This window comes from Rhipicephalus microplus, chromosome X (assembly GCF_043290135.1).
Source record: "Rhipicephalus microplus isolate Deutch F79 chromosome X, USDA_Rmic, whole genome shotgun sequence".
Lineage (NCBI taxonomy): Eukaryota > Metazoa > Arthropoda > Arachnida > Ixodida > Ixodidae > Rhipicephalus > Rhipicephalus microplus.
The window spans coordinates 17,683,120-17,755,208 of NC_134710.1; the positions used below are offsets into that span (position 1 = coordinate 17,683,120).

General features: G+C 46.3%; 1 protein-coding gene across 1 annotated transcript; it reads right to left on the reverse strand.

Moving 5' to 3' along the window:
* Nucleotides 1–20,907: 20,907 nt before the first annotated feature.
* Nucleotides 20,908–48,185, reverse strand: LOC142776796 (uncharacterized). The gene is made up of 9 exons (XM_075881154.1): nt 48,012–48,185; nt 45,858–46,380; nt 42,692–42,837; nt 41,855–41,909; nt 41,684–41,732; nt 35,009–35,354; nt 24,125–24,243; nt 23,089–23,247; nt 20,908–21,004 (listed from the first exon to the last, which is right to left on the reverse strand). Exons 1-7 carry the CDS (start codon nt 48,147–48,149, stop codon nt 24,184–24,186), a joined length of 1,317 nt encoding a protein of 438 aa, XP_075737269.1. The 5' UTR covers nt 48,150–48,185; the 3' UTR covers nt 20,908–21,004; nt 23,089–23,247; nt 24,125–24,183.
* Between the last annotated feature and the right edge of the window lie 23,904 nt (nt 48,186–72,089).

Sequence of the window (72,089 nt, forward strand, 5' to 3'; positions counted from 1 at the left end):
GAGACGTAGTGCTTCGGCTGTGGCTCAGGCCTCGAAGACGGGCCGCATCGAGGGGCAGCGGATGCAGATGCACCGGCGTCGACCCTGGGTGGTACCGCTTGACGCGCGTCTTGCGCCGCAACGACGTGGTGTGTCTGCTGCGGCCCAGACCTCGGGGACGGGCCGCATCAAGAGGCAGCGGATGCAGATGCGCAGGCGTCGACCCTGGGTGGTTCCGCTTGACGCGCGTCTTGCGCCACAACGACGTGGTGTGTCGGCTACGGCTTAGGCCTCGGGGACAGGCCGCATCGAGGGGCAGAGCGGATGCAGATGCGCAGGCATCGACCCTAGGTGGTTCCGCTTGACGCGCGTCTTGCGCCACAACGACGTGGTGTGTCGGCTACGGCTTAGGCCTCGGGGACGGGCCGCATCAAGGGACCGCGGATGCAGATGCGCAGGCGTCGACCCTGGGTGGTTCTACTTGACGCGCGTCTTGCATGCACCACAACGACGTGATGTATCTGCTGCGACTCAGGCCTCGGGGGCGGGCCGCATCAAGGGGCAGAGGATGCAGATGCGCAGGCGTTGACCCTGCGTGGTTCCGCTTGGCGTGCATCTTGCGCCACAACGACGTGGTGTGTCGGCTGTGGCTCAAACCTCGAGGACGAGCCACATCGAGGGGCAGCGGATACAGATGCACAGGCGTCGACCCTGGGAGGTTCTACTTGACGCGCGTCTTGCGCCACAACGACGTGGTGTGTCGGCTGCGGCTCAGACCTCGGGGACGGGCCGCATCGAGGGGCAGCGGATGCAGATGCGCAGGCGTCGACCCTGGCTGATTCCGCTTGACGCGCGTTTTGCGCCACAACGACGTGGTGTGCCGGCTGTGGCTCAGGCCTCAGGGTCGGGCCGCATGGAGTGGCAGCAGAGGCAGATGCACAGGCGTCGATCCTGGGTGATTCCACTTGACGCGCGTCTTGCGCCACAACGACGTGGTGCGTCAGCTGCGGCTCAGGCCTCGGGGACAGGCTTCATCGAGTGGCAGTGGTGGCAGACGTGAAGGCGTCGACCGGGTAATGAGTATACGCATCAATATTGGCGACGTTTCTCGCTGCCAGTGGCGGAGGCTCGGCCGTCTTCGCTGGCCTGGATATATCGGCAGGCGTATACACTGTTGCTATTGCGGATCACAATCCCACCTTTCTATTTTTACCCCAGAAACACATTTGTGCTCCTGACATACCTGCCATTAAACGTACAACACGTGTCGACAATAATTCCGTGCAAAAACTACTACAAGGTACGAATTTTGATGCCCTCTATGATGAAGACGTCGACGTCGAGTGTGATAACATTGTAAAATGCATTGTGGATGTCATTGAACGATCAACGCGTAGCTGTTCGCGCCGAAATTATGACCATGCCATATGTCCATGGATGAATATAAATATACTTTAGGTTTTGAAGCTGAAAGATTTTTACTACGACAAATGGAAAAATAACAGGAGCAATGAATACTACCATCAAAATTTTAAGCTTTACAGAAATAAGTCAGTAGCAATAATAAGAAAATCCAAGAAGTGCTACTATACCAACCTGGTGAAAGAAAATGATGGTAACACGAAGAAGATATGGCAGATTGTTAAAGACGTCACTGGCATGGGTAGCAAAGAACGCATTATACCTGATAATCCAACTCGTGAAGTGGCCGACAACTTTAACGATTACTTTACTAATATTGGTCTCAGCCTTGCGAGGAAGTTCCCTGCTCATATGCCGAATTGAAATGCACCCTGTACTGTTACCAATAATTTCGATCTATGTGATGTAACTGAGGATGATATCCGACAAGTAATTAATAAGTTACCAGGGAACAAGGTAGCTGGCCATGACGCCATATCATCAAGGATTTTAAAGGAGAATATTGATGTTTTGTGTGGTCCCTTATGCCATATATTTAATCATGAATTTTCCTCTAAAACTTATCCTAGTATACTTAAAACCGCCAAAGTATTACCAGTATACAAATCTGGTGATCGGAATCTTCCGGACAGCTACAGACCCATATCTGTCCTGAGTAGTATTAACACTACGCTTGAAAAACTAATTTCGTCGCAATTAAGGCGCTTCCTGGGTGAACAGAATGTACTTTGTCCTCAGCAACACGGCTTTGTTGCAAACAGGTACACTTCAACTGCTGTTTCGATGCTTACGCAATATATTATTCCGCGCTACATGAAAACAACATAGCAATAGCAGTATTTTTAGACATACGAAAGGCATTTGATGCTATTAGTCATTCCATTTCACTGGAAAAAATGCATTCCTATGGGATAAAAGGTAACTCGCTTGATTTTTTTTCTAGTTATTTATCGGCACGCAAACAAAAGGTAGTCATTGGTGACATCAAGTCATCTTACGGTTATATTAAATTCGGGGTGCCACAGGGTTCAGTTTTGGGCCCTATATTGTTCTCTCTTTATATTAATGATGTCCCGCGATCCCTACAGAGGTCAAGGGCACTGATGTACGTGGACGACACTGTTTTAGTTTTCACAGGGCACTCCTTAGCAGATTTACAAAATGACGCGATGAACGATTTATCGAACATTTCGGAATGGTTTGCCAGGAATCAGCTGACTGTTAACTGTACTAAAACAAAGTACATGGTGTTTCACTCTCGTAGGAAACTTATTGACGCTGAATCTCTTAACCTAACAATAAACAACGCTCCTATTCAACAAGTTCCTTGTTTTAAATATTTAGGCGTCACTTTTGATGAACATTTACACTGGCATGAGCAAATACAGAGTGTGTGCGCAAAGGTAGCCTATGGCTGCTGTTCTCTAATAAAAGCTCGCCAATATTTTCCACAAGCTATACTTCGCACACTCTACTTTTCATTGTGTCATTGTCACATAGGTTACTGTCTGGAATCGTGGGGTGTGACGTACAAAAGTTATCTAAAAACTCTTGAACGACTTCAAAAGCGTACACTGAAAATTATAAGCCATGGTGAATCAGTAAGTACTATTTTCCAATCACAACGCATTCTCTCGGTTCCGATGTTGCGTGACTACAAAATTGCCGTTTTAGTAAATAACATAATTAATAGAAATTCACACTTGCCTGCTGATCTTTTTTCAATTCCTAAACGCAATACGCGACATGCTTCGAATGGTAATTTCAATCTGCCCAAATGTTTTGACGTTTACGGAGAAAGACTGATACAGTTTAATGGAACAAAAATATGGAACACGGTCCCCCTAGAGATTAAAACGGCACGTAATTTCAGCATGGCATGTAAATCATTTTTTCTGTGGAGTCAAGACATGTAAGCATGTGTGTGTTTGATTCGATTTTCATTGTATTTGTTTAATAAGTGCCTATCCATAGAAACTAGCTGCAAGCTAATAAGTATGCATATCTGCAGGAAAAAATGTATTACTGTGTTATCTGTATTATATGATTGTTTTTTTTGTTTAATTGATGTTGTTACCTCAGAGCTGACCTGTACACTTTTTTTATGTTGCACATTGTATTGGACCGTCCACTAGCCACTTTAGGCTATCGGTCCAAATAATCCCTGTAATTGCATATATATATTCATGAAAATAAAGTTTCATTGATTGATTGATTGATTGATTGATTGATTGATTGATTGATTGGACTCTCCGTTCGTCGTTTGGAGTAGAGCCGCCTCTTGCACACCCTGAGAACGACGGCATTGTAGTCGATGCAGCAGGACACGCACGCTGGTCAGCGGAGGCGCCGGCAGCCACTCTCTCGAAGCCGATGAGCCAACAGAAAGGAATAAGCGAGCTCTGAGGATCCACAATCGTACATCCGAGCCAAAACTCAGCACGCGGTCGACGAGGCACGAGAGGAAGTAGAAGTAGAGCGTGCGTAGAATCTGAGCCACACACCCACGCTAGGGGAAGGGGCAAGAACCGTTTAGTCCTAATTAACCCAGACGACAGTCGACTACTTTTGCTCGTCCTCAAAAGGAACAAACGTCCTCGCGCTCTTGCCAGTATCCTGAAAATGTTCGCAGAACACCGTTCGCAAGATTATCCTTAAAAGACAGCATCCAGTGTGACTATTTATCAATGGGAATTACAGGATTTGTGCAATGAACACTATTTGACTTCAAATTTATTATAAAAAATACGTCTAATGATATAAAAAAATGATTGCTGATCGCACACGTGTTGCCTTATTCCAAATGAATACATATGGCTTTGGTACACAGTGGCTGAATTATTCTGGTTTAAAACGTACTAGTTATAGGGACAATAACCTCCGCGACGTAATTCGCTGACATATATCGCCCCACCGTGGTGATCCAGGGGCAAGGTACTCGGCTGCTGACCCGCAGGTACCGGCATCAGACAATAACCCTCGCTAAGTAATTCGCTGACACATATCGCCCCACCGCGGGGATCCAGGGGTAAGGTACTCGGCTGCTGACCCGCAGGTAATGGCATCAGTTTCAGTTCTGTTTCAGTTTTATTGAGCATTTTCTTCGCAGAGTTGCGGAAAGAAAACGCAAGGATAAGAGCAAAAAGCTCCTATGTTAGCAGCTTGACGAGGCTCCTACCCATTTTTACTTGGCATTACAACTCCATAGAGCACAAAAATGAAAAAACAAAAAACAAAAACAATTTGACGTCAATTTTCTAACTTCAAAAATCAGGAAATAAAAAGAAAAGGCATCAAAAAACATCAGTTTCAGGTTTACATAAAGTGGGCAAACCACAAAGAGAAAAAAAACAAAAATAAAACAAGAAGACAGTGTACGGTCAATCATGAAACAATCCCCACGTTGCTAAACGGCTAAGAAAGTATTACAAAACGATTATAAAACGCTTACAACACTGGGTATGCGAACAGTGTATCAGATTGCAGCTTATCAGTGTGACTGTACGTCACACTTATTCTGTCCTCCCTTTGTTCCCTTTCCCTCTTTCATATTGTTTGCTTTAAAAGGGCTCGAAATAAACTGCCAGTGGCTTTTTTGGGTGGCGCAGCTCTAGCCAACATGACCTCCTGTTTGTTTTAGAGACACAATACATGGTGTCAGAAGTGCCAAAGCATCGTCAAAATGGAAAACGTCAAGCATCCAGAACAGCTGCGGTTGGCAGGCAACATACGAAGAAATTGGCAGATGTTCAAGCAAAAACTGGAACTTTTCTTCGCGGCGATGCTCACTAAACCACCCAGGACGGAAGCCTCCAAGACAGCAATCTTGCTCAGCATCGCCGGTGAGGAAGCCCTCGACATCTGCAACAACTTCTCGTTCGCAGAAGGTGAGAGCAATGAAGACTACCGGACAGTGTTGCGGAAGTTCGAGGAGTACTGTGTCGACGAGGGGAACGAGGTTTACGAAAGGCAGGTTTTTCGCCTTCGCATGCAGAACGAAGGAGAGCAGTTTGAGCATTATTTTGAGAGCTTAATAAACGGGCGAAGCTATGCAGTTTCGGCACGCTAGAAGAATCCATGATACGAGATCAGGTTGTTTTGGGCACAAACAACCCGAAGATAAGGGAAAAAATGCTGCGAGAAAAGGGCTTAACCTTACAGAAGGCTGAGCAGATTTGTAAAACAGCCGAGGTTTCAGCACAACAAACTACTGCTTGGTCGAGTCAAACGTTGCAAGTAGACTACGTCCACAGGGCAGAGCACAACAAAAAAAGATTTCGGTGCCGACAGTGCAACAAGGAGCACGCGCAAAGGCAATGTCCAGCATATGGAAAGACATGCTTTGCTTGCAATAAGCCGAACCAATTTGCTATATGCTGCAAGCGTCGACCAAGCCGACACATAGACCAAGTACAAGAAGTTGAGGCAGAGGACGGATTTGACATTTTGGACATCGGTGTCTACGGTGTCAGCCTCGGGGAAAGCGCAGACTGGACGGTGAGCGGAAAGCTAGGCGGACAGGAAATCAGATTCAACGTGGACACAGGTTCAGAAGCCAACATAATTCCGTGGTCTCTTTTCTGTCGTTTCAAGGCAGCAGCGGATTTGCAGAAAAGTAGTGCAGTTTTGAAGGCTTACAACGGCAGCGCCATCAAGCATGTCGGATATGGCAGGGAATTGTTGCTACTAAACGACGTGACGCATGCTGTGACCTTCTTCGTAGTCAAAAAAGGTCGCCAGGCCATATTAGGGCTGCACGCATGTAAGCAATTTGGGTTTGTCCCGAAATCTGTGGATTCGGTAAGGTGGAGCGAGCCGGAACCCGAGAAGGCCTTTCCAGACTTATTTCAGGGTACGGGCTGTGTCGGAAGGCGATACCGGATGGTCCTGCGGGAGGATGCTGTTCCAGTCGTGCACCCAGCCCGACGGGTACCCTTGGCCCTGAGAGGGCCTCTTCGACAAGAACTGGAACGCATGGAAACTGCCTCCATTATCAAGAAAGTGGACGAACCGGCAGAATGGGTGAGCCCTCTGGTTATTACGCGTAAGAAAGGTGGGGCCCTTCGTGTATGCATGGATCCGAAGGAAATGAACAAGAACATAAAGCGTGAGCACTATCCTATGCCAACTAGGGAAGAGATTGAAGCAGAGCTGTCAGGTGCAAAATTTTTTTCGCGCCTAGGCGCCAAGGCAGGTTTCCATCAAATTCCATTGGACGCAGCTACTTCACGAGTGTGCACTTTCGCGACGCCGTTCGGGCGTTACCGCTTCTTGCGACATCCGTTCGGAATTTCGTCAGCAAGCGAAATTTTCGAGAAAATGCTAACAGAAATATTTGAAGGATTGGCAGGTGTACACATATATATAGACGACATTTTATTGTGGGGCGTCAGCAAGGATCAGCATAACGAACGCCTGCAGGCCGTGCTGAAGCGGGCACAAAAAGCGGGCCTGTCTTTTAACCTGCCGAAATGCGTTTTTGGCGTGAAAGAAATTGAGTTCCTGGGTGACGTAATAAGTGAGCAGGGAATAAGTCCGAGTCGCCACCTGGTTGAAAGTGTCCGTTCACTGCCAACACCTACAGATAGGCACACCGTGCGCAGAATGATGGGCTTGGTCAACTATTTTCGCAAATATGTGCCGTCGTTGAGTGATAATATAATCTTGCTGCGCGGCCTTGTGTTTGAAAACGTCACGTTTGATTGGACCACAGCGCATCAGCGGGAATTGGAAGCAGTGTGCAACGCGTTAACAAACCCACCGTTATTCGCACTCTTTGACGAGAATAAGGACACTAAGATCACTGCGGACGCTTCGGGGACTGGTTTAGGCACGACCCTGCTTCATAAACATGGCAATGAGTGGCGCCTAGTGACGTATGCATCAAGAACATTAACTGATTGCGAGACCCGTTACTCGCAAATTTAAAAGGAAACGCTCGGTATAGTGTTTGCATGCGAGAAATTTCATCATTTTGTTTATGGTCCAAAGGTATGGATCGAAACCGACCATAGGCCCCTGCTTGCCATTTCTCAAAAGGGCATTGAAGACATGCTACCACGATTACAGCGTTTTTCATCAGGCTTTTACAATATTATTATACTTTGCAGTTCGTGCCTGGCAAGGAGCTGGTTCTGGTGGACATGCTGTCGCGTGAACCTATGCCATCACAGTCATCGAGTGCCTTCACAGACGTCGACCTCTTTGCGACAGAGGTCGTCTCCGGCATCGTAAGCACGCCCATGAAAGTACGTCTGGAAAAGGAAACGAGGAACGACCTGTATTTGAGCGAGGTGAGAGAACGAATCTCACGGGGTGACGCCGTCGAAGGTGAACTCAAGCCCTTTGCCGGAGAACTGTCAGTGGTAGAAGGTACACTACTGAAGGGATGCAAAGTGGTCATACCCAAAGCCATGAGAGCAGAAATTATTCGACGAATTCACGATGGACACCTCGGACTAAATAAATGCAAGGCGAGAGCACGCAGGTTGGTATTTTGACCTGGACTCAGCAGTGCCATTGACTCCTTCATTCGCGGGTGCAGTACTTGCCAGAGGTATGCATACAAGCAGCCGAGTGAGCCCCTTCCAATGCAGCCGACCCCGGACAGGCCATGGCACCGAGTGGGAATTGACATTTTTCAGTTCGGGGGAGCCTCCTATGTCATTGTATACGATTCCCACTCCAATTTCCCTGACGTATAGAAGCTAAGAAGCACAACGGCCAAAGAAGTCATAGATAAAATATCGGTCATTTTCTCACGGTACGGCATCCCGGTTCATGTATGTACTGAAAATGGGCCCCAGTTTGGATCGCAAAAGCACATCACATCAAGTCCAGAATTCCCTCGGTCAAATGGACTGGCAGAAAAGGGGGTTCAGATTGTTAAGCGCATCCTAAAGAAGACCAACGACTCCAACGGTGACATTTGGTTGGGGCTTTTAGCCTATCGGTCATCCCCACTAGAAAATGGTCGCTCTCCGGGTGAACTACTGCAAGTCCGGCACCTTCTCACGACCCTTCCCGAGTACCAAGCCGATCCCGGAACTACAGTGAAAAAGCGTCGCCAGTCTTCGAAGGGAAAGGCACTACCACCGCTCGGAAGTGGAACTGCAGTACGCATTCATAATGGACACTGGCCACGCACAGCGACAGTAAGCGAGCAAGCCGCACCAAGATCTTACATGGTGAAGACCGAGGACCAGCGGATGCTGAGGCAAAACAGGCAACACCTGCTGTGCATACCCGGAAACGGTACAAGCGAGGATGAAGACCAAGACGCCGACAGCCCTGAAAACATGGTCAATAGGGACAAAAGCCAGGACAGCAATACACCTGGCGAACAAGCGCACGGAGACCAACAAGGCATAGCGGATCCCGCAGCTATAACGCAAGGTGCCCACCATGAAGGGGACAATCTCAATTTTTCAAGTGCACGAAAGTCTACCAGGAAACGTGCGGAACCTCGACGATTGCATTACGACAACAACTTTCATCAAGTTTTCTAAAATGTTTTTTTAATCAGCACAAGAACATGTATCAGATTCCAGCTTATCAGTGTGACTGTACATCACACTTATTCTGCCCTCTCTTTGTTCCCTTTCCCTCTTTCATATCGTTTGCTTTAAAAGGGCTCGAAATAAACCGCCAGTGGCTTTTTTGGTGGCGCAGCTCTAGCCAACATGACATCCTGTTTCTTTTGAAGACACAATACAAACAGCACAAGTTTTTATGTACAAGGGTAACACACACGAGTGAGATGTTACTTGTTTTACTCGTAAAAAAGCAAAGAAAAATAGCAAAGAAAGCAAACTTCATAGTAGCTATGTTCCACACGAACACTATTATAAGGTGTTTCTTTTACATATAGTATTTTAGCCGGACAATTAGAAGAAGCTAAGCTACACGCCGCCATTCTGGATGAGAAGCTTCTTACGTTGTTTTTTATGTATACTAAAGATGGCAATGTTTTTAATTTCAAACATGTTAAAACAAGCAGGAATACAGAGTTCGAGTCTTCTCCAACCATGATTAGTTCTCTAACAAGGAACGAACCAGGAAGACCTTTTCCGAATTTCATAATGGGATTGTGTAGTTTTCCTGAGGATACACAGTTTAAGAAAACAAGCGTTGTTTAATAGCAAGCTTTGTTTGTATTTCATAATAAGGTTAAAGCTGTGTATGTGATCGATCGGTAAAATGTTATATTCTCTGTATGAAACACTTGTATGTGCATAGTATGGTATGTTTGCAATTAGACAAATCGCTTTTTTCTGCAGTAAAAATATTTTGTTCCGATTTTCTTTAGATATATCTGCCCACAGTGAACTACAATAGTAATGTGAGATGAAAACAACGTATTATATAGTGAAATCCCGGCTGCGATGCCTGCATTTTCAATGGACGCGAAAATGCTGTAGGTCCATGAGCTCAGATTCGGGTGCACGTTAAAGAAACCCAGGTGGTCAAAATTTCTGGATTCCTCCACTACGGCGTCTCTCATAATCATATGCTAGTTTCGGGACGTTACACCTCACATATTTATTATTTCACAGACATATAACTAAAGTTCTCTCATTTCTGACAACCGGAAGCGCTGGAAACAATGTTACTATGTGACTCACGGGGTTCGGAGAAAAATAAAATGGCCAAAATTATCCCAATTATTGTTGTGCCTGTTTAGATTATCTTTCTCGCATACTTTTCGCACTCTTTTTCTACTCTCTTTTTTCTGTTTTATTGTTTTTTTATTTTGTTTCACAAATTCTACTGCCGCACGCATCGTGGCCGATCCCCCGTGGTGAGTAGTATCATTCTTCTGGGAATCATCATCATCATCATCTCCACACTGTGCCTACCACCCGGTTGGTTCTTGGCAGATCTCCCTCTGTAGGCGAGTGCCAGCAATGCAAGAGGAACATCCTGATCTTCCGCTTCCTTTCCAATTCCTTCAATGGCGGCATGCAGAAAGGTACATCCATGGGCATGAGCATTGGTGAGTTGCATGCAGTTTCTTGAAAGCGTTGCAGGGGTTGTGTATTTGTGATGGTCCAAAGCAATGAATGTACATTTTCCCGCGAGTTAAAATGCCTCCTTGATGCGCGTGTTCAGCTTGTGAGCGAAAACAATTAATGACCTCGCAGAGCCGGCCTCTAGCGCTCAATGTCAGACAGAGTCCACAAAAATGTAATGTCCTCTTAAGCGACTCGGCGCAATAAATTGATGGCGCATGGTCCCGAGCTTGTGGCAATTTGCCAGCTTTGTTAATTATAAAGTACACGTAATGAATCAGCGTGTTGCAGATCTAATAGGTAGTCCAATCAGCGTTGGCTCACGCGGTGATGACGTAAACTTGCCGCCACCAGCCTTTTCGTTGCAGCATGATTGGCGCGGTGGCTCAGCAGTGATTTGTAGATTATGACCGCTTATGTTGAAGCATCGTGTCTCACGACGAAGAGAAGTGATTTCCGACAAAGATTATTAGCGCGAGTGGTTGAACTGTGGGGCTCGCATGCCATGGTCACGTCGATGCTATCAGTTTTTAGGAGCCAGTCTTGTTTTTTGTCAATGCCATCATCTGCTAGGATACTCTTAAAAACTCCAGGGAGTGCCCTTAACATTAGAGAGCTAGCAGGAGGGAAGTTCCTGTATTTTGGTCTAGAGGCCGGTCTGCGGCAAACTGCTGGAATGTACACGCTTGCCTAACGAGCTCAGACTGTGTTTGAATATTGACGGTTTTCCACTTGCCAAGAGTAAGGCAATCTTTGGTCACATCCGGAATTAGAAAAACAGAACTTTTTTTGAAAAACCAAACTACAAAGTGCTAATGCGTTTTTGTAGTGCTTTGTTGAATAAGCTAAGTGACTGCTTGCTGGAAGTTGTTTGGTTAATAAGGCGGGAACTCCTGTGAAACTGCAGAGCATAGCTTGTGATGCATCTGCCAAAACCTATGTCCTATATATCAAAAACCCCAGAGGCTATTTCATCTTCACAAATTGCGCCGCGTAGGACACATATAGTGCAGGAAGAGCTTGTTTTCTGAATTTTTCAAACACTGTCCACAATTTCGCCATGCAGTACTAGCTTAATATTATAGTATATTTAACTATACTCTCCTCACAACAGCATTTTGACTTTCTTTTAGGATCAATGGAAGTAGACTGATTATTCTGATGAATTAAGACTACTGAGTGCCATATCCCTTCATCATTTGAAGGATTTTATTGTTGGCTTTGCTGGCCGATGCATGATAATAAAGTATTTCTTGAAACTAGTTAAACCTGATGTTATCATTTTACAGGAGACAAACTATCCGGCAAAACTTGCTGGTTACAAAGCCATAAACACGGCAGCTACTGACAGCAGACAAAGAAAACAACAGGTGACATCCCGCTCGGCACATGACGGGCCGCCGGGGGTGGCAGCGGGACGCCGGCGGCGGGGCGTTCCGCTCACGACGTCGGTGCGCCTGCGGTCGCCACCGTTGCGCTCGCCGCCTCCGGCACCGGTCGTCGCCGTGCTTGTTAGACGTAACGTCACAGTGGCGCAGCGTGAACTTGAGCGTGCAAATATACCACACGTTTTCGTAGAATTAATTCCTAGGCATGGGCGAGGGCTGTTTGTCCTTAACGTATACAGTAAACCCACGTTGCAGCACCGATTTGGGGAGCTGCTCCGGATGGCTAGCATGGCCGCCAACGGGGAACCTCTGCTAGTCGCGGGTGATTTTATTGCGCCGCACGGGGCCAGGGGATACATGCGTGAAACGCCTAAAGGCAAACACCTTTGGGAAGACTCGCAAGACCTACGGCTTGAATTCGTCGCGAACCCCGCCGATCCAACACGCAGGGGCAATAGCGTGAATGCAGACGCTGCCAGACCTTGCGTTCGTATCGAATGTAACCGCAGAGTCTTGGCAAAACATGCAAGAGGACTTGGGGAGTGACCACTCGCTTACAGAGATTATAATTGACACGGGCCTGAGTGATCGCGGAGCATGCTCAAAAGGCAACGGCCGTAAACTTAAACTAGTAAAGTGGGACGCTTTCCGGAAGATACGAGAAGAAGGAGGGCGCGGCGACGAGCCGAGCATGAATATAGACGAATGAACGGCGACGCTCAATAGGGACGTAGATGCGGCAACGTGTGACATTCCTCCCGAGGCGAAGCTTGAAGGCTGCTGATATGTGGGAAGAAAAGAAAGCCCTACTTAAAAGGTTGAAACGCCAAAGACACAACCGGGCATTGCGAAAACGCATGGCACAGTTAGGCAGACAGATCGAGAAACACGCGTTCAAAGTATGTATGGCACAGTGGTAAGACATGTGTAATGGCTTGAAGAAGCAGAAGCGTGGGGAGGGTGCTCGGCGTCTCTTTCGGCGTCTGTTGGATCCGGAGGAGACTCGGGTCGCCCAAGGCCATAAAACTCGGAGACTTGTTGAAGATTATGAAGGTGCGATTATCCTCGCCGCAATATGAGACCGTTACTTTAAGACGGAAGACATCGTCCAACACCCTGATTACGATGGAGTTGCTAATGATAAATTAGACGCAGACTTTAACGAGGCAGAAATTCGGGCAGTCCTTTTCAAACTTAACTCCCGGTTGGCGCCAGGACCAGAAAGGGTTACCAACAAGGCTCTCCGAAACTTAGATGAGTCAATCTTCCGAATGGTAACTTACGTCAACGAGTGCTGGAGAGACGGCTCCCTTCCCGAAGCGTGGAAAAGAGCGAGTTGTCATGATACCTAAAGCAGGCAAGCAGATTGCGCTCGATAATCTGAGGCCAATTTCGCTTACGTCCTGTGTAGGAAAAGTTATTGAGCACGCAGTTCTCCTTAGAGTAACCGACTTTCTCGAAGACCGTGACGCATTCCCGCACACCATGCTGGGATTCCGCCACAAACTCTCCGCACAGGATGCCCTACTTCAGCTAAAGCACCAAATTGTTGACGACACTACGAGCTCCACCAAGGCGATTCTTGGCCTGGATATTAAAAAGGCATTTGATACCATCAAACACCAATCGATACTGAAACAAGTTGAGGCATTAGGTCTAGGTCGAAAAATGTACAATTACATATGTGAGTTTCTTGCAAGCAGGCGCGCAAGTGTCGTGATCACCGACTAAGAGTCACAAGATTTTAAAATGGGCTCAAAGATCACGCCACAAGGCTCCGTAATATCACCATTACTTTTTTAATTTAGTGCTATTGGGGCTACCAGAGAAATTAATGGAAATACCTGGTCTGTATCACAGTATATACGCGGACGACATCACCCTCTGGGTTTCTGGAGGAGGTTGTGACGGTCACGTCAAGAGAACGCTACAGGCGGGAGTAGACAAAGTTCAGGAGTACTTGCAAGGAACGGGCCTCGAGTGCTCAGCCACCAAGTCCGAACATTTAATCTACAATCCCACAAGCAGAGGCCGCAAAACCCCACGTGGCGAGGAAAGGGAATTCTTCAAAATATGTGTCCTGTTGGCAGACGGCACTCCCATACCACACGTAGACAAAATTCAAATTCTGGGTTTACACATACAGGCAAATGGCCATAATGGTGGGACTGTGCACCGACTCCGTCGTTCAGTAGACGACGCGATCAGACTTTTGCGTCGTATCACGAATAGACGTAACGGTCTGCGCGAACACTGCGCGATCCGTCTCGTGCAGGCCTACGCGATAAGCCGAATAACATACGTTGTCCCATACCTCAAGTGACTAGGCTCAGAAAAAAAACAAAATCAACTGCATGATACGAAAGGCTTTTAAGAGAGCTATCGGCCTCCCGATCGACGCGAGTACCGAAAGATTTCTAGAACTCGAACTTCACAACTCACTCGACGAGTTAATTGAGGCCCATGACGTTGCGCAACACGAACACTTAACCAAATCAAAGACGGGTCGGCACATCCTTGAGTCGCTGGGCATCAGATATCACGCTCAGCAAGGAGAAAAGATGGAGGTCCCTACCTCAGTCCGCGACCGCTTGATCGTTACGCCGATTCCAAGGAATATGCACCCGACTAACCACATCGAACGGCGTAACGAGCGTGCTAGACAGCTTCGAAAGAAGTTTGGTAACAGTACCGACGTGGTATACGTAGACGCCGCGAGATATGGAGAAGGAAGAAGAGCCCACGTGACTGTGGTCGTTGACAATCAGGGCAAATGCCTCGCGAGCGCCACGGTGACGACGGGACATACGGAGGCGGCCGAAGAAGCCGCGATAGCCTTAGCACTCGCCGCAGCGCCGCATGCAGAGATTGTGATAAGCGACTCGCAGGCGGCAGTCCGCAGTTTCGCGCGCGGCCGTGTCTCGCGGGAAGCAGCGCGCATCCTTCAAATGTGTGGAGATTGCGACTCGACGTCGCGCTCACAACCCCAAATTCCCACGGTTTTCCTCCTATGGACCCCGGCACACACCAGCGTTCCGCTCGCGGGGAACGAGGCGGCCCACGCCGCGGCTCGAGGTCTCACTCACCGAGCCATGGCTCACTATGTGGCCGCTGCCTCTGACTCCGAGAGCGGGGCGATGGATCTGCTGGATCAAGGCACTTTGATAGGCACGCAGCAACAAGATTCAGAATGGTCATAGGGGGATCGTCTTAAAACGTTCCGTCACATCACCCAACACTACAGCCTCGAAAGGCGCAGGTTCCCACCACCGCACGAGAAATGAAACAGGCGAAATGTCGTAAGCTTTCGCTTACTCCAAACCCATTCCTACACTAGCCTGGTCGTTCTACGCCACCTCTACCCGAATATATACCCCACCGATATATGTAAAGCATGCGGGCACAGAGCAACGCTAAGCCACATGCTCTGGGAATGTACCGGCGACGACAGTCGTGAAAACGCCACCAATCTCGATGCGCCTATAGCGGCCGTCAATACCAAATCACAGGAAGACTCGAGCTCACTCGTTCCTGCCGCCGCCCCGGCTGCGGGAGCAGCGCGGGACCTTCTTCGTCAGCGACGCCGCCGCTGGAAGGCGGCCCTCCAAAGCCCAGAGCTGAACGACCAACTCTGGGCCGTCCGCCAGGCCGAGGATGCCGCCCGTGGCCAGGGACTACGAGCCGCCACCTAAAGCCACCGAGACCAAATTGCCGGCCCATTGTGTCCATTCTCTCTCTTGAAACTAGTTGTTTTTGTGCTTGCGTCTGTGGGTGGCACAGTAATGTATCCTGCACTTGCATTGTCTGCCGATCACGCGTTTCTATACTGATAATACACAACCTTGCTGTAGTGTTATCTTCTTGTAAGAGTAAAATCTAAAGTACAGCAATTCAGCATACAACCAATCATGGTGGGTAGCGTCGTCTGTACGCAAAATGTCCCAGAAATGTCCTGATGGGTAGACCACTCGCTACGCAAGCCGGCCCAGAAATTTTCTTGTGGATAGCACAGTTGGTATGCGAAACGTCCTGGTGGACCAATTGAGCATGTTTCAGATGTCATACTGACACGTGTATACACGCCGCCATATATACCGAACGCGCGGAAGAAGCCAGGCAGCTTGCACGCTTGCGAATCCGCCAGCAACAACATTACGACGCAGGTCGCTACAATGCCCACCGGAGAGCAGTAACCTATAAAACCGGTGACCGAGTGTGGGTTTGGACACCCATATGAAAACGTGGACTGTCCGAGAAACTCTCAAGGCTCTTTGGACCGTACTCTTTGGACCGTATAGAAACTCTTTGGACCGTATAGAGTATTGCAACAGTTGAGTGACGTCACCTTCGAGGTCGTCCCCGACAGTCCATATTGCTCCAGGCGTCGACAGCAACGGCCCGACCTGGTACATATGGTACGCATGAAGCCATATGTCAAGTGGTTGACTGGGCGATTTCTCCACAACGGTCGCTCGGATGTAGCATCGGGGCAATGCTCCTGCAAGGAGGGGCAAGTGACACGTGTATATTTGTAGAAAAGAACGACGATGGAGGTGTTTTTGCAGGCTCCGGGAAGTGGGACAGTAGGTTTGAAAAAGGGAACACGAAGAAGGCCTTCTGTGTAAAGTTGATTCTGAAACGTGCTGTTTTACTGTCGCAAGTTGTGTCTATCGTTTGTTCTCGCTACACCGCGATAATATAAATTGTGAAAAAGTGCCAGAAATCCCCTGGCGAACCATTTTTAGATCTTCAGAAAACGTGCCGAGGCCGGACAATAGGACCTTTCTTGGACTCCATCCTGACTAGTTGAGCATGTTCTCTGGAGGTTAAAACGTCCTTACAAAAACGTTTAAAAACGCACTGAAGATGGGGTTTCTGTTGTCTGAGATCAAAACACTTGCACACGCAAAATCTCAAGTTCCGCGACGTCCTTCTTCTTCGTCGAAAGAGAGACGACGACGACATTTGATTGGAAAGGGGGGGGGGAGAAGATAACACGACAGCTCTCGATTGGAGAATTGCGAAAATAATTCGTTTATTAAAAAAGAAAACATGGGGCTGAATTTACTATAGATCACAATAGCCTATTTCACTCGCATCTAATCTAGTAAAACTAATCGAAAGACTCAATTCGGATAGGCAACAAAAACATGATCTTGAGCCCATATGTGGTTTGGGCGGGGCTGCTCTATTTGGTGTCCTCATGTTCGCTTGAAAGCATGTAACACTAGCTCGTTTAAAAAAAACTTTTGGCGCTGCAGTAACACTAGATATTGCTAAAGCTAATGATAGCGTGGAACACGTAAACTAATAAATTCGCTTACGCCCATTGGTTTACCAAATTACTGCTTTGCATAGGCACACATCTTGTTAAAAGACCGAGAATTTTATTGCTCTTAATCTTCGTCAATAACAAACTAGAGGTCTTCCCCAAGGTTCGGTATCGTCACGATTATTTGTTAATATTTTACTAACCACTATTCTTGTACAACACTACGTGCAGGTGTATCTATAGGCTGGCGACATCGTATTCTTTGGGGCAACTGCACTTATACATACACTCTATCAGAATATACATTTTATATGAACACTCTGGAAATCTTGTTACACGAAGTTAATTTGTCATTGAACATAAAAGCGCAATCGTAGTTTTTTTCTTAAGTGTCTCTGTGCAGATTTCTTTTACAGACAAGACGTTATTCTGAAGTTATAATCTGTTAAGTATCTCAGGGTGGCTTCTACTTAAAAACTTAATTGGAGTCTGCATCAGGTGCAGATACAGCCACTCATTTTAAGGGTGTGGGGGGGGAGGCGTTTGAAGTAGCACTTGAGATGGGGTGCGTAGTCATGAATTTGACATAGAAGAGCGAAGGTTTGGAATGAAAAGAATACTACTTAGAAGAAGGACGCTCAGCTTGCAATTGAGTTTATTTTGAATAGCGTCTCACCTCGGAACCATATGCGCAGACGAAGTCACACCAGATTGTCACTCAACCAAAAATAACAAAAAATGTCCGGGTAACAAAAGGCGTTAAGAGTCCATGATAACATACAGGGGGTACGTTTGGTCAGTTTGTAGGCCTAACTGCTTTGAAGGAAGTTTATTTCCTTCAAAGTCAGATGCACCAAAGGTGCACTGATGCTCGCTTCTGTAGCAATTACAATCTGTTCCGCCTTTGCGAACTTTCTCTCGCGCCTGCCCTTTGCTCTACCCATGACGCCTGCCTCCTCAAAACGTGCATCGCAGCCGCAAGTACTGAAATGCTCAAGAAGATGCGCCCCATCATTCAGAGCATTCACCGTAGTTGCGTGCTCTAAGTCTGTCATTAGGACATGGGCACGTTTGGCCGATGTAAGCTTTACCAAAACTGAGGGGTATCTTATAAAGCACTTCTGTAGCACAGGTGACAGAATCCTTTATATGCTTCTTCCCACACACAGTTTTTTTTATGTCATTTCATCGGAAAGAGTGCGCGAACGGGAAATCTTAAAGGGGGCCATGAAGACGAAGTCGACGCCATGCCTTGAACCTATACTCTTAAGGTTGTGTGATAGCAGGGCATTACAACAAACTTGTTGGAGCTCTGTCGTGTAGGCACGCTGGGTGCAAGCCCCAATCTGCTTGAGAAAGGAGGAAGCTAAGGCAATGAGCAATGTGGACATCCCTTTCTTTTTACTGGTATAAAAACCTCTTTATAACGTAAACGGTTAAAGTTTGCTTACACTGCTTTCACTCCTTTGTCTTAATTGGGGATAGGAGATAACTACGAGCACTTAGGTGAGGCGGGGGGTGCTGACACAGACTGGAGAGGGGGGGGGGGGGCTGCTCCTTTGGATCCACCACTGGTCCGCATGTAAAAAATATGGCAGCTAAAAGCGCACGGGTGGTAAGGACACTTCGCAGACTCAGCAGCAAACGATGATAATTTATTGCATGTATATTCGCCCGATACTGCAGATTGGTTACGTCTTGTTTTCTAGAGCAACCGCTGACAAACTTCAACCACTAGCGGTTCTTCTAGAACTCGAATCATTATAGTTTTGTCTTGGGCTTCCTAATTACGTCGCAAATAATATTTCATATAAAGGAGGCACGCCTGCCTTCTCTTCTTACACGGTTTCAAATTCTGACAGTACGTACCTTCCTAAATAAAGTAACCCCACAGAGTAGATCGCAGTGTGCTTAATTAATGAGCCGACGTCATTTTTTAACCAACAGTGGTCTAGAATATTTGTCGCAACAAAATACCATTGCAATCATTGCATACATATATATATATATATATATATATATATATATATATATATATATATATATATATATATATATATATATACAGAAGAATAACTTCGGTTGCCGCAAGGTTATAAATATGAAAGTAGATGCGCTTTCACATAACAACTGTTTATTGTGCCGACGTTTCGACAGGAACCCTGTCTTTTTCAAGGCATAATACTATTTACACATGTTCCGTGCCTTTTTATATCCTGTCGAGACAGGAGGGGAGGGGTCAATTGAGAGAGAGAAAAAAAAGAAGAAACAGCGAAACGGGAGGACAAACATTAAATAAAATATAGAAAATCTAGGAGAAGAAGCAAGACCGACACGGCGTAATTAGAAAGGGGCAGCATTTCAACAGAGTAGGGCAGAGGTAGATGAGGAATGTCATCATTCTCAACAATACCTCCCCCGCACCCACACTTCCCCAAGTGCGCAGGGAGCCGCCGTTTTTGTATTTGTACAGCAAGAGATTTTATCTTTTAGAATCGTAGCACGAGAATCAAAATACAAAACTAGCCGAACAAGTGGTAAAAAGTAACAGTGGTGTCGAACACCACATCATAATGGTCCCTTTCAAAATCAAAACGCACAAAGAAATAGTACGTGAGCACTGCCCTCTCTTCAGCACCACGTGTTCATCAACACGATCACAGTTTCCACGCAAACTGCCCTCGAGATTGATGGATGGATATGGAATATATATATCAGCTATGTTTTTAAAGCACGGTTCATGTACCAGTGTCAACTCATTTTTACGATGTTCGTATGGTGTTCTTTGACGATAAACTCGTTGGTACCCATAAAAAACGTTAAGGGATCAATGATAAGCTAACGGAATTACGGGATCTTGTAGTATGACCTAAACATCGTACGCATCATCGTGTGTGTTGCGCGCGACCAAAGAGCCTACATAGTGGAGATGTATGTAGTTTAACGACATCCGCATCGTTCCGTTTATTCTATGTCCTCGGCAAGATCGCTTCGATCGTCGGTGAAGCTCAGTCTGACGAACGTGTCGAACGGCTTCCTTTGCTGCAACGCCTGGAAAGTGTGAGAGAAAAAAATGGTTGCTATTACTTACATCTGCGCCTTGGTTTATATGTGGAATCACCGGAACTCAAAGCGTATCAACAAACTTTGAAAATATGGAGAAACTGTTGTCATTTATAGAATAAAAAAGACCAGGAATTCACGAGTTCTGTAACCGCCAAAGTCATTGACTTCTTGTTGCTGACTGAGAATTCTGGCAATACCTAAACAGAATTAGACTTGTTTGTTGTAACGTTGCAACGAAAATAAACCGGTTGATTCACCTGCTACCTGCTATTCACCTGTTACTCAGTTAAGCTACTTCTTGGAAAGCAGTATCACCCCAGATACCACGGCGTCCGTGTGACCATTTGGCTGTGAGTATAAGTAAATACTTCAATTCATCATTGGTTTAGTAGATCGCTTCCTAAAGAAGCGACAAACGGGGCTTTGAAACAAAGTTTTATACCATCACGTGTTCGGTGCCTTCAAAATCAAGTGAATTATAGTTCTGCAAATGCGCAATTCCAGTATAGCAAATCATGAATTATGTTGAGATTTTCATATTTGGAATGTGTTACCGCTCAGTTTCGCTATACAGGGAGACAATTCATAAAAGAATTTGTTGTTTGGCTAGTTGGTGGATTATTTTCGAAACAAATTTGAGGGTACACACACATACACACACATACGTGTCACGTGTGAGTGTTTGTGTGTGCGTGTGTGTTTGCGCTCTAATTATATATTTTGGAAACAATTCATAAAGCAGAGGATGAAGTATTTTAGAATAGTACATGCCCCGAATCCGGCCACGAAATTGTCGAGATCGGACGCCAAACCGAAGTCTCGTCTGTGCAGAACGAGATCAATTCTTTTCAGCCTTGGGCAACAACCTGGAAAAAATCAAGTTCTTATCAGGAGAGTGCTCTAGCAGTATTGATGAAGATATAACAAAGTGAAAATCGGACAGAATACTTTCGTGGTGTCTGCATTCTACGTGAAGTTTGTCGATTTTGTCGAGGACATGAGCTTGCTTCCCGCCATCGGCGGCTGCATTACGGTGGTGTTGAGATGCAACAACACCCGTGCATTTAGATTTATAGGTACGCTTTGCAAGAATCCCAGTGGCCAAAATTAATCAGGAATCCCCCACGTGCACCAGTCATATTTGGTGTAAAATGGAGCCCCAGCCCTTGTTATTATTGTTATTCTTGGTTCTGTGGAGTTGGGTCGTGAAACACAATGTATGTTGTGTAAATGTGCGGGCATTCATTTACAGATTACCACGATAACGCAAGGTTTTGGATGATTCTGCTAATATGAGTAATATACGTTTACGGATGAAAAAAAATCCTTACTTTACCCCTTCAATGCTGAAGATACCTCTGGTGAACGCGGCATTCATGTGTCCACCGAAGATGCACGCGCAATACTGGCAGGCTTTTATGAAACGGAGTGGCTCTCCATATACCGCCTGAAGACGCAATGCTGACGATTGCTATGCATTTAAGTTACCGTTGTTATTGTGCGCATGCGCCTTACAACACGTGTGGTCGCAGGTGTGCATTCTTCCGTCAAATGCCACATGAAACACTCGATCATTTCAAGGGTGGGAGTGGCAAAGGTGCTGCACGTGAATAACGGTTTGAAACTGTTATAGCGGCAGGACATCAAAATAGAGGGAAGAGAAAACATTCTCTTAAGGGCATGTCAGAAATTATTTTCACTTTTTGTTCCATGATTTGTTAACGTGAAGTTAGCTAGGGTTATACCACTAGCATCATTTTTCTGCGTAATATTCCTCCTAATCCACTTGGCCCGACGGTTGACGAGCTTACGTATTGTTTTCAAACCAAGTTCCGGTTGGTCATGTCACATTTGCCCCGAATTTTCACTGTCTAAATCTGCGGCGAATCGGCGACCACGCAAAGCCTCGAGTCACTTTGAGTGGCCCAAACAAGCGAAAGTCACATGGAGCTAAGTCTGGGCAGGCGGGGGGGGGGGGGGGGTGTCCATTAACACAAGTTTTATCTTGTTGGTGACTTCAATGATGTGATGCGTCGTGTGTGGCCGTGCATTGCCATGCAACAATAAATCTTTCTTGGACAACAAACCTCGGTGTTTGTGGGGAATCACCTGTTGCGTTTGTGGTGAATTGCGGATTTGCAATCCCCCAAAACGCAGTCTACGTATAGTGCGCTTCTTCTATATTAGGAGGATAATCTTCGATGAATGTCTGCACCTTTGATAATAATATGGTAATTTCTGGGGTTTAACGTCGCAAAGCCTTGATACAATTATGATAGATGCCGTAGTGGAGGGTTCCAGAAATTTCGACCACCTGGGGATCAGCACCGTGCACCTATAGGTACAAGCACACGGGTCACAAGCATATTCGCCGCCATAGAAAATACGGTCGCTGCAGCCGGGATTCGATCCCGCGACCTTCGGGTCGATAGTCGAGTGGCTTAGCGGCTAGACCACTGTGGCGGTCCGTTTCTGCACCTTTGGCGCCCTCCGAGTAGAGGAAACGAATCAGTGCTCCTTGTTCCCCTTTGGTGCAAACTTCTAATATAGATGGCGTCACCAACCTCTAAGTTACGGTTGTTTTTTAACTCACTAAGCAGTCGGTAGTTTGCGCTAGGGTCATTTATGTGTGGGTCTTTTCCTTGTTTTTCTTAGTTTATCTGTAATATCATGCGAAGAAAAGATCGAATGAAACAGCTCACCATCTGTTTTTTTTTACTGAGTTGCTAGCAACGAAAGTAACTGAATATCAAAATATACGAGAAATAATTCCATCACAAAAGTAAACTACATAGATTTGAAACTTTCATCAACAAACGAGACGCTTGACAACTTCATATGTAGTATATCCAAGGTGAAAGTCGGTGAATCTTTAGCAGTGTCCCCAAAAAAGATATATAAATATATATTTTAGAGCTCGGCCACCGATGTCATATATTTTTTTACTCACCATGCATAATTATGACAGCTCCGGGCGAAATAACTGTGTGCGTTAAGTACAAGTGCTGTATTCGCGGTAATCCAGCTTCAACCAGTACAGCGGCTGATGATTCGTCGATGTCTCGTCCCCTGTCGATCTCCAAGGATGTCAGATTCATGCAAGACCTCACTGTGGAATGAATAAATGCAGTAAAAGAAAAACTGTGAAACACCACAAGTTTGCTCTGATGTACATTTGAAACAAGCGAAATGATTATTGAAGTACTTGGTCTACAGAGGTAATTTTTGTAACAGTTTTCTTGCATTTAAAGAAACCTTTTCTCTTCGAATAGCGCAGAAATCTGTGAATCTGCTGTTCAACTCATCCTAGTGCTAGTACCCACATCATTCATTAGTATATTAAAGTAACATTAACAATGGCAGTGTTATCACAAAATTCTCATTGGTTAAACAGACAATAAATAAAAATATTCTGATAAGTGCAGTACACATGCACTATTACAAACAGGTTGGTGTTGCTGTCAGTAAACCTTGGAGAGGTAGCTTGTATCGCGGCTCATTGTCTTCCGACGTACAAAAGAGAAATCGTATGTTCTTGAAAGCTTCAACTCACTTTATCGGTAGCCACCCTGATGCATGTAAAATTTATCGAAAAACTGATCAAAATACACGGTAACTGAGTTGCAAGATTTTGAAGGCAAAGCTAACACAGTGTTAGGTGAAAGAGTGTAAACAGAGAAGCTGGGAGGGGGACACAAGAGAGGATCCACCCCTGATTTTTTCTAGTTTAATAATTTGCCAATAATTTCTGCCATTCGTGCTGTTCAGTTATGAGCCTCGAGCAATTCGTCTATATAGCTATTTCGGATAAGGGCACTTGGACCCCTACCAAAGGCAACAAACGGCTGAGGAATGCGGCACGAGGCTAAAAAGAGTCCACACAGCCTGTTAAATTATATCACTTGTTAGCGCAAAGAAACTGTGGTTCTTTTTCCTTGTTTATTTTTTATTATTTGTCGAATATAAAAGGAAAAAAATACACATACGAACGCAGCAGAGGCTTGCCAATGTCAGGTTCCTGCCTCCAATGCACAGGGCCTGTAATTCAGGCCAGCACTTTCCCAGCATCTGGCAGACTCTGTGACCAGCATATCCTTGCTTCTTTCTGCACGTAGAAAGTCATGGCCAATGAACAGCGGAGCTGATTAAGCCAAGCGTAACTCCGTCATCTGTGAAGAAAAAGTGTCATCATCATGAACCGGCACTCTACTTCCTCTGCGTCCTCCTCTTCAACGCTTGCAAAACACGGAAGTTGATATATCGGGAGCACAATTCTGATAACTCTGGTGCGTGAGCGAGAGAAAGAGAGGGATAGAGAAAGATGTAAAGAGATAAAGAGAAAAAGTTTTGGCACAAATATTTTCTGGGATGCGAATTAGCATAATAAAGATCCGAAGGCTGCCATTGTAAAGATTGGTGCACACTGGTGACTAGCAGCGGTCGCGCGACCATTTGCGACTGGCGACCAAAAAGCGATTGATGTTCACACCAACAGGGGCTGCATGCGAGCGACCTGAAGTCGCAAAAGGGGAGAGTCACGTCCGGTTCTCGTTATCAGCGAGAGCTCTAGACACTGGCGCCGATCAGCTGAGCACCGCCAGCTGAGTGAGCGGAGCAAACCGGGCGCGCTGCATTAATTGTTTTCGTCCGTTCTCGCACAGCGTTCCCAACAGCTTCAAGTTCGATTCAAGCGAAGAACAAGACATTGTCATGGTGCTGATGCGCTGTGCCATGGTGTCAGCGCTGGCATCACAGTTGTCTCCGAAGAAAAAAAGGCTGCAGTTGGTGTGACCGTCCTTTCTATCGTGGGAGTTGGCCGGCCATGCAAGGCGCCTGCCTCCCGAGCTGCGCTTAGACGACAAGGAGTATTTCCGAGAGTCGTACGTATTCAGAAACGGTCCTTGAATATAATTGACTTGCCACAGCCTAGAATACAGCACAAACACGTCTCGAACGTGGTGTCTTAAGTCGTTGCGAAGGCATGAAGCACAAACGCGTTCCAAAGGCGCTGCATTGAAGGCGGTGACAAATCAAGTTCAAGACAATAAAACGGTTCTGAATACGAGGAAAAGATAGTGCACAATTTATTTTCTCTTCACTTTGACGGTGTTTACCTTCTTGCGAATACCGCCACGTAAATTCGACACTGTGGTCAAGCTGCTGCGCCCCGCCATCTCCGAGCCAAGTATTTCGTGGTGGCCATGGTGCCACAGACCTAGAGGAACTCACTCGTTTGTATCTGGTGGCAGGAAGCCAGCGCAATGAAAAAATCAAAGAAACAAAAATTGAGCATCGCTGATTTGTTCCAGCAGCTTTGCGACTGCAGTTGCGCGACTGAAAATTTGGTCAGGAAGCGACTAGCCAACGCAGTCGCTTTGCGACCGTTTTGTGACTGTTCGCGACTGTTGGCGACCAGTCATAAATGATCACGCGGCCACTGCTAGTCGCTGGTGTGCACCAGCCTTGACCACTCTCTTATCCAGGCATGTTATTAGAGTACATACAACATGATATTTGTATTGTATAGTTTAGTATAGTATAACTAGGTGATGGGAGGGAAGTGTGGGCGAGGAGGAGGCACAGAAGGAGCGGAAAGAATAAAGCATATGCTACAAAGAAAGAGAAATGAAGCAAGGAAAAAAGGCATAAAGAGTGAGTAACAGTTGAAAATAGAGAAAGTAATAAAGAACGACAAACATAGAAAAGTAATACAGAAGTACAACAAAAGAACTAGAAAAAACTTGGACCATCTTCCCGAGGTAACCCTGATGGTATGCGAAGCAGCAGCATTGCGCACGGGTGGCGGCACGGGTTGAACGGCACCAACGTGGGTAAGGCGCTGAGCGCTGCAACATTCGTTTCAAGCGATGGCTGGCGTATGTCTTGTACGTTGTAAACACGTGCAGACATGTTTCAACGCATACGTTAGGCGCGTCAGGTTTATTGCGCGTCAACCGACGAGTTAATGGTGTAGCGAGCGGCGGTGTCCCGGCAAGTGTTGAGAGGGAAACTGACGAAGCGGCAGCTGAGGATGCCGCGGCAAGCACGCGGCAGGTGGGAAAAAGAGTGACGTCAGCGCGTCTTCCGAGGGGAGCGTGACGTCAACGCGCAACAGTGGCGTGACCTACTTGACACCGCACCAATATCTGCGGTGCGCGGCGCGTTCGTACGGAGAAACTGAATTACACAGGCTACACGAAGGGCTGCTTCGCATCTAAAAATAAATAGCAACTACGAAAGTCGCCCAGCTCCGCTGTTCCTTCAAACTGGGCACCACTAGTCTGGTGCTGTCCTAAGGTTTCTTTCTCTCTCTCTCTTTTGCGGAAAATACACGGAATAAACGTGTCAGACAATTGCTGAGACTGTAGGAGCTTAATGGGAAAATTTTCATATTTGTTCTGCTTGCTACACTACCACGACAATGCACACGACGTTCCAGGCTCAAATTTTGCACGCAGTAGAATCTCGTTGATGCAATAATCTTTTTGGCCCAATATGTTTACCTTTTTCTTTTTTTGTGCACCAACATGTCTTCGAAATATTGCACTGTCATGCGTTTATTGCGATCACTTTTTTGCCTTCAATTCAATTATAGGAACGCGAAAGTGTACTTTCACTGATTTATACAGAAAAATTACGTTTATTCCTCGGTATACTTGTTCAAATCGCGTTCTATCAAGCAACAATCTGCTCGTTGCAGAACCATTGAGACTGCAGCAGTGTCGGCATTGCTGCAAAACGATCGTTGCCAGGCACGGCCGCTACGTTCATTGACGATGATGGTAAGCCGGGCAATACACCACACAATCTAGCGAAAATTTTTAGCCGTATTATATATGAATGCAGTGTTTCATGCAGAAAATTTGAATGAATATGAAAATATAAGTTTTATTTGTTTTTCACCTCTTTATTCACTACGCTTATTACATAATACGTTTTTTTTTTATTTTAAATCTCACAGACTACCCTTAGGCAAAAAAATGGTGGTGTCAAAAAAGCTTATGCAAATATTTTTCGTGCATAAAGTCTAATTGCGAACGGTGGCAAAGTCTATGGATGCAGGGGTCGAGGTCGGGTGGTCGGCCAGGCCTGAGGCCCGCGTTTCACGGAGGTGGCGAAAATGGCTTCATTGTAGGCCTGTGCAATATACGTTTTATTTTACATATCCCGCGGGAAACCTATCAACATGATTTCATTGTATAGCTCAAGCTGTTTTACGCTGCACGGCTGCACACACGGCTGGAAGATTCCGGGATAAGGGGGTAGGGTTACCCATTTCGGAGGAACACATAATCATACGATTACATCTAAGCGCTTATAATTGTTATGAAATCGTCACACGTCGCGCTCCCCCATGGTGCATCAGCACAACTCAACAACGTGACAGTGTGCGCGGAAAAGAGCATGATGACCAATTGAGTACGGTTGTCCCCAGGACTTCATCGAAGGCACTGTACCGTGCTCTCTACCGGGTGGCAAAAATTAGGCGCCTTCTTCCTCTTTTAACCACTACCACCACCACTTCACCGACCACGAATTTCACATCATAATCCCATAACATCATAAAGATGTATGTTGCAATGCACTGGTTTTTTAATGCGAAGCATTCATTTGTGAGATGCAGGCACATTGAGAGTTTCTATCTATCTATCTATCTATCTATCTATCTATCTATCTATCTATCTATCTATCTATCTATCTATCTATCTATCTATCTACCTGTCTGTCTATCTATCTATCTATCAATCAATCAATCAATCTATCTATCTATCTATCTATCTATCTATCTATCTATCTATCTATCTATCTATCTCTCTATTTATCTATCCAGCCGCCTAAGTCTCGGTGCTCTCATGATCCCCTCCCTAACTTGGGGCAGACCAAAGTTATTACGGGAGGGGTAAGAGTGCTTGATGAATATGTCTTGCTGGTCTCTACAAGAATAACGTTCCGATTCCGTCGCGTTCTTCGTCAAACATTTTGCTCCAGACATGAGCGGCACCCGTATTCTACGGGCATCGGTATGCTGGCATGCGTCACAGGTGATTGCCAGTCTATGTCTGCCAAGGAACGGCGAAAACATACATTAGTAATTCGAATAAAAAGTGGCAAAAGAAAACTGACATCGGCAACAGTGACCCGACGAATGCAAAGAATGATTATCACAGTCTCAGCAGGAATCAAATCCAAACATTCCGCGTGGCAAACAAATATTCCACCACAGAGCCACGCCATCTCTCGAAACTGCTTTGAAATAAGAATTTGTGCAGGAGTAATCTTGGGGAAATGTCAGTTGTGGTATTGTGCTCGCTAATTTTCTCAACATTCCATATGACACAACCATCGTACACTTGGTGCACTACTATTTGTCAGGTTAACATCAATCTCATACTTAAGTGCCGTCAACTGAAGTTGGTCTACGTGGCATTATCCGCTTATCCTCGCAAGCACAAACGCTACGTATTAGCTAGCTGCTTTTGACGTTGGAAATACCCATGTTGCTGTTTGCATTGTTACGCAACTGTAAATCACTGGTTGATTGATTGATGTGTGGGTTTTGATTTCTCAGAACCAACATGTGAATATGAGAGACGCATAGTGGAAAGCTCTGAAAATCGCAACCACTTGAGGTTCTTTAACGTGCACGCAAATCTGGGCATACGAGCCAACAGCATTTTTGTCTGCATCAAAAATGCAGCCGCCGCAGCCCAGATCAGATACCGCGACCTGCGCGCGTCAGCAACCGAGTGCCTAAGCTCTAGATCTCCGTGGCGGGGCGTAAATAACTGGTTATTTAAAACATATGTAACTGTTGAACATATGTATGGGGGTGGAGACAAATATCATCAGCGTCATTTTGAAACTTCGCTCAAAAAAATTGCTCCATAGTACCCATCCCATCGAATGCTTCGCATAGCATCGATTCCCATGGTATGTGGTTTTTTGCCGAATTTTTCACAGGATCTTTTTGACAGTATGAAATCATAGATACGCAACGTTTAACAGAGAAGCTTTGAAGGATGTGAGAAGCCTCCGAAAATATTATACAAGTGTTCACCTTGTCCTGGCAATAAATAAATTGCGTAGCTGAAATTAAGGGGTTTCAAAGGCATGTTTAGAGGTGACATGCAAAAAAATTTTGAAAGGCTAATAGGAAAGTGACAACATTTGTTTTTTGCCTGCTTGTAGGTGTTGTGCAAAGTAAAACGCTTACAATGTTGCCCATTACCGAAGATGAATCGAAATCAGTTGAGCTTACTGATTTACAGACAATGGGGCTCATGTTCCGCGGAGAACGTATGCGGAAAGTTTAATATCTGTAAGTGACTTACCGCTATGTTATCACCATACTACGCACAGAAGCGTTCTATAATCTTGCAAGCGTGTTTGCCTAACCACACTTGCGATGAACAACGTGTTGTGATAAAGCTTCTAAAATTGCAGTTCGAGAGTTTAGGAGACATTTTAGGTACACTAAACTGGCAAAATGTTAAAGCTGTTAGTCAACTAGTCTTAATTTTGTTTGCGCCTGCTCAAAAATATACTGTCAAAAGAACAATAGTGTGTGGAAATTGTACGCATATTCGTGACAAAACACTTCTGAGTTGACTTTGAGAACAACTATTCAATTTTTCCTTTTTCCTTTATACCTATCTTGGTTCATGGTTGGAGGAAGTGTACTGAAGGATTTAAGTGAAGCATCCCGTTTACCTATTGGGAAAGGAGAGGTAGCATTATAGATCATATTCAGGTAAAGCAGGAAAAAGGTGTGGCTAATTAAAGCCTTGCATTGAGTTACTTTTTCAATCAATAAAAGGTGTTCTGAGGTTTTCTTTCTTTCGTTTTTCTTGTTCGGATGACGCATATAAGTTCAGAGCACTACCATTGAATGCCTGCAACCGTAGCAAAGATAAAATTAAAGAGCAAAGATAAAATTAAATCTACTTTGGTCAGCAATCAGGCGAAATTAAATGAATGCGGAAAAAATCACAAAACATACAAAAACTTGGTTCAACAAATGCTTGAAAGTATGAGTCGACCCCTTTTCACAATGCTTCCCCATACATTAGAATATGTTTTCGTGGAGCAATAAGCCTCCATTTAGTGAAAACTCCGGCGGTCTTAAGGATTGTTCGTAAACAATACTCCAGGTGAATATTTCATGAGTTGCAGATTTTGGTGGTGGTGGCATAGTTGGCGTGAAGCCCGACACCGGCAAGCGTGCGCGAACACAGTCTTCGAAGGTACGTATCTGCATGCGCCGCTTGGTGCTCCCGCTCGAACGTGGGATTGTCGGCGTTCAGTCATGTTCTGGTGTGGAAATCTGATCTTTCATGGAGTTCACTGGTCGTTTCCCGTCACCACCTTTATTCATTGCCTTTCGTTGTTATATTCTATCGCAACATGCATAATTATCGTTGTTGCCTGCAGCCAGAGAAGTGTTACCCTGCTAAGCATGTGTGTGCAGATTCTGTTCCAGGCACGGAATAAAAAAATAGTTAGGAACGATGAATGCGCAACGCGAAAGAAAGAAGGTGTTAATAAATATATCTGAAATTTTACGCCCCGAAACCACCATATTGTTGGGGAGGGCTCCGGAAATAAGGACCATCTGGTGTTTAACGTACACTTACATCGCACACTACACAGCCTCTACCATTGCACCTCCATCGAAATGCGACTGCCACGGCCGGGATCGAACGCGCAACATTTCGGTCACCAGCCACGCATGCTCGCCATTGTTTCACCGAGAAACAATGGCTATGGTCCTATTCCCGTCCTTTAAGAGTTTCGAGTCGTGGCATAGCCACTTGTAAGCTAAAGACTGACTTCGGTGAGCTAAGAGGTCTCTGTTGTTGTAGTTTGCCTTCAAACGGGACCGCCACTTTTGCGAGCCTCTTTGGAGTGTGGCATTCACTTCGGAAGCTGCCGTTATGCCTGAGAGATTTTCAAGTAGTGTAGAAATACGAGAACATTTTATTCAACGCTGTGTCAAATAGGCAGTCCACAAAAGGACTGCGCAGTCGAATCAGTCTAGGCAGACCTTTAATGTGGACTTCCTTCTGTAGCTGTATAATCCCTAAACCCCCGCATTGAGCCGGAAGCCAGACATGCAAAATTGAAAACCCCACGAGCAAACGCAAAGCCTATTTGATCTATTTGTGAAGATTGAGGAACGCAACCACGCGCCCCACTTCGTCTGACCCTAATTTTTACTGATAGTAAAAGTACTTCCATCTATTTGCATTTTTAGGGGCGAAGCTCCTTAGGGTGTGGGTCTGTCTATCCTCCGATGCTGTATGTAGCCACCGGTGGAACATACCCGAAAGAGCGTTCCTTTGAAAGTCCGCTGAATGGCGGTACATTTATATGATGAAAACATGATGAAAAGTTGTGAGATGGCTGTACTTGGAGTGTTCACTAGATAGACGGATGGATGGATGGACATACAGATAGACGAATGGACTGTTAGATGCACAGATAGAGGGGCGGACGCACGGACGGCCGGTTTGATGGAAAGCCAGACAGAGGGGCAGCCGCACGAACAGATGCACCGACATACGAATGGACACATGGAGGGACGCATGGAAGGACGGATGCACCGACGGTCACATGGATGGACGAACACACGAATGCACGCACAGACGGACGCATGGACGGACGGAAGCTAGAACGTATTGGCGGACGAAAGCACGGACAGACTGACGAACGCTTCGCCCTACCAATCATCATTCACTCCGTGGATATGTTGTGATACTTGTTATAATTGTGGCGACTGGAAAAAAATGCAGCAGTGCTTGTCAGCTATAGATGTTTTGGGGAGCCCTGTGGACCTGTGGATGTGATGAGGGACCCCTTGCAGTTAAAGGGCGGGGGGTCATACATTAACAGAACGTGCAGCGTAAAATGGGTGCCTTTTATTTCTCCTTGGTAAATATTGGTCAAACTAAAGTGCTACGCTAATTGCACCTCAATCACTTATAAATGAGTTGCTCAGCATGCAGCAGCAGCCAAAATCAACCTGTTTTTGGCCTAGCAAAAGAACGCTAGCGTGCATATGTTTTTTAAAACTGCAACGAAAGTTTTGAAACCACCTTACAAAGGAAGAAAACAAGTTTGCTCCGCCGCATTGCAGTAACGTTCTGCAAAAAACCGCACTTAAACTCAAAAGGGGCTTTTGTCCTGGGGCAAAGTCTGCCTCCAAAAAACATGTTTTTTTTTGTTTTTTAACGCGATAGCGTTAAAGAGCTCGTGTCACAGAAATTCCGTTATCGGCGTCGACACCATTGGTTGTGCGTGCAAAATTGTCCATGAGCAAAAAAATCGAGAAAGAGGCAAGTAAAATTTTAAAAAGTTTTGGTTTTACTGAGGATCGAACCTGGGCCGTTCGCATGGATAGCAGGGTGCTACCACAAAGTCACGGTGTTTTTTTTGTTGTTGTTGTTTCAGTGTCACGACGAAAACGAGCCCATTCGGCGATTTGTAGGCGCATTTGGGAGGCCATAAATCTACTTCGAAAAAGGCCGTTATAGTACAGCCATCACCGCTAAAAACACACAGGAACTTTCAAACAGCTATAAAAATGAACAACTACGTTCATTCTAGCGGAAAACATATCATGCCTTTCCAAAGGCGCTGAATAAGCAAACAAAACGCTAGATATTGTGCTGCCATCTGTGAGGCATTGTGAGCCTCTTTACTACCTTAGAAATAGACGGCGCGGCGTGTATCTTGGAGGCCATGCGATTCTTGCTTTAGATCACAGAGGAACAAAAGCCTTTCCTTCCTCCGTGTTTAGATCGAAAACCTGTATGCACCATTCGCGTGCGCGCGTGTGTTTGTGTGTGCCCGTGTGCCCGTGTGTGTGTGTGTGTGTGTGTGTGTGTGTGTGTGTGCGTGTGTGCGTGCGTGTGCGTGTGTGTGCATGTGTGTGTGTGTTTGTGTGTGCGTGTCTGTTCGTGGGTATGTGTGCGTGCGTGCGTGCGTGTGTGCGTGTGTAAGCGTGCGTGTGTGTTCGTGCGTGTGTGTGTGTTCGCGTGTGGTGTGTGCGTGCGTGTGCGTGTGTGCGTGCGTGTGCGTGTGTGTGTGCGTGGTCATGTGTTGCGTGTCCGTGCATGCGTGCGTCTGCGTGCGCGCGTGTGTGTTTGTGTGTGTTCGTGTGTGGTGTGTTCGTGCGTGTGTGTGCGTGTGCGTGAGTAAGGGTGCGTGTGTGTTCGTGTGCGTGCGTGCGTGTGTGTGTTCATGCGCATGTGTTTGTGTTTGTGTGTGTGTCTGCGTGTGTGCTTGCGTGCGTGTGTGTGCGTGTGCGTGTGTGTGTGCGTGTGTGCGTGTGTGCGTGTGTGTGTCTTTGCGTGTGTGAGTGCGTGTGTGAGTGTGTGTGTGTGTGTGTGTGCGTGTCCTTGCGTGTGTGTGTGTGTGTAACAAAACGTATTAATAAGTATGCACTTAGTGGTTGAATAGCGTACTAGGGGCCATTGAAACTCTTATAAAGGTGAAGCTTAAGGGTTCCCCCAATATTTTTTTTTTGATGATAGGTTTTTGGACCCCCGTTGGGGAACCACAGAATCACGCAATAATACCTTTCTGCTCGTTTCCCTGCATTCTACTCAACACGTGAAGTCTAAATTATGTGTATGATATATAGCGATAAATTACGTATGCAAGCTCTAATTCACTATTAAAGTGCTTTACCTAATGACTTTTAGCCTGCGCACCTATTGGAACTGTGAGAGCCACTATGATCAAGCTTGGCTTGAATATGGTGGGCAACATCAGGGTTAAAAAGGGAACTCTATAGGGAGAGCCAAATGGGCTCCACCTCATCCTTATTCTTCTAGTTACTTCATTCTCGTGGTTTGGCTCCGTGGTTATTACGTGCCCTAAGTAGACACAGTCTTTTACAACTTGAAGTGGACTATTACCTATCTCGAAGCGCAGCTCTCTTCCGAGGTTGTTGTAGATTATATTTGGCAAGCACTCTCAAATTATGACAGATAGATTGCCACTATCCCTCAAGACGAAGGTATTTAACAGCTGTATCTTGCTGGTACTTAGCTACGGAGCTGAAACCTGGAGACTTACAAAGATGGTTCAGCTTAAATTGAGGACGACGCAGCGAGCAATGGAAAGAAAAAGAGTAGGTGTAACCTTAAAATATAAGAAGAGAGCAGAGTGGATTAGGGAACAAACGGGGGTTAAGGATATCATAGTTGAAATCAAGAGGAAATTGACATGGGCCGGGCCTGTAGCGAGCAGACAGGATAACCGCCGGTCATCAAGGGTAACTAACTGGATTCCCAGAGAAGGCAAGCGGTTTAGGGGGAGGCAGAAGGTTAGGTGGGCTGATGATATTAAGAAGTTTGCGGGTATAAATTGGCAGCAGCAAGCACAGGACCGAGTCAACTGGCGGAGGCCTTTGTCTTAAAGTAGATGTAGTCAGGCTGATGATGATGATGATGATGATGATGACGATGATGTTAGGGAGAGCACAAGAGAAAGCGCTTGCTACAAGCTATTCGTTAAATTACACGGAACTTGTCATTCGAAAGTCCTCCCTGAATATTTCTGCTCCTCACGTGGTGTGGTGCTACCTCCGTGCTTCATCCGAGTGATGATGACTCGTGATGAGCTTTGATGTCAGGATGACGTCACACGCTAATGGTATTGTTGACAATGCTGTATATGACGTAATTGGTAACGTTATGTGACATAACACTGGTGTCATTCGGATTGTCAACGCAGGACGCCACATTTTGTGACTCGTGAGATCTGTGAAGCTTCACGAACAGACGGACCGACAACTGTTACAGACAAAGAAGTAGGTGGTAGTCGGGGAGTACATGGCCCATCATCCTTTGAAATATGCTCACAGTGGGTCTAGGGGTGGCACAATGAGCGTCTTGACACGCCTGCATCCTGCTCCCAGGGACCACAGCGCTTCTGGAAGGGTCACGTGAGAAACTGTTACGTAGGCCACAACTTCCAGGAATGGGCACGCACTCGCCAGCCAAAGAATCCTGCGTGCAGAGACAAACACGTTTTCCAAGCAACTTCTTACACTCTGACACCCCTGGCGCTTCAAAGTGAAAACATGGTACGAAAACAAAGAAAACTTGCCTGTCAGTGAGCACGTTGTCGCAGCCGATTATTGTGAGCACCTTAAGCGTTTTACAACAAGCCCTCAGGAGGTTCTCCAAGCCGTGCTCAAGGTGAACCCTGCAGAAACCGTAGTTCGAGGATTGCCAATGCGTAACGAAACTACTAAGTCTTTGAAGACACTCAATTGCAAGCTGACTGATATCACTTTGCGTTATACATTGTGAATTAAGGGCAACGTATCTTCAGACCGCTAATGCAATCACATTTGTACCTGGCAACATCACTGAACGACTGCGTGTCAGACTCAGCACTGTATGTGTGGTGTGCAATGGGCCTCTCTTTCTCTCTTTCCCTTTTAATCTGTTATTTCCCTCCCCTTCTGCAGTGTAGCAAACTGGACGTATGACATGGTTGACCTCCCCACCATTCCTATATTCCTTCTCTCGTTATCTTATCAGAATTCAAATAATACTACAGAAACAAGGCTGTACCGGTACTTGACGAACTTGGATTTTGCAGTTTAATATTGGAGCTTAATAGCTTAACTAACGCTCTAACTACCCGTTTACTATGAGGTACACGTCGGCATTCCAACTGATTCAGCAGCACGGAAAAGCAGAGAGAGAGAGAGAGAGAGAGAGAGAGAGCGCTACCACCATACCTTCTATTTGAAATACTACGCAAAAATTTGCAATTGAGTGTGCTACCGAGGGTGACCGTCTTCAGAATTTCGTGTACTCGCTTTTATGAATAAGATTTTTGGATGACTCATCGCTCTCCTGCGGGCAGCGATGGATCCAGGCCCCACCGTACGCAATCCGGACTTGGCGTCACCTTCGACGTCAACCTCAAGGAAGCGTAACAGCCGGGAGGACGACAGCACCAGTGACAGCACTGAACTGTACACGGCGAGTAGTGAAGACAGCGACGAAGATTTCATCCCTGCAGTGAAGCGTAAAGCTAAAAGAAGAATGGTCGGCGCGTCTTCGCCAGCTAGCGTCTCTACCGTGAAGGCGGCGTGCAGTTCTGAACGCCATACCATACTTTTTGTTCCTGTCGACTCTTCGATCAATCTGAAGAACATGAACAGGCAAGTGATATCAGCGCGTCTCGAAGCTATCGTGCCTAATGAGATAAAAGATATTAGACTCAACCCACGGAAGAATATCCTGGCCATAGACGTTGAGCACCCGGCTGCGCTACATACCCTGCGAACTGTCACTGAGCTTGGAGGCATCTATCTCAGAACTTACATTCCGCAGGATAGTGACACGACGACAGGCGTCATTTATGACGTTGATGTTTCCATACCGAACGCAGACCTTCCTGTTCTGATAAAGCCAGCTACTGGGGCAACGGACATATTGCAAGTATGCCGGCTTGGCAAATTCCGTTGCATCAAGGTGACCTTCAAAGGTGATTGCATCCCATCACATGTGAAGGTTGGTCATTTTCGTCACGTTGTCCGACCATACATCCCAAGACCACCCCAGTGCCACAACTGTCTAAAACTGGGTCATGTTAGTGATGTGTGCAACAACAAGCAAGCATGCCCACGTTGTGCCGGACCCCACAAAGCAGAGGCTTGCCAAGCAACTCTCCTAAAATGCAGCAACTGCAACGGCAACCATGAGACCTCGTCCAAAGACTGCCCAGTACTGAAGAAAGAGAGGAGCATTCTGAGACAAATGGTTAAAGACGGATCCTCACGAAAGGAAGCGGTAACGGTTGTTCAACGACGGCGTTCCCGTCGACGGCGGTGCTCGAAGAAAAGAAAAAGCAGTCCTGTGCCGAAGGCGCCTTCACTAACGCCGCCACCGCCACCACCACCGCCGCCACGACCACAGAGACCTCCACCGCCCCCGCCACCAGGTGGGGTACGTCCAGAGGTACCGGAAGACACTGTGGCGCTACAGAGAACATCCGGCTCTGACTGGCCCACTTTACCGCGGTTACACGTGTCTACGGAACCGCAATATCGACAGTCAACAACGAATATGCCCCCAGCAGGCAGTCTGTCCGCCCAAGAGGTACAAGTCTTTTCTGTACTGAAGTCGTTCATGAGTGTTATTCGCACTCTATTGGATAGTCTACAGATCCCTGCCGCTAAATGCGCGCTGCAAATCTTGGACACACTAGAACCAGTTTTTGCCGGACTTCAGTAACAAGATGGCGCACCATAGACCGCATCAGCCTTTCCGAGAAAAAGTCAAGCGTGCTTCCATAATTCAGTGGAACGCAAGAGGTCTACAGTCAAGAATGCCTGAGTTCCGACAATTCATTTTCGAAAATAAGTTTCCCATCATCATCATTTGTGAACCGCATTTTTCAAAACTACCTCGTCTGTCGGGCTATGAATCGTTCATTTCTTCAACGTGCATTGAGCGAAGTCAAGTTGCTGTGTACATCCGTAAAGAACTCACTTATGTTCTCCAAAGAGTAGATTCTCACAATGGAAATCACTACGTGTGTCTATATGTTAAAAAGAAGAAGTTGTCGTTTACACTGATAGGCGCATATATAGCGCCGTCAGGTCGACTAGATCAACAAATCTTGAATGGTATATTTGCAACGACTCCAGCGCCTTGGATATTGATGGGTGACTTCAACGCCCATCATCCATTGTGGGGAAGCATCAGGACAAATCGAAAAGGCACGGACCTAGTTGATCTCGCATCAGAGCACGGGCTTCAGGTGCTGAACGACGGCAGCCCTACTTATCTCCGAGGAGTAACTTACAGCAGTTGCCTGGACTTGACATTAGTGTCGCATAGCATTGTCACGAAAGTCCAATGGTTCACAGATATTGAAACACGTGGCAGCGACCATATCCCCACGTACGTGACAGTCAGAGGTTTAGACGATTCTCCTTCCCCTGGACACTCAAGACTTATTGACTGGGAAGAGTTTCAGATATCAGTGGAGACCAAGTGCATGCACGGACCACCGGAATCCATTGAAGAAGTGATTAGTTGTGCAATGGAGACTTCCACGAAGATATGTTCGAAAGAATCGAGACGCACGGCACTCGACCAAGAGTTGGAACAACTTCGAGCGGTCCGCCGACGTGCCGAAAGACGATACAGACGCACGAAATCTATCTCTGACCTCAGAGAATCCAGACGCATTCAGAAAAAAATCCAGCGTCGAATGCACAAACTTCATGAACAACGGTGGAAGAATTTTTGTGACTCGCTAGACCCTCGAAAGCCCTTGTCTCCCGTATGGAGGACTCTTCGAGGTATTCACTCGCATCCGCAATAGCGTCACCCCTTTGCCGCTCTGGCGCTACATCAACGTCGCTCACAGCTTGATGTTTCTGGGGAATTTTGTGCAAAGATCGCCGGCGACATCTCTATACCGATCGATCTAATGCCACAGGATGTTCCAGTCGCACGAGATCAGCAAATGGAGGTTGCGTTCACCATGGAAGAACTTCATGCGGCATTGAACACATGCAGACGCTCATCGTCCCCAGGTCCGGATGGAGTGACCTATACTGCCCTACGTCACCTAGGCCCGAAGGCACAGCGCTGTCTCCTGGACATTTTCAATAAGTCTTGGCATGATGGAATGGTGCCTGATGAGTGGAAGTGTAGTCGCCTGGTGCCTTTGCTGAAGCCCGGAAAGTCTCCATTCGATTTGGCATCATACCGGCCTATAGCACTAGCAAGCTGCGTTGGCAAGGTCATGGAGAGGATGCTGCTTACACGCATGCAATGGTACCTGGAACATTATAACATCTATCCTGATGCTATGGCTGGTTTTCGACGAGGTCGGTCCTCAGTTGATAGCGTTATTGACTTAGTGACCTCTGTTCAGCATCAGAAAGCTCAGAAGCGGCTGACGGTAGCTCTGTTCTTAGACGTGAAGGGTGCCTATGACAACGTGACCCACGAGGCTGTTCTCAATGCTCTTGAAGCAGCTGAACTTGGAGGTCGTGTCTTTAGATGGGTAAGAAGCTACCTCACAAAGAGATCTATGTTCGTTTTGACTGAAGATGGGTCTACGAATAAGTATTTCACAAGTCGTGGGGTGCCACAAGGCGGTGTTTTGAGTCCTACACTTTTCAACCTGGTTCTCGTGGGGCTCACTGAAATGCTGCCACAGACGGCTTATGTATCTCTCTACGCTGACGATATCTGCATTTGGGCGTCCGGCGTGACACGACCTCGAGTGTGCGCAAGAATACAGAAAGCGGCAACAATGACATCGACATACCTTCGCCAGCAAGGTTTGACTATCGCCACAGAAAAATGCGCAGCGGTGGCGTTTACACGCAAACCGATGTCTTTCTACTCATTGTGCATCGATGGCAGATCAATCCCATATAAGAGCACTCATAGATTCTTAGGCGTCATCGTAGATCGTGACCTAACCTGGAGCCCGCATGTCACATACCTGAAGAAAAAGCTCATTGGCATTGAGAATGTATTCAAGTTCGTCGCCGGAAAATCATGGGGCCCATCCGTGCACTCCATGTTGCAGCTTTATACAGCCCTCTTTCTCGGAACTCTCCGGTACAGCCTTCCGGTCCTGTCCAACACGTGCAATACTAACATCCGTGCACTGCAAAGCGTACAAGCCCAAGCACTTCGGACATGCCTTGGTCTTCCAAGATGCTCATCGACAGTGTCAACTATTGCTATTGCACAAGAACAACCGGTCACAACGCACATCATTGTCGAGACGCTGAGAGCGCACATTCGGCATTTATCACGGCTACCGTCACATCATTTAGCGTGTTTGACAGCTCGGAGGCCCCATTCTTCGTACTGCGGTATCGTGACAGAACATCAGGACATACTACCGCCTGGCTTCAAACTTGCCATGCATCCAGCAACTGCGCCATGGAGTCTTCGTCAACCTGACGTGCGCTTATCAGTTCCTGGTATCTTTAAGAAGGCACGCATGTCAACGCTAGCCCTGAAGCAACTGACTTTGCATCTGTTGGACGAAAGGTACTTCGACCGCATACATGTTTACACCGATGGCTCCACTAATTCCAACAGCTCCACAGGAGCAGTGGTTGTTCCATCTGAAAATGTGTTGCTTCAGTACAAGTTTTCTCACACCACGACGTCGACAGCAGCAGAGCTCGCAGCACTTCAAGGTGCAGTAAAGTACATTCTTCACCAGGAACCTAACCAATGGGCCATCTTTTGCGACTCCAGGTCAGCCTTACAGTCACTACGGTTTGTTCTGCAGCACGGGCTACATGAACAATCCGTATATCAGATAAGGCACGACTACCACGAAGCGCTCGCGGAAGGTCACGATATTGTATTTCAGTGGTTACCGAGTCATTGCGGAATCGTTGGCAATGACCGCGCAGATGAAGCTGCTCGATCGGCTCATGACCAAGACCAGCGCACGCCCATACCACTCTTGAGAACGGACGCTGCAAGGCTACTACAATCACTTGCTCGCCGTATAGCTCTTCTACAATGGAATACGCAGGGTTTCTCCAACACGCACCTGTATTCGATCGACCCAAACTTGCAACTTCGTTTGCCATCCGGGTTCCCACGATGCGCTGAAACTTTACTGTGTCGTATGAGGTTGGGCGTGGCATTTACGAATTCGTACTCTCGTCTCCTTGGAATGGCGAGCACTTCGGCATGCAACATCTGCGCCTGCGAGGAAACGCTTGAGCACATTCTATGTCATTGCCCGGCATACCAGACCGAACGACGTATTATGGAAGCCAAGCTCTGTCAGCTGGATTCACGGCCGCTTACAGAAGAGAAGATCCTGGGACCTTGGCCAATAGCTTCCCATACGCGCAAAGCCACGAAAGGCCTCTTGTACTTTTTAAGGAACACCAAACTTCACGACCGCTTGTGAAAGAACTGTGCGAGGCCGTGCTGTGTAGTTTCGAGCTGACTATTTATGCTTCTCTTTCTTACTCCTCTTCTTTTCTGTCTCTTTTCGTTCTATTATTCCCCTTTTCCCCCACCCCAAGTGTAGGGTAGCCAACCGAGCCAAGCTTGGTTAACCTCCCTGCCTTTCCTCTCTATTTATCTCTCTCTCTCTCTCTTGGATGACTCGTTTCATTTTCGAGTTCATGCGAAAAATATAGCTACGAAGTTCTAATCTACAACATGCACTTCTGTATGCAGGTTTGATTCTCATTCATATAGGTGAACACTGACATACATACGACTTTAAAAGAGGTAAAGGCAGTGGTTAAATTTTAAATTGATATCAGAAAACTCTCTACATACGTTACAAATACGAAAAGTCCACATTAACCTGCCTCCCTCTTTAGGGGCCGAAGGCAGCATTTCCACACACAATAAGATCTAAATGTGCGTGGGTATAGAGCACGTTTGCATCACAACTTTGACAACTATATCTGAAAACATTTGTACATGAGTGAGTGAGGGAGTGAGTGAGTGAGTGAGTGAGTGAGTTTGTTGCTGTACTAATAACTCAATGCGCACCTAGAATTCATTGGCTCTTGATTGAGATCCCCGAATGCCACTTCAAGAGCTGTAAAAGCGGAAGAAAAATGTGAGCTGCGTGTAAGTGGCAGTTCTTGTATCGACGTCATTACTGAATCGAAGCGTGTAAAATGATTTAGAGCGCATTGCGACAATGATAAAAAGAGATACCTTCGAGCGATATGCTTTGAACTGCTGAGCACCAGCTTGCCATTTCGGTGAAAATCTGAAACCAACAGTGCGGAACGTTCATCATATCAAAAGAAAAAAAAATAGACATCAGCTCACGACATCATCAAACAACACTGGCTGCTTTTTTGTGTGACTTCAAAGTATAGATTACATAGCATGTCGCCCCTCTCATCATACTATGGCCGCTGTGAGGCATTTATACAAAGTCGTGCGCATGTCTTGCGATGAATAAAACTTCGTTTTGCTAGGGTCCGTTATGGTGGCTGATGAACTCGGTCTCATAACTTCAGTACGACTGCAAAAAATATAAAGACACGGATAAGAGAGAAGACACACCAAGTGAAACATGCAATGGGTTTCTTGACATAATGCTGCATTTTAAATTGCTAGCTTATGAAAGCATCGTGTACACCGATCCACACAGTGTGTGGAATCGGCACTTTTTTTATCTGATGGCACAATATTGGTGGCTGCAGGTAAAGAAAGAAACACTTTCCGTGCTTGGCTTACACTAGCAGCAATAATATTTATAATTTGTGGAGTTTTGTGTAATAACCACGATATGAATATGAGATACGCCGTAGGGAAGGCAGGGCTTCGGAACTTTCGACTACCTTGGGTTCTTTAATGCGCGCCTAAATTTTAGTACACTGGTAATTTCTCCTCAATTGAAATGCGACCGTCCTGTTGGAATCGAACCCGCAACCTTCGGGTCACCAACCGAACATCGTTACAATTGTAAGACCATGGGGGCTGGAGACTGGCATCAGTGCCTATAATGAAAACTTGTAGAGATGACCTGGTACGTGCGTTTACCTGTGCGGATATGGTCGTGTGCTTGAGATCAATGTGAAGCCAGTGCTGAGGTCTCTCAATGATGCGTTTCCAGGCCCGACACACTTGACGGCAAACCAGCAAATCCTCCATAGATAGATATTTAATTATCGATTCCAAAAACTTTTCTGCGTTAAAGAATAATGCAGATAAAATAGTTTAGGCTGTAAGCATCTAAACATCAAAGCTCAAAAATATTATTTGAGGCTGTGTGGCCTGCACAATCAATCAATCAACCAATAAATAAGTCAATCAATCAATCTGTTATTTAACGTGCCCTAGAACAACCATTTGGTATTAGTGCAGGTGCGATCAAAAATAAAACAACACAAATAAACTATACAATGCTCACAGTATACGAAAAAAGAAATAAAATAAAGAAGAGTCAACACGCATAGACAAAAACAAATCAGCGCAAAATGAGAAGCATAAAAAGACAATACAATCATGGAATACTAGTGAAAAATAAAGAGGATTCTAAACAACTATGCGGCAGGCTTCCTTAAAGACGGAAAAGGGAAGGATCTGTGCATTGTGAAAAACTATGTCAAGACAGTGTAGAGATGAGATGAAAAAAATGACAGAAGACTGTAAAAAACATGAAAATCATAAAAGTTAACATTATAAGGGCTTTGTATTCTATATGAGCGGTAGAGTGTTGAAAAAAGTTGGCAGGTACAAGATATGGATTCTCTCTGGTTAACTTACGCGGAATCCGAAAATTTACACAATGGAGAAGCAAAGGGCAGGATATCATACGGTGAACTAGTTAGTAAAAAAAATTAATGTAAAGAGCTACTTCGTCGGTAGTTAAGGGAAGGTAATGATAACAATCTGGCAGTGTTAGGACGAAATACTGAGGAATTTCTAGCGAACCGATGGTTGTATATTCCTATGACATTTCTCTCTACTCACTCAATGGCGTTACTGCCAGATTCAGCGATGTCATTCTAGACCACAGATGCATACACAAGTTGAGGAAGATGTATTGGGGTGTACAATTTGCGCAATGCTGTAGGAGAACTGAATTCTTAGGAGAATTTGAAAACGCAGACGAGAGGAAGGCCACGCATGGCAGTTCGTTCAGTGTGAGCAAAAAAAAATAGCATGCTCTCTGACAGAACACCAAGACCACTGAATTCATATATCTTACATAAGAACATGGTATTGACAGAGTATGGGAATGGCACGATGAATGATTTGCGACATATAATCATGAATTTGGTTTTTGAGGTATTTAGACAAAAGTTATTGTTATCACACCGTTTGGAGAAAGAACACAAATCTGACTGCTGCAAGCGAGAGTCGTTAGCTGAATGAATTTCCTTCAATATTCGAATAACATCAGCATACAACAGAGCAAAAGAATAACGAATCGCAATTCGAACGTCGTTAACGTAAATTAAAATAAGAGTTGCCTAATACCGGCCTTTGAGGGACTCCACTAGCTACTTTGTATAAGGAAGACGTTAGGCCATTTACAGCCACATAACATGGTCGATTATGCAGATAGCTGTGCAGGAGATTCACAACAGACGAGTCAACATCAAAGTTTCCAAGTTTGAACAAAAATAATGAGTGGCTGACTACGTCAAGAGCCTTGCTCCGGTCACAGTAGACTACATCATGCTGCCCTCTCTAAGAAACAGGAGAAGAGATTTGCGTCATGAAATCAGCAATTTTTGTGTTAGTTGAGCGGCCAGGGAAAAACCCTTGCTGATTAGGATTCATTGAATAATTCATGCTAACATAAAATATGTTGTGAAAAGGCAGCTTAAAGATCTTTGATGTGGAACGCAGTAGAGAAATTGGGGGATAATTAGAAACATCAGTTTTGTCGCCCGACTTAAATACTGGAAAAACACGCGCAGTTCTTCACATTTTGGGAAAGTTGAAACCGTTCAGACAGTTCTTAAATATTGTAGTCAGTACTGGGGCAAATAGGCCACCATAAGCCTTTCGTATGGCGGAAAAGATGACATCTGGGCCATACAGTACGGATGGTTTTAAGCGCTTAATGCATGTGCAGATGAGCTTTTCATCCCGCGATAGGCCATTAGATGTGCTAACTGCCTTGGGCTGTTGTACTATCTGTGTCCTAGAGTCTGAGGTCTTATAAACCAATAAAAAATGCTGGGAGAACAGTCAGCGACAGCATTCACTTCGACACTGTCCGAGTCCAGCAGCCTGAAGGACTCCCCACTTTTGCAAGACCGTTTGCGTACAGACTTCCAAAACTCAAATAATAATAATAATAATAAGAAGAAGAAGAAGAATGATAATAATAATAATAACAACAACAATAATAATAATAATTTGTCTGTGCATGTACGAACTTTTTGTAGATTTCTTCTGTAGACAGTATTGCATTGTTATTTCTTTGTTTTATATTTTTGTGTGCCTGCACAAAGCCCTAGTGGTTGTTCCTGAGCATCTGAAATGAATGATCGATTGATTGATTGGCTATTTTTTTTGCTTTTATGCGTAGAAATCACAAAAACACAGAGAAAATAGGGAGCGATCAGCTGACAACTGCCACCTAGAAGGGCACAGTGCAGAACGACAAACACGGCGTGCAGCTTACACGCGTGAACACGCAAGCTGCAGTGCTTACATGTTCACACATGTAAGTGCTGCAGCTTAATCGTAAACTGTGGCCAGTTTAGCCAGGTATTCGCTCGTCTAGCTAATCCTTTACTCCTGCAAGAGTAATCTCAGCGACTTCACGATAATGTGTGAACTAGCACGCGACTGAGAAGAAAGCATTGGGGCCATCTACCCTGACTTGTCTCTGCGAACATAAGGGTTACCAAGGGATACCCTATAAAAACAAATGCTATTGAGTGATACAGGGAAGGATATTACACAACAATTGAGATTCTGCTCAGACATATAATAAGTGTGTTTATATATTATAGATATACTTGTTAGAGTAATGAACTTGTAAAATAATGTTACGGTTGTTTTCTAACCGTGGGGAGTTTCCAATCCCGTCCATCGAGAAACAGCTGCTTGGTGTTTGTTTAGTGATACATAATAAATAAGCTACAAATAAACTCGGTATTGGCGAATCACATCTCACTCTTCGGATAAGTCGTGAGGCAATTTTTCAAGCAGCGTCATCACATCACACACATACGTTTCTTACCTACGCGGCGTGTGCATCGTGGAGGTCTGCGAGGTGGCTCTGGCTGCACCATTGCGGAGTCATCGGGTGCAAACGTGACCCGATGCTTTTCGGCATGTCGTGTCGGACGTGGATTAGTCTGAGTAGCACGAGTGGCAGCCTTTACCTGAGCACGATGGTTCACATAATCAACCGCGTTCTTTGCGGCTTCTGTTGTTGCGAATGGCTCTGAGCTCTCATAAGTGGAGGCCTCGGTAGCTCGCTCGGTGACTCCAGATTTGTTGTGACTGCCAACATCGCGAGGATTCACTGCAGTATAGCCCGGATCAGGCGCTACTTCGGAAGTTGTGTGGGGCCAGAATTCTTCGTAAACGACTGCTGGAGGTGGACCCTCTCTGCAGCGAAAGCGGGGCTTTTCAGTGCGGTGGTTAAACTTCATTCCTAATTCGGCGCAGTGAAAGAATTTGTCCACCTTGGCACGCAGCTTGCCCTGTTCGCGAAGGTAGGCGTCTCGTTTTCTCACCAAGTCATAGTTGGGAATGCTCTGAAATGCAAAATGTTCAGAGCGAGGGGTGTACAATCTCCGTTGGTAGCTCTCGCTAAAAACGGTGTCTTCGCTGCATAAAGAGTATTAGTGCAGTGAAGAGATTGTATGCATAAAGGGCATTAGTGCAGTGAAGAGATTGTACATACCGCTTCGGTGATTCACATTTTGTCGGCATTTTTTTTTAACATTTGCGACACAGTCATGCCGGTCTAATTACTTGAAGTAAGCTCTATTACGCCAGTCTATAAACTTTCTTATCGTATTTACTGGTGTAAAACTAGTGTATGGTTTGTACGGTTTGGATGTACGGTATCCATGTACGGTTTGGATACAGGGTGCAAATAAACAATTAGTCATTTCCTTGCGTGTATCTTTCTCGTGAATTTTGTTTTCGTCGGGCACTGAAGCATCTATAGCAAGTTATTGCCTACAGACTTAGTAAACTCAATCATAAAGCTATTGTGAAGTGATCGAGTATTTATATCAAAGGAAATATAGTGGTAGGAGCATTATTGCACTTTTTCTGAGAGTAATCTGACACAATTCCACGAAACGACTGCATTTTTGTGCAAGTCAAGTGAACATTACACAGAGGTGTATACCTGAAAAATAGTTGCGAGAGAAATTGCTTCCCTAGTCATAAATATTTGGCAACTCCCCCAAGGGATTGTGCATCTTCGTTGTCTTGGTGAGGATTGTTCAGATTAAAACTATGAAAACTATGCGAAAGCTCAGTCGTTTTTAATTAGTATAGAACATAGCTGCAGCAATGCAGCGGAAAAATTACTTTTTCAAACGACCTATTATGCGCTGTACGTGTTTAAGTTTTAATCTTGAAATCGCGCTTTCAATGCATTTTTATTTGCCTTTTGAGCAGCAGATTTTCTTGTGTCACGTTCATGGCAAATAATGTTTCTACAAATTTGCAGAGTGGGTGACGATTTGTAACGCGTAAAATTAAAACTTGTTGTCATGGTCTTAGAAACGGCGAGGAGAAGATCAGCGTGATGACGCTGTGGCTGCACAGAGTACAAGCGAACCGTGACTGGGTATTGAGTTAGTAAATTAACAGGGAAACAGGGATATAAATAGCCCTAGTCCTCTCTCATGCCTCACAGCATCATGCGTTGAGAAAAGTCTTACGTTTTATAAGACAATAGACAAAATTTACGCAAACTCGCATGCAAATCGTGGTGTTCTGCGAAAGTACCTGTACAGAATTTCTCGTTCATTTAAATTGTCTCCTTTTCTTTTTAATTTCTATTATTCCATTTGATGTTTTTCTTCTCATTTTAATTTAATTCAAATTTTGAGATTTTTTGCTTCTTTACTTCTTCCGTCTCCATGCATACCCGTGATAGCTGAAAGCTTCACTATTTTCTGGCTGGGCTCACGATTTCTGCAACAGAAATTTTCTGTGGGGTCAGCCACTTACAGCTGCTTACTTATTACGTTACTCAATAACGTCACCTGTAGTTGTTCACGTGCAGATAGGCTTTCCCGGGGAATGCAGTCGTCGCGATGAAGGGGCTCAATTGTTGAGCTTTCGCGAAAGAGGCAAGGGAACTCGCAAAAGCAGTTTTTCAAAAATGCAATGCTGAAAGAGAGAAAAAGAAAATCTGGCTAACCTCTTCTTCACACCGTGGTTGCTGAGTCACCGGGCCATCTCGGCAGAAGCCGTGCCACCACTGCACGTGGTGCAGCAGCGACCGGAAGCTCTTGCTGGCTTCCTGACAGATCGGGCAGCGGTATTCCGTCGGCGCCATGCCACGCTCCGGCTGCCGATCGACAACACTCGTCGCTGCCATGGTTACTTGCCACACTCGAGCGCGCGGCTTCTGAAGCTACGCTCTCACATTATTTATTATCAAAGTCTCAGTAGGATGATGCGAAGCATTGATCCTTTGCTTTATGGGAAGAAAAGACCATGGTTATCTCTTAATCTCTCCACTCTCCACAGAAACAGGATGCACAATAGACATAGGATGGTTATCTGATTATTTAAAACACAAGTCTTCTAAGAAGAAGTTTCTTTAGCTCCCGATAGAACAAAAATGGGCAAAATTGCTCAAGGTGCAGTTGGGAACGCATATGCACTACCTGTATGTGCATATTGCCAGACTGGGATAACATATATATGAGTGTAATCTTTATTGGGAAATGTTTGCGGTAAAAGCGGTGCGGGCTTCGCTTTGTCAGCAGAAGCACCTTATCATCAATCATGTGGCTTGTGGCTGTTCCTTTGTATTTGTTGTTTAATGAATTGATGAATCGGACTTATGTCGTTCGTGTGATACCGAAGAAGGTATTAACATGTAGCTTTCATCATATCGAGGGTATTTTTTTTCTGTGAAGGCAACGCCGTGAAAGATCTTGACCAAACAGAAACTTCGCTGTAGCAAAAACACGCTCGAATAAAGTAACAATGGTAGCGGCGAGGCACACTTCCCGCGGGAGCCCGCAGCAGTTTCGCCCTTGTGCAGTTTGGTTTCCTCCTTGAAGTAAAGCGGTTTTCTTGTGACACGCTTCATGAAACGTAAGGAGCCGTATACCAGCACTGCGCATGCTCAATGCAGTGTCATGTGTTGCTGATTGTGCTTTAAATTGTGTCGTCAGTTGATATGGCGTTGGCCATCCTCGCCGTATGTTTTAACAGGAGACCGCAATCAGCGAAAATAGAAGTACCTTTAAGTACGAAAATTCACCGCGTTTTGGTATTGCATTTTGGCCTTGCGACGCAGATAACGATTAAAGTGCAGTGTGGTATGAGCCGGTGACATTACATTTCTTCTTCGTGTATTACGCTGTGCTGTTAGCTCTGTTAGATTACTGAAGTAACTACATCGATTGTGCACTAATCAAAGAAAGCTCAGTGTGCATGAATGTCTTATTTGGAGATCATAAAAACGATACAGGCGAGAATTTTCATCGCTTGCAAGGGGGCAGCCATCTTTGACTGGAGTCTGTCTGCCAGGTAAAACAAACGACCAGATGCAATAACATTCGGCCTCTTCTTGTCACATGCCTGTTGTTGTGCTCACCCGCGGTTAGTTGTGACGTAACCAAACCCACAGTCCCTGTGATGGCCATGCCAAAAGATGGCAGCTGCTGATGTTAACAATCGATCGATCGATATGTAGGGTTTAACGTCCCAAAACCACCGTATGATTATGAGAGACGCCGTAGTGGAGGGCTCCGGAAATGTTGACCACCTGGGGTTCTTTAACGTGCACCCAAATCTGAGCACACGGGCCTACAACATTTCCGCCTCCATTGGAAATGCAGCCGCCGCAGCCGGGATTCGATCCCGCGACCTGCGGATCAGAAGCCGAGTACCTTAGCCACTAGACCACCGCGGTGGGGCTGCTGATGTTAACATATGCTTGCTCTATACGTAAGTAAATATATCTAGTATATACTATAAAATCCACAAGAAAGGGGACGTCAAGAACTTCAAAAATTACTAGATGATCAGCTTACTGTCTGTTGTAGAAGCTATTCACAAAAAGAATAGCTAATAATATCAAGACGACATTAGAGTTACATTAACCAAAGGACGAAGCAGGATTTCATGCGGGCTACTTAACAATAGACCATATTCATACTATTGATGGATGGCAGAGAAATGAGCGAGATACAGTCAAACCCTACACACAGCTTTCATAGATTACGAGAAGGCACTTGATTCGGTCAAAATATTATCAGTAATGCTTGAACTGTGCAATCAGAAGATCGATGATACATATACGAAGAAATCTACAGTGCATTCAGAGCCACCATAGTCTTCCATAGAGAAAGCGACAGAATCCTAATAAAGAAGGGTGTAAGGCAGGGAGACACAATTTTTCCAATGCGTGTTTACGGGAGGTTTTGAGGGCCTTAGATTGGGAAGCGTTAGAGATATCAGTTGTTGGAGAATATCTTGGTAATCTGCGATCTGATGATGGCATTGCACTGATGAGCAACTCGGGGGAATAATTACAGCTCATGATTATTGAACAAGACAGGAAAAGCAGAATAGTAGATCTGAATAATAATATTGTTACGTTTGAAAGAGACTGGTAGACGTTGAAAGGGGCCGTTTATTAGGTCGTGAGGGGCAGCTCAGAAGCGGCCGACTGGTTAAAGATCCTCCTGATCCTCTTCTTCCTCTCTCGCTCTGGGCGACCAGTGCGTTCACCGTATATGCTTCTTTTTCTTCGTGCATGTACGCAACATTCCTCTCCGCGCAGACGAAGGCCGCCGGACGAGTCAGTCGAGTTGTCGGGGCGTGTACAGTTTCAGGCGCGCAACTTGAACCACTTGAGTTTTGGCAGCTCGTCGACCACTCGCCGTGAGACGAGCTATTACATAGTTGACCTCTGTAAGTCTGTCGACGATGACAAAAGGTCCATCGTAAGTGGCCAAAAACTTTTGGTATAACCCGCGCTTGCGCATCGGAGTCCACAACCACACCAGATCACCACGGCGATAAATCACTGGTCGATGGTGAATGTCATAGCGTGCCTTCGCTTTGTCTTGCGATGCCAATGTGCGTAGTCGAGCTATGCGACGCGCCTCTTCGGCGAGACAGAGAGTCTCGGCGACAGTGACGTTGTCGTGGTCACGGAAAGGCAATATTGTGTCGATTGTGTGCTGGGGCGAACGTGCATAAAGCAAAAAGAAAGGGCTATAGCCTGTAATCTCATGCTTCGCGGTGTTGAACGCGTAAGTAATGAACGGGAGTACGTCATCCCAGTTCTTGTGGTCGCATGAGACATACATAGACAACATGTTGATAATGGTGCGGTTGGTACGCTCCGTCAGCCCATTAGTTTGGGGGTGGTATGGTGTCGAGTGACGCAGGCGGGATTCACATAAACGGAGTAGCTCCTCCACGACATCCGCTGTGAATTGTCGTCCACGATCACTGATAATCAGGCGAGGTGGGCCATGTCGGAGGATGACCTACTGTAACAAAAACGACGAGACTTCACTGGCAGTTGCGGAGGGGACGGCTGCCATCTCGCAGTAGCGTGTGTGGTAGTCGACGCAAACAATTATCCATCGGTTGCCCTTAGCCGATTTTGGGAAGGGGCCCAGAAAGTCAATGCCCACTTGTTCGAAAGGTGCGCTTGGAGTAGGCATCGGCTGTAGAAGACCAGCTGGACCAGTTGATGGACGTTTGTGACGCTGACATTGCATGCAGCTTGCCACATAACTCTCAGCAGACTTCTGCATACCAGGCCAATAAAAGCGCTCTTTAGTCCGGTGAAGCGTCCGCGCCAAACCTAAATGTCCAGATGTAGGGTCGTCGTGCATGACACTCATAATAACTGTTCGCAGGCTCTCCGGGACCACTAGAAGGAAACGCGCGCCACTGCTGGAGAGGTTCCTTTTGAACAACAGTCCATCACGCATACAGAAACGGCGTGAACTAGTGGAAGCGGATGCAGCGGCGAATAGTGGTGCTAGTTTAGCATCTTTCCGCTGTTCTGCTCTGAAACTGGGATAGTCCGGGAACGTAGGCGACACAGACGCTACAAGCTGGTCAAGGTCATCGGATTCACAATCTGTTGTGCTAAGTGGCATACGTGAAAGACAGTCCGCGTCAGCATGTCGACGACCACTCTTGTAAGCGACGGTAAAACTGTATTCTTGTAGCCGGAGTGCCCAGCGCGCAAGACGGCCACAAGGGTCACGAAGGTTCACTAGCCAACACAACGAGTGGTGGTCGGTTACGACTGTGAATGGGCGTCCGTACAGGTAAGACCTAAACCGCTGAATTGCAAATAATACCGCCAGGCATTCTTGTTCGGTAACAGTGTAGTTTTGTTCCGGCCTGCTTAGGGAGCGACTTGCGTATGCGATGACGTGTTCGCGGTCGCCGTAACGTTGTACTAGGACGGCTCCAATACCTATGCCGCTAGCATCCGTATGAAGCTCTGTCGGAGCAGATGGACTGAAGTGCTGAAGGACGGGTCGTGACGTCAACAAAAACTTCAATTGACGAAATGAAGAATCGCACTCCGGAGTCTACTCAAAGGAATTGTCCTTTCGTAAGAGGCATGTGAGAGGGTACGCAATGTCGGCAAACTTCGGAATAAAGCGGCGGAAGTATGAACAAAGCCCCAGGAAACTACGAAGCTCCTTGACGGAACACGGTGCATTGAACGCCTCAACTGCTGCTGTCTTCTGGGGGTCAGGGCGGATGCCATCCTTGTCAACGAGATGCCCTAGCACAAGCGTCTGGCGGTCTCCGAAGTGGCATTTCTTCGAGTTTAAAATTAGGCTAGCGTTTCGGATGCAGTTCAAAACAGTGTCTAGACGAGAGTTGTGTTCACTGAACGTGCGGCCAAAGATGACGACATCGTCGAGGTAGCACATGCAGATGTTCCACTTCAAGCCACGCAGGATGGTGTCCATAAACCTCTCGAACGTGGCCGGTGCATTGCACAGTCCAAATGGCATCACGTTGAATTCAAAGAGCCCATCAGGGGTTACAAAGGCAGTCTTTTCCTTGTCCTCTGGGTGCATCGGAATTTGCCAATAACCGGATCGTAAGTCTACGGAGGAAAAATAAGAGGCCGAATGTAAGCAGTCTATTGCGTCCTCTATACGTGGCAGCGGGTATACGTCCTTTTTAGTCACGGCATTCAGTCGGCGATAGTCGACGCAAAATCTCCAAGATCCATCTTTCTTCTTAACGAGGATTACCGGTGCTGCCCACGGACTGGCTGACTCTTGTACCACTCCCTTTTGCACCATTTCCTGCACTTGGTCGTTGATAATTTTTCTTTCTGACGGGGAAACACGATATGGTTTTTGGCGAATCGGACTTGCCGCGCCAGTGTTGATGGTATGGCGCGTTCGAGACAGGGGGATAGGGACTACTTTGCCCTTCTGCGCAAAGTCAAATACCGAAACGTGCTTCAACAGCACATTCAATAAAGTTCGGCGCTCGCTTGAGCTAAGCGACTTATTTATCGTTGCCATAAGCGCCCCGTCCGAATTGTGACAACCAGTTCCGTCACGTTCTTCCGGCACGTCTGTGAGCTCGACCACTGATAAGGTCACGTGTTCTTTGCTGACCGAAGCTAATTTCAAACCATTGGGTAGTTTCACGGGCTCAGAGGAACAGTTTACAGTCCATAGGCCAGTTCGTCCGCCATCAATCGACACCACACAATGGGGAACCAACACATTCTTCTTCACGCAGTTTATGTGCATTGGTTCTACGCTCGCATAGAAGCTGTCAGAATCCGCGCCGCGACAAACAACAGGAACACGTACGATAGACAACGCAGGTATGAACGTATCGCCACAGACACACAGCGTAGTTTCGTCATTTGCCGGAGTGTCCAGAAGTTCTGAAGGCATCTGGCCACTCACAAAGACTTTCCCCGTGCGACAGTCTACAGTGGCACCACATTCTCGCAAGAAGTCCATGCCGAGAATGACATCATGTGTCGACCGAGGAATAATTGCAAACTCTGTCGTTATCATAAGGCCTCCCAAAAATACCTCAGCACTACACACACCAATAGGGCGCAATGGCTCTCCACTCACTCCACAAAACGTCGAAGTTTCATCCCAGGTAAAAACAACTTTCCGCCCTAACACGTCTTTAAAGGAAGCACTCATCACGGAAATCGTTGCACCTGTGTCCACCAAGGCCATCACAGGCACATGATCCACCAAAACACGCACTTTGTTTTTAAACATACACACAGGAGGTATTTCTCTCAGTAGCACGTTTCCAGCGACCTCGCCCCCATTGGCCGCGCTGGCTAGTTTTCCGGTGGCGAAGAGGGCGCTTTGCGACGCGGCGGTGAAGGAGAACGATGAGCACGAGGTCGCGGTGGGGGCGTTAAACTCCTGTCAGATGCCGGGGAGTGGTTGCGGAAGCTGCTGGGCCAATAGTTGTCATCAGGTGGTATGTGGGCCGGCCGCCGGACACCATGAGGCTGTTCGAAGGGTCGTGAAAAGTCAGATGGTTGGTGATACCGAGGAGTCACCCGACGGTTGCAAAATCGCGATATGTGGCCTGGCACACCGCAGGAATAGCACACCAGCCGAGGTCGAAACGTCGGTCGCTCGTCAATGAATAGAGCGTCATCATTTGCTCTTGTGTGACGGATGTACTGGTTGGGTGAGTCGTACCGAGACGTCGGGTGTCGAGGAGGCATGCGCCGAGAGCGTCGGTCAAACCGTGACGCGGGAAGTCTGGTTGTCATTCTTGACTGTGGGGCTAGGCTGTACTCCACAGTTGCCGCGCTCATCGTCGGTTGCCATGGAGTCAAAGGAGGCACATCCATAGCCTCACGTGGCAGACACAACTCGCGATGGTCAGCTGTCGAACACGAAATTTCTCGATGGGACAGTTCCTCACGAACAATCTGTCGAATTGTAGAAAAAAGGTCGAAGCCAGGATTCGTGTCCACACTGGCAACAGTTGTAACGTTAGCCAGCCGACCAAACTCTGGCGCAATTCGACGCATCTTGAGCGTTTCAAACGTTCGGCAATGCTGAATGACGTCGGACACAGAACTGAGGCTTTCTTTTCCAATTAGAAAATTATACACGTCCTCAGCTATCCCTTTGAGCAGATGCCCAACTTTGTCCTCTTCCGACATGGTAGCACAGACCACCTTGCACAGCCTTAACACTTCTTCTATGTAAGTGGTGCATGTCTCACCTGGTAGCTGTGCCCGTTGCGACAGTGTTTGCTCAGCCCGCTTCTTTCTAGCAACCGAGTCGCCGAAACACGCCCTGAGCTCTTCAACAAAAAGATCCCACGTCGTGAGTGCGTCCTCGTGGTTCTCGTACCATACCAGTGCGGTGTCGGTAAGGGAGAACACTACGTTGGCTAGCATAGCGGCTGCATCCCAACCATTGGACTTGCCCACACGTTTGTACTTGGTGAGCCAGGCGTCGACATCTTCTTCGGCTTTTCCTCCGAAGGGCGGTGGAACTCGGTAGTACGGAAGCGGGCCAGATGGTGCCGTCCTGGAAACGCCTGCTTCTTCGGGCATGTCGAAGTCACTCACGGCAGATGGTGGGAGACCAGCAAGTCGACGGCTTCGTCGAAGCTGTGGCAGCGATCGTTCCGTAGTTGAAGCGCTTACCCCGCACCTCCACCACTCTGTTACGTTTGAAAGAGACTGGTAGACGTTGAAAGGGGCCGTTTATTAGGTCGTGAGGGGCAGCTCAGAAGCGGCCGACTGGTTAAAGATCCTCCTGATCCTCTTCTTCCTCTCTCGCTCTGGGCGACCAGTGCGTTCACCGTATATGCTTCTTTTTCTTCGTGCATGTACGCAACAATATGCATAACACTCAAGTAATGTGCAACACTCTCGGCAGAGAACAGCGCTTTGCTATAGGTGGCGAGACAAAGGAGGTTGGGATGGAATATGGTGACTTAGGACAGGTATAAACATGGAGCCATATCATGAGAGTGAAAGAACTAGAAGAATAAGGATGGGGCATATTACATTCACCAAGCATTCTCAAATTATGAATTGCAGTCTAGCAATATCCTTTACGATAGAGGTGTATGACTGCTGCATTTTATCTGCACTCACCTACGAAGCATACACCTGGAGGCTTACCAAAAGGGTTCAGCTTAAATTTACGATGACACAGCGATTGATGACATGGAAAATCATGAGTATAACATTAAGAGGCAGGAGAGAGACAGTGAGAAATAAACAAAAGCATGAGACAGTGAGGTTAATCTATAAGAACTGGTTTGCTACCATGTATAGGAATGGTGACATAAGGGTCGCAAAGAGGATAGAAATAGAGAGAGATAAAATAAATGCGGAAAAAATACACATGCACACACATACAGGGCGTTCCAATCCCAATTGTTTGGAGAGATTGGTCGAACACAGAAAACGCAGGAGCGCCTTCACAGCCTTCTTCTGCGACACAAAGTCATGTCGGTAGCGCAGTATTATTTCTTTCGAAAGTGTCTGGGTGTTCAGTTGATCGAGTGCATTGCAGAGCGACTGTCTCTGAGAGAAATACTCCGGGTATTCGCACAAAACATGCCGACTCGTTTCGTCGCAGCCGCAAGAGTCACAGGCTGCAGTGTCGGCCATTCCTATGCGGAACGCGTACGCATTGGTGAATTTTACACCCAACCATTCCTGCACATCATAGTAGCGTCTCCTCGGTGATGTCCTGGAGTAATTCAAAGACTGAGAGCTGGGTCTAGTGTATATATTCGCGCGTGTGTGAAAAGAGCTCATTCCGTTGCGACGAGGTGCGTTCTCGCGCAAGCATGCAGAGTTTCCGCGCAGAGTAAGTTCTGGAGAGCGGAATCGATATTCGGTTGATTTCACTATGGGTAAAACGGGCAGCTCTATGGGCCCAATTATTACCAATTATTCCATAATGACTTAGCAGCCATTGAAAGACTATTCCATGTCCTTTCTCAGTTAAATTTTGAGAGACAGGAAGAGAGTACCGTGGGTCAGAGAACAAACGGGGCTTAAGGATATAATAGTTTGAATCAAGAACAAGAAATAGACATGGGGCGGGCCTGTAGTGTGTAGGCAGGATAACCACAGTTCAGTAGGGTAACAAACTGGATTCCAATAGAAGGCAAATGCGCGAGAGAAAGACACAGAATTCGGTGGAAACAAATGAGAGTAAAGGAGCGGTGACACCAAATTTCAAACTCGAAATGGTGCGTGCATTCGATTGCTTGGTATGCACTAGCTTTTCTTATCGAAGCATTATTAAAGTTTGTTACGTAGAAGGTACTCTATTTCGAGCGCAAGTCCAAACGCACAGTGGTGTGTTCCTGGCCATGAGACATCAACAGTCTTTTGACATGTTCAGTGAGTTGTTAGGCCACATCTTAGGCGCTAAATGACGATGAGCGAGCAGCAAGGATGTCGACAATTTTAGTGTTGTCATCACGGTTTATATGTATAGTCTGGCGGTGACACCTGGCTGCCTGGCAACGGCTTCGTTTGCTTTGTTTCGTGCAGCGCGTTCGTGTGAATCCTGCGTTTCCGTTGGGCCGGTTCGGGTGATTTTTCATAGAGTCCTGAGCGCGAATGTGATTATTTGAACCTCCAGAAGCTTTCCTTCTCGTCCTTTTCTTTGCAATCTGTTGGTATAAATTTTACAGCGCTATAGCCCTGACCGAAATACGTCAGCGGGGCTGTGGTGGACGCCAGCATAAAACACTTTCGCGTTAAAGTTTGGCAGATCCCATGTACCGTGGAAATCGATTTTATGCAAAGCAGAAGGAAGCTGACTGTGGTGCATCTTTTTTATACAATCACACGTTGCGAAATGAGGATCCACACATGTAGGTTTGTATGCACAGACATATGTTGAACAGTCGCATGTGTGTTAAAGGGGCCCTCAAACACTCTTTCAAGTAACCATGAAATGAATTCACTGGAAGACCTTATTACCTCACGAATTCAACGGCGCAAAAACTTTAGGAATCCGCCAAGTGCGAGTGGAGTAACGAAGCTTTGTCGCATGCTGCAATTGCATTCTCTCTTCTCTCGTCCAGACGAAAGCACTGGAAGCTAAGCAGGAAGGGGTGGAAAAACCACAGAACAACTTCACGCGCACCTCGTGGCCTTGAGCACTTTTTTTCTTTTTCTTTTGAATGCATGGCTTTTTCAGTGTGGTTGCGTAACGGGGATATATGACAAGAACGGGGATATATTTCTAAGACCAGAAGCGGTAACCTTGATTGATATGTGGGGTTTAACGTCCCAAAACCACCATATGATTATGAGAGACGCCGTAGTACGCGCGGCACTAAAAGTGCCGCGCGTACTACGGCGTCTCTCATAATCATAATCAAAATAACGCGCGGCACTAAAAGTGCCGCGCGTTATTTTTTTTTTAATTTCACGCACTTTAAACGCTGGAAAAAAATAACCAGCGTTGATTACTTACCGAAAATATTTTTTTTTAATTCTGGATAAGGTCTACCAGTTTTGTATAGAAACTTTTTCTCTAGAGTCAGTATTTTTAAAGGTCGTTAGGCAGTTTTGGGTAATTACAATGCTTGATAGATCAAGAAAATATTCTGACACGCAACACACAGCCAAAAACAATACTGCGCTAGTTGGAGATGCGTAGCGCTCAATTTTATTTTTTTATTGCGTGGCGCTTTTTATCTGAAACACCCTGTACATGGTTCTTTCGTGAGGTCAGTCACAGCTCTTGGGAAGTTGACGAGTGCGAATGACAAATGCTGAAATAGACAAGCGCCACTTTTCAATTTATTAAACAGAAGACGCGTGCACACATGCAGTACAGAGGGGGTAAAGGAAGGTCAACGAACCTACGTATGCGCTGATGCATGCTCTCACAATCTTCGGGAGCATAGTGAGCGGACATTTGATTACACAAACTTCAAATGAACAGCACAGCCACCTGTTGACTCGTATCACTTCGTACATTTCACTTGTCAACGCTGTAAAATCATGCATATCCCACAATACACAATGCAATATCCACAGTACGCAAGTCAAATCCTGGCTAGACTACACGCCCGCAGGCAGGAAATCAGGTAAATTATCGCCGCTTCTAGGCGGCTCCATATCCGTGTTTCAGAGAAACCGGCCCAATTTGAAGTGGCCTTCAGAATAGCCGGGACAAAGGTTAGCCGGGATTTTAGGTCAAAATTTTCCTCGCAAGATATGGCGTGCGGTTAGGCATGACTTTCCGTAGGCGGCCTGGCCTTGATGCGGTGGCGGAAAAAAAGTATTATTTTACGTTTTTCAGAGCGCTTCCTCGCCGAGAATGCGGCAGATATTACGACTACAGATAATTCGATGACCATTAGCATCACAACTTCCTATGTTTGCGAGATTAACATGCAGAGCAGAGCCCTGGAATCGAACTCGGGACCGCATGCACTTGAAGCAGATGTCTTACCCATTGCACCACAGCGCCACCGCATGACGGCGAGTCTTTTTGTGCGGTATATATCTACCAAGTGGGTTTTTGCGAAATTGCAAACGGTCTTTGGAACCTCGAACTGTTTTTTGTGGCGTGTGCATGCATTTGATCAGCGAATAGTTTGCAGGGCTTCATGAACTCGAGCCAACCACGGTGAGTGCCTTGGGCTCCGCCTTCGGTTCGTGGTGCGCCGTTCCGCAGAAACGATTAACGTGTGTTAGTGCGTCGTTTAGTGCTTCCCCGTGAACTGCGGGTGTTACGCTCACCGAAATTCGTGGACGGGGCTGTGTTCGGCTGTCGAAACCTGGGTTTGTTTCTCGCACGTGCGTGTGCTGCGAGAAATTTGGCTGATTTGTGTCGGGAAGTACACGAGTGTCAATGGCAGCAGCCTATTCTCAGCTGTTTGAAGACAATGCGCTTTCGCACGTAAACGTTGCATGGGTATTTTAGCGTGCCTACTCTAACAGTTGCATTTCGTATGCGCGAACTGCCACGAACTGCCACAGGCTGCACGCTAAGGCAGCAGCACCTTTTTTTTTTGCATTTCAGCGATTACTTATTTCTGCAATTAGAATTTATGCGCATTATTTCGCTATATGGAGTGTTTTTTACTCATTGTCAGTCTTTAACTGATCTTGTTTATGGGGAATGGCTACTCTTACCTTTATTCAGCACCACACCGCTGTTAACGTGAGTGCGAAAACGCGCGCCAAAGTCCAGTATGACGTACGTACGAAAATTAGCGACGGACAGGTCGGTCTCCCTCCAAATAATTAATGCCTCTGCACATCTCTTTCGCGAACGTCGGCATGCAGTTGGGGTCAAGAAGTGGTGCAGAACGAACCTCTGAATATTTATTCTTACTGCTAGCAGTTGCTCTTTAGAAAATAGGGATTTTTACAGCTGGTACATTATCTCCACAGCAGTACACTAGTGGTCTTGGTCGTGGTTCACTCTTACAAATTCAAACTGGAATATGAGAACTGTACTTCATATTGAAAAAAAGTGAGCAATTTTCGGTGACACACAATATCCCGTTGACTTCACTTGATTGATTGATATGTGGGGTTTAACGTCGAAACACCACCATATGATTATAAGAGACGCCGCAGTGGAGGGCTCCGGAAATTTCGACCACCTGGGGTTCTTTCACGTGCACCCCTATCTGAGCACACGAGCCTACAACATTTCCGCCTTCAACGGAAATGCAGCCGCCGCAGCCGGGATTCGAACCCGCGACCTGCGGGTCAGCAGCCGAGTACCTTAGCCATTAGACCACCGCGGCGGGCCTCTCTTGCTGACATCTGCACCTGATTTCTGACTTCTGTACTTGATACTCATCATCAAATTACGCAACCACTAATCAAACATCGACCAATAGATTTTCAATTTTGATCTATTTCTGTCTAACGGCCTGCGGTTTGTTTTTTCTTTCATGTTTTCCTAAAATCATCAGTTCAACTTGTTTAGTAGAACATGAGCATCAACATACATAGGCCAGTGTTTCAGAAAGCTGTCACGCATGCACTGGTACTCCTTCATTTAGTGCATCACACAGTGTCATACCTCGACAACTAATGAACGGAAAGTTGTTTGTACTCTTTTATGGAAGTCAAAAGAGTAACAATGGGACTGCACATCCCAGTGTATGCCCAAATGCAGAGAGATGTATGATATCTTGAATAAAGAGTGCCATATAGCACTGGAAAATGCTTCCGTCTCAGACCATCTTGTAGAAAAACGACCATCTCAAGACAGCGGGACGAAACAGCGACGCACAAATGCCACGGCATGCAGGCGACGGTGAACGTCACTGCGGCGCTGGGCGCCCAGCTAGCGTGGCGACGGCAAGGGGGGGGGGGGGGGACGTTCCTTTCTCTTTTTTTTCCCGCACTCACGCTTCTGGCTGAATGATTCTGCGTAGTTGAGGCTAGCTCCTGGCGACAGGCTGGCGCGACGGAAACGGCGGCGCACCCCCTTTTCTTCTTTTTTTTTCTTCTGCGCCTGCTCTTGCAAGAGTGGAAGCTCGGGCAAGTTGGTAGGACATAATTGAATGCAGGAACAGCGCAACCTATAAGTCGTTACTTCGTAACTAAGGAAGCGAAAAAAACAAGGACAGGAAAGAGCACTGACTTTCAACAAAGATTTATTTTCGGAAGGGTGTACATATATAGGCGAAAAATGAGAAAATTGGGCATGCGTAGAAGGGTGCAGGAACAACCACTGCAATACATTGTCAGCAAAACTCTTGTCTCTTGTTGAATGGGCCGAAAACAAGTACATATGTAACTTAAAAAAAGGTCGAGATACGCAATCTCTTTTTGCAACAACGCAACCGATGGGCAACTTACACATTTCCTTGTTTTTTTCGCTTCCATAGTTACGAAGTAACTACTTCTTGGTTGCGCTGTTCCTGCATTCAGTTATGCTCTTACCAGCTGCATGCGTGGCATCCGTGCCGCGCGGATGTCGTGGGTATTTTTTATTTTTTATTGCTGGGCTCTCTATAGACAGGATTTTAGTCAGTACGCAGGAAGTCGCCGCCTATGTGCCATTCTTTATCCGGCACCTGACTTAGACTGTACCTGTGATGATAAACCTTACCTTAGGTGATCTTTATATTATATTTGCAATGACTATAATGGGGTTTTCCTACATCGGAGTGTTCTTTCATGGCATGTAGCATAAACTTTCATAGTAATTGTACACCTGTAAGAGACTTCCACCTAGCCAGCACAGCGGAGAAAGTACGAAAACCACGCGCAATTGCATACTGCTTCTAGTGCGTTTCTGCTTTTAATGATAACCGCCTATAATCATCAGATGTCATGTTTCGCCTGCATGACGGCGCCAGCCTAATGAAGAAATGTGGTGAGCTAAAACGAAACGTCGTTTATGGGCTAAAACTCCACATAAAACACCGTAAAATATTTCCCACATGAAGATTCAGCAGCGCAGAGATGAAGATGTCATCGCACTTCGAAGGATTTTTTGGCATAACAGCACCACAGACTGTACGTTCATTTTCATACAGTAAGACAGTGCATAATAGAAATAAAACCAATGAACCATTGGGCATTCAGGATGTGTAAAAGTTTAGCTTATACCAGAGGAAACGAGAACAACAAGCTTTGTTGGGCGATGTATATAACTATTGGGTAAACGTTAAAAGAAAAGGTTATTGATGTAAGGCAGAAAATGCAGCCCTTTTTCGACAATTACTGTTTCGAGGAAGCGTCCGAGAAGCTTGACTATTTCCCAATCTCGCAAAAAAGAGCATTTATCAGTTTAATTTTATTATCATGATGCGCTGGAGAAGCGTATCTGCATTGCTTATCCGGATTCTGGAACTTGCAGTTCTCGCTTCTTATCCAAACCAGCACTTCCGATAGTTTCTCATTGATGACATCGCTGCCTATTGGCGAATGAGACTGTAAAATTGAAATCATTGATTCACACAATATTTCTAGTTCATGTGAATGTACAGCCCATGTGCTAAGCCTACCCCTGAAAGCAACCTCGCCGCAAGCGACGCCGCCATTCGATTTACTCCGAGCATCTGCATGATGGCTGGGTCCCGCATCACGTCAAAGTCAGGGGCACGCAAAATGCCAAGTTCAGACAGGCTGCCGTTTTCTCTCAAGCCTATCGCGAGGTGCTTGAGGATAATGTCGATCTCACTCTAAACACCTTGCGCAAGAGTGTTTTCCGTGATGATCGAGTTGACGCGGAGCAAGTCTTAAAAAGTGAGCGGCCCCATGTTGTTGGCCCCGACTATCGTCCAGCCGATCAGGCTGACAGACGTGATGGAGCGAGACTGTGCGAGACCCTGGTGCAAAACCACACAATTGTCGGTAGTTGCGGGAAAATCAAGCTCGGCGTTTCTTTAGAATTTCGCTGTCACTGAAGAGCCGGGCTAGAGACTCGGCATCCGCGTGAAACCAATCTTCGTTACTATCGATGAAGAGGGTTGTCGAAGAATCCTTGACGCACGGAAGGGCCTCAAACACAATGCTCGCATCTGGTGCGTACTTGCAAAAGAAATTGAAATTAGGGAATCGAATTTCGCTGTTTCTCATGGCTTCATCCAACAAGTTAACTTGACAGCCTTTGTACCGAACGGAAACTCTGTGGCACAAAGAGCTCTTCAGCATGAAACGAAGCAAGTGCTGATGCTCCGCATCATCGACTTCGGTATTCATAAAGCTCAGCAACCGCAGTGTCCAATTGCCTCCAGCAACACCACTGCGTTGTAGCACGGAATCGCACAACCATCGAAGGGGAGTTCGTGCAGTGACCAGTTAATGCCGATTGCTTCCGATATTGTTCTCGTAGCCGCGTCTCTCATGGCACGCTTATTCTAAGCTCTGGAAGCGCGCAACAATGGCTATTAGGTCTTCTTAGTCGAAGTGACTTTCATTGACCTCCGCCCATGACGGATCCAAGACAAGCACGAGGTCTTAAAGAGTTTCTCTAGTGGCCAGTGCGAGCGCACCCGCCCCAGCGCTGAGTAGAACGTGCAATGCGAGATAATGGTGAGTCGAGCGAGTGTTACATTTTTGGCCAGAATGATAGCAACTGCTCCCCAGGCGTCGTCTACATTCAATCGCAGTTTCAGGACGCGTGATTGAAGCAAGCAGGCAATCGTATGACTTGCGATTTGTTTTCGACTTTCTGCCAATTCCACATGTTTGAGTGCACCATGATCTTTTATTTTGGCAACAACAGAGTCCAATGAATGTTCCTTGATGTTCACATTGATGAGGGCTAGTCTGCTGAGACCCTTGTTGCTTCTCAACAGCGCTGCCAGATGCCGTGCGTCCTTCTCGCACAAAAAGAACTCAGCGAGGACGAGCTTTGCTGGTTGCTCTGCTCTGTCACGGAACCAGCTGCCAATAGAGAGGCTGTCAACATTACTCTGGACGTCTCGCAGCTCGACCGTCGTGACATGCTTGCTCAGATGAAAAAGTCTCCAGAACTGTGCAGAGTTACGTGGCGCCACCACGTACGCAGGCATGTTCACGCCTCTAACGCACTGGTGCCCTCGAAAGAACCTTAAGCATACGACAATGGTCTAGATGTCTTCGGGTGTTTGAAGCACTTCGGGGACGTTTCCAAAAGTTAGGTAGAAGAACGCGTTCTCAGGAAGCTCGATCAATTTGATGCCACGACGGTTCAGTAGTTGGTTCCACCGTCTCTGGTAGTTGAGTGCCCAACACCGATAATCCCCGCCATCGCCGTTTCACGGAGTTGTAAGAGGAGGAACGACATCGTTCCCACAAAACCACTCGTCGGCGAGTCGCAAGACCTGCAGCACGCTTTCGGCAGATTCGAACACTCCTGCGTCCGTTTTATGTAGGAGGCGACTGAAGTTCAATGAAGCTGCGTTGGTAGTTCTGCTCTGGACCACGATTAAAAACAAAAAAAAAACATAACTCGCACTGTTGATGTCACTCGCTGTGCTCGCTTATCATAGGTGTCAGTTGAAAGTAGTTTTTAGGCACCCGATTTCTGGCACTCAAGATATATATCAAATTTGTGTGTGCATATACGCATATCGTATTATCTCGTTCTTATTGTAAATTAGAAGATTACACACGCAACGCAAGTCGTTCGTGCCTAACATACCTTTCATGATCGTTCGGTAACTCAAAGAAGCAGAATTGACCAGGTAAGACTAAATTAAAGAGACGAAGAAATCATACCAAAGCGCAGACCTCAAATGAAGTTTAGACTAGAAAGCGCTGTCACGCAGCGTCGATTACAAAGGCATTTTCAGCGTACCATGTAGCATTAGTCAAGATATGTCATGTTGCCGACACTAGTAAGCCCAGAATATGCCTCCGGTACAGCGAACTATTACTGAACAAAAGGCGCTCTTGGAGTGCCCACGCATTCTGTCTTCCGTTCTTGCTAGAGTTACTGTATATGCTCCCTAAAGGTAGCATACAAAGTAACTTGCCTCGTTCCAGCACTCGAAATTTTTGCATTATATAAGCGTCATTTCATATCAAGCGTACCCGATCAATTTTCGACTATCTCTGATGATGCTGAAGAAAGTAAACCATGCAGGTATATGTGAATCAGGGCAGCAGTTATTAAGTGTATTTTAAAAAATGTGATGGCTAGAGGGCGCTTCAAACTTTGCTCACCCAAGTGAAACTGCGTTGCGCTAAATGTTTTATATTACATTACTGGTTTGAGTAATGAATACGATACAACCTTTCGCTTAATCTAAAGGCGCCAAGTTTTAATTGCTTTGATAGTTTATTCCTTTCTCTTCGAACTTTTTCTTCATTTTCACTATGACAAAAAGTTCCAATGTATTGCATGTTCAGCGTTTTTTATAAAAAAACACAAATTGTTTCTCTAGTAATGTATTTAGATTTTATGCTTTATATGTTCTTTTATGAAGTGAATAAAATATTCTGGATTATTTGAAGCAAAAGCTTTGCCGGAATATTGTGAGAAAGTTGGGGAAAGTGGCGTTTTGACTCATATTGTGGCTCAATTTTCGCAAAGTAGTGGTCCAAGTAAAAATATGACTTATTTATTGTAGCATTGTATGTTTTGTTATTAAGACACGCGGAAATTTTCAGAAGGGTAGTATTATTCCAAGGGAAAAAAGTTTTTTTATCTGAATAACCACTAGGTAGTAGGACGTTTGTCTTTCCCTCGCCTTCACTGCGTAGCACCTCACCGAGAGGTTCTAGCGGGGGCTTTTTGCAGTGAATCATGCATTTCATACAGCTGTTTGTCAAATATTTTAGTAATACTACCGTATATATAGAACGTAAAAAGGGGACAATAGTGCTTGTTTTTTTGTAGAACGGTTTTTATTCCTTGGACTACTGAAAGGCAGTTTATATTCAGTCTCTTATTAGTCCCAAGGGTCAGAATAATAATACAGTTTATGGCTTGCAAGACCGTACCATGCTGTCGTGTTTGGGTTCTGATAATGAATGCACATGGCCCTAATGATAAAAAATGGCGTAATGTAGGCATAGTTAGCTGAAAGGGGCTCTGAAACACGTTTATTAGTAACCATGGAATTAATTCACTGAAAAAGCGTATTCCTCACAAATTCAACGTCGCATAAATTTGAAGAATCCGTCCAGTACGAGCGGAGTTAAAATAACTTGTCACGCACTGCAATCGCATTCCCTCTGCCCTCGTCCCGACGAAAGCGCTGGAAGATAAGCAGGGAGAAATGGGAGGGGGCAAAAAAAAAATTATGACGCGCGCCTTGTGACTTTGAGCTTTTTTTTTTTTTTACCTCGAATGCGCAGCTTCTCAGTGCGATCGCGCGCACACGCGTGGACAAGTCGCGGCCTCCCACGGCTATCTCTGTAACGTCTGAGCGCGCCACGTTCAAATCAGTCAATGAATGATAGATGGGCTTACTACGGGTGATTTTAGGACTAATTGCGTGATTTGTCAAGAGAAGAGAAAACAAATTTTAGCTGACTGATAATTCATTTTGATTTCCAGGCGGCGTGTTGTGCTATAATATTTGGCTCACGTGTTGTCGGTGGCATCTACTGCCTATCGGCTGCATTTTCTGACAATGTGCTCAAAAAGTGTTGCAGGGCGTCTCAGGTATGGGTCGATGCACGATCGTTTGCCGCTGGTGTGCGTGGTGAAATTATGTATCCTGGGTGTACAATTTAGAGTTGATGCAGTATCACGCTCATAAACGACACTTCAGTTACCACTTCCAGAGGAATTTTAACATTTCCCTCCCATCTCTCTTAGTGGTGCAAAGGTGCTGAAAATATTTCAAATAAAAGGCCGTCCGTAACGTAACGCTGATGGGCTTTTAGGATTTGGAGCCCCCTAGGACCATTAGGAAACGGCAGACAAAAATTTTAAATCGTAACAGAAAATGATAAGTGGCATTTATGGGCATCTATGTGCACGATATTGAATCTCTAACATCTAGATTTTGAACACATACAACATTTCATCGTACTCACCAGAGGAAAACTACCACGAATCGGCCCATACCTGAAACATGACGAGAACACTTTAAGTAGACTATACCTAAGTTATGTAGTTAGTTCAAGTTATGTCGTTAGTTCTTACTAAGACTATGTGCAATAATTGTCAGAATTTAAATATAACGCAATAATACTGAGGGCTACAGTGCGAAAACAGGACGGTGCAAGAATAAACCCGACTCAGAAGCGCTGACGAAGAACACTGTGTGTAAAATTATATACACCGGGAAATATATAGCTGAAAACGTGAAACAAGAGTAAAACAATCACGCCCCCAAATACTGTCGTGCAAGCCGTCGAGTGCATTACAAATCTGCCCCATGGGACTAAGAAGCGGCCCTGGGATGGTCCCATGGAAAATACGCTATTCGATAAAATAAGCACTATTTCCCCCTTTTGACGTTCATACACTAGTATTACTGACATAAGTGACAAGCAGCTCTATGAAGTGCATTATTCACTGACGAAAAGGCCCCGATAGAGCATTTCGATGATGAGCTATACAGTGCAGGCGAGGCCAATGCAGCCTTCTTACTGACTAGAGGTCGTTCAGATAATTTTTTTTCTCCTCTCGTGGCAGACTGCCTGGATACTTCAATCAAGTTATAGTAGCAGGGAAAGCGGTGAGCTTCGAGGAGCGATGGCCTTGACTTCCTCATCCTCACATATCAAAACTAAAAATGTGAGTCTTCTTCCTGTGGACCCCGACTCACACCGGCCTCCCGCTCGCAGGCGATGAGGTGGCCAATATACCGCGGCGCGAGGTATCATTCGCCGAGCCGCGGCAAATTTGGTGGCCACCTCCACCTCCGAAAGCGGGGCGATGACAACGTTAATAACACAACAACCTGAATGGTCGTGCGGTGATCCCCTGACCACATTCAACTCTATTAGACAACATTACAGGGTAAAACAACGCAAATAACCATCACCACTCAACAAATTACACATAATACAGGCCGTAACTTTGAGATTATTGCAAACAAATACGCCACCCAGTGCGGCGATCCTAGGCCTGTGTTATCCAAGCCTATACCCAACAGACGCATGAAAAGCGTGGGGGAAAGGGCCACACTGTGACTGCACATGCTTTGGGTGTTTGCCGTAAAAGTTAATATCGCTGCCGTCGCTCACTTCTCGACGCATGTTAGGCAGGGACGAACTCCGAGGCGAGTTGTTGCTGCTACAATTGCGCGAGGGCAGGGGCCGGTCACCGCCGCGGCTGCGGTCACTGCTACGCCAGCATCACTGCCACTGGGAGGCGGCACTCGCCAGGGACAAGTAGAGCTACTGTATATACTATTTTATATATATTAACTCTAGCGAAGAGCTATTGATTGATATGTGGAGTTAACGTCCCAAAACCACCATATGATTACGAGCGACGCCGCAGTGGAAGGTTCCGGAAATTTCGACCAGCTGAGGTTCTTTAACCTGCACCCAATCTGAGCACGCGGGCCTACGAATTCCACCTCCATCAGAAATACAGCAGCCACAGCCGAGATTCTATCCCGTGACCTGCGGATGAGCAGCCGAGTACCTTAGCCACTACACTCTAAGGCAAAAAGGTGTCAAAAGGGTGTGTGGTTCGTCCTTCTAAGGACTAATGGGGTTGCCACAACCATTAATTCCTTTCAAAATTAACGGCACTGGGTCTAACAGTTAGTCCCTAAAGACGAGCTCAAGGAACTAACATTTAGTCCTCACATTTGGACTTTAGTGAGCAACTGTTAGTCCCACAATTCACCTCAAAGGACTAACATTTAGTCCTCACGTTTGCACCTTATAGAGCAACTGCTAATCCCCACAATTACACCTTACCGGGCAACCGTTAGTAGTCAAAGCTGCACCTTGCTGGACGAACGGTTGATTCATTCAAATACTCCAATTGGATGAACTTTTTGTCCCTAGTACAAACATTGTTTTTTGTTTATTTTCTGGCAGGCCTAATAATTTTTTCGCCTGTTTTTCTGCTGAGTGAGCAACAAAATCCGCACGCGAAAAACACGCGAAAAAGTAGTTAGCCACCTATGTGTAACTGCTTTCGCAGTCACGGCAACAACAAAAGACAAAAGTTAGAGATCGAAATCTTTTATTTTTCTGTATACACATGAAGTTTCCCTATTCTTTAAGGTGAATTAACGGTGAAGTGTACAAGTCCAGTCTCGTTGTCACATCTTGTTCACTCCTTGAGGAGCTCCTCCAACGGAAGCGATAGATGACCGGCATTGCAAGCGCCAGCGCACGCAACCTTCTGCCTGTTGTGTTCGTACGGCTGCACGTACAATAACATAGTAACACTTGTTAGACACGCGTGACACAAGATGAAGAGGCACGCATATGACAAGTACGTGCACGTTAAAATATAAAAAGAAGTGTTGAAATATGACACACGAACAACTTTACCTTCACATCTCACACAGTCCTTCTGAAGCTGCTCTGTACGAAAGAGATGGATGACAGGCGTCCTAGACGCCATCGCACAGTCTTCAGCACGGTGTGTGCCCACGGCTGCACAATAAGTATGTAAAATAGTGAGTCACACGTGACAGAGGATTAATACAAATGCATATAAGAAATGAAATGAAAACATAGGTGAAATGAAAACATACGTGAGATATGACATGCTAGACCGTGGTGTCACATAACGTCAAAGACTCATTTCGATCCCCGTAGTGCAACAGCTCAGGAGCGGCGGCCGAAGCCATAACTCCGCGAACCTCCGTCCCGCTAACAAGTCGGCGAGTCTTAAGCGAGCGACGTCGTTGAGCTCGAGCAAGCGAACGCGAGACCAAATACGGCGTTGCACGCGGAGTGTCTGCTGCCAGTGAACTTCGAACAGGAGAGCGAGCATACGCTTGGCCGCCGCCACGGACAGCGCCGAGCTGGTTTGGAACTAGCGCCGAAGAAATCGACGGTAATGGGGCCCTTTTCCGCAAACTCGAGCGAGTGCAGCGCGCAAACGCGAGTCCGCCGCCGCGGCCAGGGGACGGCTCCGAGCTGCTTGTGACCGACTGACGGAAAAGCGAACTGTAATGGCGACCAAATTTCAGTGAGTTCCGACGCTAGCGAAAGCCCCGCCAGCCCATGCTGGTGCACTTACAGCGCGCGACATACTACAACCAAGCTTTTTACGAGAACCCGCAACGTGTTCTCGACGACTCCCAACACAGCGATGAGGTCTCAGCCCAATATCGTCAGCCCGGAGCTCATCGCGGCGGCACTCGATGAGCACTCGATGAGCGAGCGTACGGGAGGCCGACGGCAATGGCGGCCGATTTCCAGGCGGTCGCAAAGCACAGGCGAACTGCAGACGCCGAAGGTGACCTTCGCGATGCATTTCGTGCGTGCGATATGCTACACGACCGAGCCCGTTGCGGGCAAACGCAATCCGTATCGCAAACGCGACAAGTAGAGTAGAATAAAGAATGATAAGCTACTTGCCATAGAATACAGCGCTGTTTTCTTCCCTGAGTCGGACTAACGTATATATCCGATAGGCCTGGTGCCTTCTCGGCCGCCATATTGGCCTTCCTAACTGTTGCTGTCGTGTGTTGGTCATGACTAGGGAGTTTTAGTGCTGGGTACGCATTCTCTTGGGGCGTTGCGGGCTTGGGAGCGAGCGGCGTTGCGTGCCCAACCCATACCCAACCGGAATGTTGTTGTTAGTGATTCATGAGAAAAAGGAAGCCGCACGAAGTTCACACGCGCTCGCAGAGCCATAGCGTCTTGTCGCGTAAGTATTATTTAAGTCTTTTTATGATTTAAAATGTTAAATAAAACATACATCATGATCAGGACACTTTTTATTGTGTACAGTAATCTGGTATATTCAAAAAAGTGAAAAATACAAGGTTACTGTAACGACAATGTCGACATCTTGTGACACTTCGTGCAACCACAGTCATGAACACGCTAGCTTACGTGTATTGTTTTTGAGGTGAAAATGAATAAAAAGGTTACTCATTTGTAATATTGTCACTGCGCAGTTTTTTGCAACAGATGTGCAATGCACAATGTTTCTGCAATAACAAAGTTGTGGTTGTCTGTTTCACTATGACCGCGCTAGATGGCGCCACCTATTCAGCTGGTCGGGTACACCATGGTTTCTATGTTCCAGGTCATTCTAGCTTTGGAAATCTGGCTGAAACCGTGTAATCGCTATAAGTGCTCGCACCTTGGCTTATTTTAACTATGCGGCTAGAGTATCTGCAGTGCGTATACCGTGAGTTCTTGCGAAGGTGGACCGCGCGGACGCATGGCCCCATCGCCCCAGCGATCTTGCGGCGCATCTGTTTGGGGTTTCGCGCATGCGCAATACCGCCGCCCCAACGTCCTGCGTACGCAAGCCGCTTGGGTACCCGGCACTAAAACTCCCTACTATCTTGAAGCCAGAGATACACAGCACGGCGTGGTGACGTGTCAAGACTTGCTCCAGACTTCATGGGTGCAGCGGAACTTTAAAGCAGCAGCCCACGCTCATCCAATTCTTAGATTGACGAATCCAGGCGGCCGCTGTCGAGCACCCCGAGTGTGACGCAACGCGAACCGTCGCCGGCAAAATCCGGGGAAAGACTGAGCCTGCAGAGGAGGAGAAGGACATCTGTTCTGTGTGAAAGAAGGGTTAGTCACCTTGGCAACTCGTTTAGCGCTGCTTGCCATGCCCGGGCGGTTCATCCCTTTGGATACTAAGTGGTTTCGCGTGACACGCTTCCCTCTGTGGTTGCTCCTCAAAGGTCTATCCGTTCATCGCGCACGCCTATTGGGCTCCGTTACTCC

Coding starts and splice junctions, on each gene's coding strand:
- LOC142776796 (XM_075881154.1), bottom strand. CDS start 48,149: ATGGCGCCGACGGAATACCGCTGCCCGATCTGTCAGGAAGCCAGCAAG. Junction 42,838..45,857: donor ACGATGCACACGCCGCGTAG/GTAAGAAACGTA, acceptor TCTTTAACGCAG/AAAAGTTTTTGGAATCGATA. Junction 24,244..35,008: donor GTGCCACCCCTAGACCCACT/GTGAGCATATTT, acceptor TTCTACGTGCAG/AAAGAAGCAAGGATATGCTG.